This window comes from Alexandromys fortis, unplaced genomic scaffold (genome assembly GCF_014885135.2).
Source record: "Alexandromys fortis isolate MF-2015 unplaced genomic scaffold, M_Fortis_MF-2015_v1.1 scaffold_348, whole genome shotgun sequence".
Classification (NCBI taxonomy): domain Eukaryota; kingdom Metazoa; phylum Chordata; class Mammalia; order Rodentia; family Cricetidae; genus Alexandromys; species Alexandromys fortis.
In genome coordinates this window covers 56,688-126,024 of record NW_026068223.1, presented here as the reverse complement: position 1 = coordinate 126,024, position 69,337 = coordinate 56,688, and the positions used below count along the sequence as shown (strand labels likewise).

At 49.8% G+C, this 69,337-nt stretch overlaps 4 protein-coding genes across 5 annotated transcripts; all 4 read left to right on the top strand.

The window, feature by feature from the left end:
• Positions 1 to 9,240: 9,240 nt before the first annotated feature.
• On the top strand, positions 9,241 to 17,765 carry LOC126493588 (keratin, type II cytoskeletal 73). Its single transcript, XM_050130605.1, has 9 exons — positions 9,241 to 9,681; positions 10,583 to 10,797; positions 11,507 to 11,567; positions 11,925 to 12,020; positions 12,413 to 12,577; positions 14,612 to 14,737; positions 15,183 to 15,403; positions 16,452 to 16,486; positions 17,406 to 17,765. The coding sequence occupies exons 1-9, from the start codon at positions 9,241 to 9,243 to the stop codon at positions 17,657 to 17,659; spliced, it is 1,614 nt and encodes a 537-aa protein (XP_049986562.1). The 3' UTR covers positions 17,660 to 17,765.
• Positions 17,766 to 25,472: 7,707 nt separating this feature from the next.
• On the top strand, positions 25,473 to 36,020 carry LOC126493590 (keratin, type II cytoskeletal 72). 2 transcript variants are annotated; one of them, XM_050130607.1, is made up of 9 exons: positions 25,473 to 26,593; positions 27,698 to 27,912; positions 29,712 to 29,772; positions 30,155 to 30,250; positions 30,751 to 30,915; positions 32,211 to 32,336; positions 34,550 to 34,770; positions 35,280 to 35,314; positions 35,830 to 36,020. In XM_050130607.1, exons 1-9 carry the CDS (start codon positions 26,141 to 26,143, stop codon positions 36,018 to 36,020), a joined length of 1,563 nt encoding a protein of 520 aa, XP_049986564.1. In that variant the 5' UTR covers positions 25,473 to 26,140. The 2 variants fall into 2 exon arrangements, with proteins under 2 accessions (XP_049986564.1, XP_049986565.1); XM_050130608.1 differs by lacking the exon at positions 32,211 to 32,336.
• Positions 36,021 to 46,413: 10,393 nt separating this feature from the next.
• Positions 46,414 to 57,040, top strand: LOC126493576 (keratin, type II cytoskeletal 74-like). Its single transcript, XM_050130587.1, is given in 8 exon segments — positions 46,414 to 46,570; positions 46,573 to 46,806; positions 46,809 to 46,881; positions 47,449 to 47,664; positions 47,722 to 47,785; positions 48,799 to 48,924; positions 56,833 to 56,886; positions 56,999 to 57,040. Coding segments are annotated over 8 exon segments (966 nt in total).
• Positions 57,041 to 60,131: 3,091 nt separating this feature from the next.
• Positions 60,132 to 67,988, top strand: Krt71 (keratin 71). The gene is made up of 9 exons (XM_050130606.1): positions 60,132 to 60,575; positions 62,826 to 63,040; positions 63,588 to 63,648; positions 64,020 to 64,115; positions 64,422 to 64,586; positions 64,769 to 64,894; positions 66,053 to 66,273; positions 67,065 to 67,099; positions 67,777 to 67,988. The coding sequence occupies exons 1-9, from the start codon at positions 60,132 to 60,134 to the stop codon at positions 67,986 to 67,988; spliced, it is 1,575 nt and encodes a 524-aa protein (XP_049986563.1).
• The last annotated feature ends 1,349 nt before the right edge of the window (positions 67,989 to 69,337 follow it).

Below are 69,337 nucleotides of genomic sequence, written 5' to 3'. Positions count from 1 at the left end.
GTGGACAACCTTGTCATGTACCTGATTTCAGTGGGATCACTGTGAGTTTCTCTCCATTTAGTTTGATGTTGGCTGCTGGCTTGCTTTATATTGCCTTTATTATATTTAGGAATGTTTCTTGTATCAGAGCTCTCTCCAAGACCTTTATCATGAAGGGATATTGTATTTTGTCGAAAGCTTCTTCTGCATCTAATGAGATGATCATGTGCTTTTTATTTTTTAGTTTGTTTATATTGTGAATTACGTTGACAGATTTTTGTATGTCGAACCTTCCCTGCATCTCTGGGATGAAGCCGACTTGGTCATGGTGGATGATGATTCTGATGTGTTCTTGGATTCGATTTGCCAGTATTTTATTTAGTATTTTTGCATCAATGTTCATGAGTGATATTGGTTTGTAATTTTCTTTCTTAATAATGTCTTTCTGTGGTTTGAGTATCAGGGTAATTGTAGCCTCATAAAAAGAGTTTGGCAATGTTCCTTCTGTTTTTATTGTGTCGAATAATTTGAGGAGTATTGTTATTAGCTCTTCTTTGAAAATCTTGTAGAAATCTGAGCTGAAACCATCTGGTCCTGGGTTTCTTTTTTTGGTTGGGAGACTTTTGATGACTGTTTCTATTACTTCAGCAGTTATAGGTCTGTTTAATTTGCTTTTCTGGTCTTGATTTAATTTTGGTAAGTGATATTTATCCAGAAAGTTGTCCATTTTCTTTAATTTTTCCAATTTTGTGGAGTATAGATTTTTGAAATATGACCTGATGATTCTCTGCATTTCCTCCATGTCTGTTGTTATGTCCCCTTTTCATTTCTGATTTTGTTAATTTGGATATTCTCTCTCTTCTTTTTGGTTAGTTTGGATAAAGGTTTGTCTATTTTGTTGATTTTCTCGAAGAACCAACTCTTTGTCTCATTGATTCTTTGTGTTGTTTTCTTTGTTTCTATTTTGTTGATTTCAGCTCTGAATTTGATTATTTCCTGCCATCTAGTTCTCTTAGGTGAATTTGATTCTTTTTGTTCTAAAGTTTTCAAATGTTCAATTAATTCACTAGTGTGGAATTTTTTCAGCTTCTTTATCTAAGCATTTGGTGCTATGAACTTTCCTCTTAACACTGCTTTCATTGTGTCCCATAATTTGGGTATGTTGTGTGGTCATTTTCATTGAATTTTAGGGAGTCTTTAATTTCCCCGTTTATTTCTTCCTTGACCGATTGATGATTCAGGTGCACATTGTTTAATTTCCATGTGTTTGTGGGCTTTCTGGAATTGGTATTGCTGTTGACTTTTAGTTTTAAAGCATGGTGATCTAATAAGGGACATTGGGTTATTCCAATTTTTCTCTATTTGTTGAGGTTTGTTTTGTTACTGAGTATGTGGTCAATTGTTGAGAAGGTTCCATGAGGTGCTGAGAAGAAGGTATATTCTTTTCTGTTTGGATGGGATATTCTATAGATGACTGTTTAGTCCCTTTGAGTAATAACACAGAGCCTGGCCGAGTAGAGAAGGTATAGAACTAGGATAGCTTAGCTTGGTCTAGGAGACGTTGTGCTAAATTCTGCCGCATGTGTGTGTGTGTGTGTGTGTGTGTGTGTGTGTGTGTGTGTGTGTATTATCTATCTCAAGTGGCTGCTTCCAGGTCTGCAGTCTCAGGGAAAAGAGGAGAATTAGGGGCCAGAGATGAAGCCAATGGTCTGTGCGATAGTCTTACTTTCCTGGCCTATGCAACCAGTGGATAAGAGAAGCCCAAGCCCAAAATACTCACTCGGGCAGCTGGACAAATGGCTACTGAATGACCAAAAGAGTTTAAGTTCTCGGCCTGCCTTGTTATACTCCCTCCCCCGCACCCGCTCTGTATGTGTGTGTGTGTTCTTGAATACACAAAGGTCTTTAGATCACCTCAGGCATCATTTCTTAGATTCTATCCACTTTTGTGGAAGAGAGCTCTTTCATTGGCCTGGAACTTTGACAAGTAGTCTAGGCTCCCACAATTTACCCGTCTCTACCTCCCATCCCACCACACGTGGATCTTTACCTGAATTCTGGGCAAACTCAGGAAAGCCCTGTGTTGACTGTGCCACCTTCTCTGCCCCCTTGGCTTTCTTCTAAGGGCAGCTTCACCTTCCCTCACTGAACTCTGAAGCTTATGAGGCTGCTTGTATTTTACAGACTAATACCTGCTTATTGTATAATATTAGTTTATTTCTTTAAAAGCTTTTATTGCATTTACTTGGATAACTTTAGGATTTGTTTACCTTACATGGATGAGTGTTTTGCCTGCTTGTACATATATGTATAATGTGCAGGCCTCATGCTCATGGAGTCAGAAGAGGTAGTTAGATCCCTGGGAGCTGGAGATGCAGGTGGTTGTGAGCTAGGGATTGACCTGGATCCTCTCAAGGTTAGCAAGTGTTCTTAACCTCTGAGTTTTCTCTTCAGCCCGCTTATTTATTTATTTGCGTGTGTGTGTGTGTGTTTATGTATGTGTGGGTGTGTGGAGGTCAGAGGACAATTTTTTAAGTCAGTTCTCTCGTACCATGTGGGCCCTGGGGATTGAACTCAGATCCTCAGGCTTCAAGCCAAGTGTCTTAACCCACTGAGCCATCTCTCTGGCTTTTTATCATATTTAAAAATTATTTTTATTTATTCTTTGATAATTTTGTGTAGATCTATAATGCATTTTGATAATATTCACCCCCTATTTTCTCTTATCACATTTCCTCTAGAACCCTTGTTCCAAAGGTCTCCCTGTTACTATCTATTTCTTTAGTATCTCTTACAGCCCACTGAAATTAATCAGAGTTGCTTGCATGTGTATGGATGTGGAGTCACAGTCAACTTATCAGTGGCCACACCCTAAAATAAGAGCCCCTTCCTCCAGCAGTGATATAACTATTTAGCCTAGGTATAGGGCCTTATGCTCTCCTCCTCCCTGACAGCCATAGTGTCCTGCAGATCTGGCTTAGATGACCACAGCGCCATGATTACAGTGGTCCTGTGATATCTAGAAGACAGTCCTCCTTCATACCCTACGTGTCATGATTACAGAGGTCCTGTCATATCCAGAAGACAGTCCTCCTTCATACCCCACAGCTTTTACATTCTCCACTCCCTATTCTTCAGTATTCCCTGTATTGTCGTGGGGGGGGGGAGAGGAAGAAGGAAGGATGGAGAAGGAGTGGGAGGGAGGGAGGAAAGAAGGGATGTAGGGATGGGGGTTGGAAGAGAAGGAGAGTCCCACTTAGGGCTGAGCATTGAACAATCTACTATTCTTAGTATGCTGACCAGCTGGGGTTTCTGCACTTATCTCTGCCCACTGTAAAAAGAAGCATCTCTGATCGCGGTTGAGAGCAGCACTACTCTTGGGAATAAAAATCAACCTTTGAGAGTCAGCTTGACAACATGGTCCCTTACCAAAGCAGCGGCAGTAGGTTTCCCCCACTTAGAGCCTATGACCTTCCTATCTGTGACCTTTTAACTAGGGTTACAGTTCTAATGAGTTCTTTATGGAGAGTGGGCCTCCAATCTAAGCAGAAAAGGGGTGGTTATCTTCCTAACAGTTATACCACCTCTGGGCAAGAATGCTAATGACTCCCCTGCCCCAGCATGCAGTCAGCATCTTTCCCTGTTTGTTATTCTAAGTGTGGCAGGGGAGGGCAAGGAATGTGAAGGAAGTGCAATGTGCAGAGATCTGCTGTTCCCTGACCCAGGCTCTGGACTGCAGAAAGCTGGGGCAGGAGGTAAAGCCCAGGAGGATATCCAAGTAGAACAGTCTTAGAGAATCAGCCAGTTTAGTGGTTTACTTACAGACCCATGAGTGACTCAATGCTGGGGTAGCGGCATTGCAGAAAAGTCCACCACTACATGAGTGATGATTTGCGACAGTTATATCTCTGGGACTCTTGGCACAACATGTAGGTAGCTTGGTTGCTCAGTCTCTTCTCTCTATTGATTTAACTGCTTATATAACCCTGGGAAGGGACCCTTTGAGTCCTGTAAGCTTTAGGATCTTCCTAAGACCTGTGAGTTTCACTTATTTCTTGGGCCTTCTAAGTTTCATTTATTTCCTGAATCTTTTTTTTCTTGTCATTATTTCTTTATTTTGAGACAATGTAGCCCTGACTGACCTGGAACTCTCAGAGATCCATTTGCTTCTGCCTCCCAAGTGCTGAGACAAAAAGGTGTGCTACCATGCTTGATTAGTTCTTGAATCTTAACAAGCCTCCCTCTAGGAGAGAATGTTTTAGTTCAGAGGAAATAGCTACACAATGCTCTACTTCCTTTTCTGTCCATCCTCCTCTTCCACAATGCTCTCTGAGTTTTGGAGAGGATGATGCAGATACTTGATTATTTTCTCCCCTTTATGGTTGATTATGGGGCCATTATGCTACCGCAACAACCAAGCATTCTTAAGAGCTTGATCAGTGTAAGTCTCTGTAGTGTAACCACCTACTGCAAAACCAAGTTTCCTTCCACAGTCAGTTCAGGCTGATAGCAGCATTGATCTCTGGATGTAACACTGATGTTTAGAAACTAACCTGTCAGGTGTGGTACATACATTGAACAGTAATGGTGGCTTTCTCCTAGGTACTATGATCTCCCAGCTTCTGTCTTTTATCCTGACTTCGGGAACTAGATGTGAGTTCCCTCTTGTGGGAAGGCCTTAAGTTTAAACAGAAAGCAGTGGGTTGCACCCATGACAGTCAACAGTTGTGTTTCTGTTTCATCTGTGGGCACTCAGGGTTCAAAGCTGAGCAGGACTGTTGGTGACAGTTTCCCCTAGAGTCTGCGCTGGTGCCTTGCAGCACTGTGAAAGCCCGTCAGAAGGAAGAGACCTTCCAGTTCAGCCTCCGCTTGAGTTCAACACGCCCTGAAGCCAAGCATGAGGCATCTTCAGCGATAGGAATTTACTCTCTTTACTTGATCACAAAGGAATAAGGGTTCCAAACTTTGAGGTGTGAAGGAAAGAACTTGGGATGATAAAATACAGAAGACAAAAACTGGAACCAGGAGATCATGTTTATAGCTTATGCCAGGCAAGTTTATTAAGAAGTAAAGTACCCGGTATATTATTTGGAAGGGAATATGTTCCGAGGTCAACAGAAAGCTTAATCAAGCAATGCTGGTGAGGGAAACGCAGGACACCTCAGACATAGTTGCCTGGTGAGGAGGGGAGCTGGGTTCCCAGGAACCAAAACCCTAACTCCTTCAAGGCTCTACCAGCTCTAGACTGGATCTTAACAATTCTGCCCCTAGGTAAGCACACAGAACTAGCATTTCCTTTTGTCTTAGTTAGGGTTACTATTGCTGTGACAAAACACCACAGCCAAAAGCAACTTGGGGAGGGGGGAAGGGCTTATTTTGCCTGCACTTCCAGATCATATCTTTGTTCATCATCAAAGGAGATCAGGACAGGGACTCCAGCAGGGCAGGAACCTAGAGGTAGGAGCTGATGCAGAGACCATGGAGGGGAGCTGTAGCACAAATTGGTGTTAATAATAAAAACTCAGAGTCAGCTATTAGAAGGAGAAAGCTAAAGAATCAGAGAAGCAGAGCAGCCAGCCATGAGAGTTCTCACCTCTACCAATGCTCAGGCCAAAGGGGTGATCCTGTCTCTGCAAATCCTCGGACAGCACGCACAGGCTTGTCATGTCCAGCCCGACATATTCGCCCGTTGTAGGGAAGAGTGAGGATTGGGGAAGAAATAGACACAGACAAGTGATAGAATCGGGAGGGCATCCCGTAACTACTGAGATTCGCCTTGCATTTATTTCTCAAAGCCTTTATGGACCCCAATCCAAACAGAAGGGGGAAGGCAAAAGACTTCTTTACCATGATACAAGGCACAAACTAATTACCTTCTTAATACCCAGAACACCAGGTAACCACAGGCTAGGTCATCCAGTCAGCAGTCACACCTCGGGTCAAACCTTCTGTCATATAACCTTGAAGGAGCAAGAACAGGTCTGAGCTCTCTGACCTTTAGTCAAGGTGGGACGGATACACTTCTGTGGGCTCCTACACAGACTGCATCCTCAGACTGCTCTGAGCTCCTGTCTCCTCCCACCTTATATTCCTCTCTTGGCCCAGCCATGTTCCTTCCTGCCTCACCTTCCTAGTGCTGGGATTAAAGGCGTGTGACTCCCAAGTACTGGGATTAAAGGTGTGAGCCATCACTGCCTGGCTCTGTTTCTCTTTTAGACTGGATCAATTTCACGTAGCCCAAGGTGGTCTTGAACTAAAAGAGATCTGTCTGCTTCTGTCTCCCCAGAGCTGGGAGTAAGTGTGTGCCATCACTGCCCGACCTCTTTTGGCTAGCTAGTACAGCTAGCTCTGCACTCTGATCTTCTGGCAAGCTTTATTTGTTAGATCACAAAGAAAATATCACCACAGGGTGCTACTTACTGACTTGCTCCTCATGGCTTGTTCAGCCTGCTTTTTTACAGAATTCAGGACCACCAGCCTAGGGTGGCACCATCCACAATGGGTAGGGTCCTCCTGCATCAATCATTAATTAAGAAATGCCCTACAGGCTTGTCTGCAGCTGAATATTATGGAGGCATTATCTTTCTTTCTTTTTAAAAATTTATTTTTAAATTTGGTGCATTTGGTGCATGCATGTCTGTGTGAGAGTGTCAGATCTTAGACTTACAGACAATTTTAGCCTCCATGTGGGTGCTGGGAATTGAAACCAGGTCCCCTGGAAGAGTAGTCAGTGCTTTAGCCATGGTTCCAACCCTGTGGGGGGCATTTTCTTAATTGAGGTTCCCTCCTCTTAGATGACTTCGGCTTGTGTCAAATTGACATAAAAATATTCAGCACGCCTTTATCCTTTCATCTGAGCCCCCGAAAAAGCCCTGGATCAGCTTGGATCCCAACACTATCTAATTTTAGCTAGCAACTATCAGCATGTTCAGTAGACACAACTGCCATCTCTCCCCTGCCCCCTTAACCTACAGACATTTTCCTTGAACCATCCAAAGTCACCTTTGGGTGCTGTTGCTTCTGTTCACTCCTGGAGGCCTAACTCATATGTTTCCTCTCTAGGGATGAAGGAAGGACACGGCAGAAGCAATCTTGTCCTGGGACCACACAGTCGGCAGAGACCAGCTTGAAGTAAGGTACAGCATGCCTGTGCCATTCTACAAATCCATGAGACTTGGGCCTCAGCTCCCTGTGGTTGGGTCTGTGTCCTGTCCTCTTTAGAAGGCTGCCCGTCTGCTTTGTCTCCACACCACCACATTGATCTAACAAACTGCATGGGAAAGTCATCATTTCTGGCAATTTCTAAATACTAACACTAGTTAGATCTGAGTATTGGATACCATTCCTGGGCAGAGATGATTGGTTGAAGAGCGGTCAATGAGCCAGGGAGGGTTTTCAGGGCCTGCCATAGGAGTCAGTCGGGGCTTTCAGGGTGGGCTTGGCTGCAGTGTTCAGCATCTGAACCAGGACGCTGTTGTCTTTGTCCTCATGCACTCTGCCTCTCTCGTGAGGAAGCCTGGGGAGGATGAGAACTTTTATGATCAGGAGAAAAGATTAAAAAATTGACAGTGGCCATTGCCTGTAGTGAAACTGGGAACATCTAGGGAAACAATTTTTCATACCAGAGAAGAGCTAATTTGCATAAAGAAGGCTGCATTTGCTTGGTGCGACAATGTTGGACACTCATCGCCACTGTAGAAACTGCAGTCAGGTGCTGCACTCGTGGGATGCTGGGTTTAAGGAGGAAATTGCTGACTGTGGGTATATCTGAGGTTTGGGGATTGTAAAACTCTTGGGTCCCGTGCATTGGCAGCGTCAGGGGTCTAATGATAATTTAACTGCCTCCTAGAATTCTGAGCGATGTTTGGTCTTCTTAGTACAGGATTCCAGAACACAGCGCAACACCTGGGGTGCTCAGTCTCAGATGTTTGCTAACTGACTGAGCGAATGTGTGTGCTAAGGAAGCAGCAGCTGGTTGGCCATTAGGGTGGGCTCATGGAAAGGCTGGTGTGGCTCAGAACATGGAGTCGGAAGTCCAAAGGGGAAATCCTTACGACAGAGATTGTAAGTAGAGACCATGCTTTCATTTTCTGGCCTCCCAGACCCAAATAATCACACAGAAACTATAGTAATTACAGCACTGTTTGGCTGATGACTTAGGCATATTTCTAGCTAGCTCTTATATCTTAAATGAACTCATTTCAATTAGTCTATGTATTGCTACGTGGCTGTGGTTTACCTTATTTTTTTATGTCTTATTTCCTCAGTGACTGACAGGCGTCTGACCTGACTCCTCTGTCCCTGCTTGGATTTCCTGCCTTGCTATTCCGCCCTGCCATGGGCCAAAGCAGCTTCTTCATTAACCAATGGCAATAAAATATATTTATAGCATCCAGAGGGGAATCCCACATCAAGAGGCCTGTGTGTTTCTAGGTGATTTTCATCTTCTGAGATTCTTACAGAGAAAGGATTTATGAAACGTTTGCTACAGGAATGAAGCCCTCAGCTTTCCCGCTTATGAACTGGAGACTTACCATCTCTCTGCAGAGCATGCTATGTGCAAGGAGCTCTCTACACTGCAAAACAGTGGTGATGACGTCACTCTGAGGCTCCAAGACTGGGGTGGAGGCAGGCAGGCACCCGGCTGGCACAGGGGAGCAAGGGACCTACCCTGAGGGCACAGCAGGAAGCTTCACTGCCAGAGGGTGGAGTCTCGATTTGGATCATTTCCCATTCTGCACCCCTGGCAAGTCGGACCTGAGAACCATCTCTGGCAGCCTTGGAAAGCCAGGCCTTGGGACTTCCTAACCACATGAAAGCGACAGTCGGGGTCCCTGAATCAGGTGAGCTGGTGCTGGCCCAGGTGCGGGGTTTCTCAGAGACACACTGACAATTAGCAGTCTCCTCAGCACTCCCACTCGCCCAGCCCTCTGAAGAAGTACGTAGGGATCAGGACAAGCTTCCTAGCCAAGATCTTCTGGGGATAATATAGCCAGCTAATTACCCCATGCTAATAAGATAAGACTCAATTACATGCAGAAGACTTGCAAGCCAGCACTTTGGGAGTTTTCAAGTTACCCCATGTCTCTGATTTTGATAGGAGAAAATGATTTTTTTCCTTCCAGGCAAACTAAACCCACCAATTAGGGCAATTGTTCTCTTGAGCTCTATAAGGGAAGGCCGAGATCACAAGCGGGTGAACAGGTCGCTGTCTCTTTGGGAAGGTTGTGCATCGCAAACCCACTCTGTGGCTTCTCCATGATGAACCGTCAATTCACCTGCAAGCCTGGAGCTGGCAACAGGGGCTTCAGCGGCTGCTCAGCTGTGCTGTCCAGCAGCTCATCCTCTTACCGGGCAGGGGGCAAAGGGCTCGGTGGGGGCTTCAGCAGTCGGAGCCTCTACAGCCTGAGGGGTGCCAGGAGCATCTCCTTCAATGTGGCTGGCGTTAGCGGGCGCACAGGGGGATATGGGTTTGGACGGAATAGGGCGAGTGGCTTTGCTGGTAGTATGTTTGGCAGTGGGGCTCTGGGGCCTTCAAACCCATCCCTGTGTCTGCCGGGAGGCATCCACCAGGTCACTGTCAACAAGAGCCTGCTGGCTCCACTCAATGTGGAGCTGGACCCGGAGATCCAGAAAGTGCGCGCGCAGGAGCGGGAGCAGATCAAGGCTCTGAACAACAAGTTCGCCTCCTTCATCGACAAGGTGGGACAGCTGATAGCTAAGTACTCCTTTCTTCCTGCACTTTCACTGCCCTGGCCGGGGGGTGGGGGGCTTTCCCAGGATACAGACATAGTTCAGGACAGAGTAGAGAGGAAACAGACAATATCTTAGACATCAGGACTGAGGGACAGGACCAAAGGCTTGCAAGGAGCTTGAGACAGCTTTATTTGGAAGGTCTCTAGGAAGCAGAGCAAGTGAACTCTTGGTAAAGAAGTGCCTAAGTGGGGGCAGAGCCAGTGGGACTTAGGAGGTAGAGGAGAGACCGGCAGTGGCCTTGGAAGGGGTGGAATGCCAGACCCTATGCATTCTGCATTTTGAAGAGCTCTAGGAACACTGATGATTACACAAGTCTGAGCACCAAGGAGCAAGGGGTAGGTGAGTCTTTAACAATGGAAACATCCTGGCAAATCTAAGAGGAGAGCTTAAGACCCCAGTTCAGTTGGGTACCTGGCTTCCAGGTAGGGTGGGGGAAGCCACAGGTGTGGAGAGAGAGCAGGCAAACAGATGAGGTCCCCAGGCCCACCCTGGGAAGCTGGCAGGCAAATTCACATCTAAGAGCTTGCCACAGAAAGACTTTCCTGCAACCCATCAATACTTACCCAGCAGGTTTAAACTGGGCCAGGAGACAAACAGCCAACACTGTAACAGGTTGGAGATAAATGCATATTGGGCTCCTCACGACCTCCAGAGCTGCCTCCAGGCTGCCAGACTGAACATTGACGGGGGAGGGGGGTACGTGAGTGTCATTTTTCTCCCGGAGCTCACCTTCAAAGGTCACACAGCAGATCAAAACCCATCCTTTTCCTCTGGAAAGAAAGTCTCCCATCCCTTCCTTCCTGTTGGCTGTAGAGAGGGAACAGTGGGCTGTGGGTTTGGCTTGCAGGTGCGCTTCCTGGAGCAGCAGAACCAGGTGCTGGAGACCAAGTGGGAGCTGCTGCAGCAGCTGGACCTGAACAACTGCAGGAAGAACCTGGAGCCTGTGTATGAGGCCCATATCAGCAGCCTGCAAAAGCAGCTGGATACTCTGTCTGGGGACAGGGTGAGGCTGGACTCGGAGCTGAGGGGCATGCGAGATGCTGTGGAGGACTGCAAGAAGAGGTGAGTGAGGACACTATGTCTCTAACTGGCTTCTGGGGTGGGGCTTTCTAAGCAGGTCCTGGGACTTTTGCATCTGGCCTCCGCGGCAAGCCATCTGAGTTCACCCGGCAAGATAGAGCCTTCATGGGCATAACCAAATGGGCTGGACTGTGGATACCCAACCTGCTGGGCAGATGCCATCGAAAGCAGTTTTCTCTTTCATGCGTTGCTTCCTAACCTTTCTAGAGAGAGACCTTGTATGTGTTCAACACAGAGCTTCAGTTCCTAAGCTCACCCAGGGTGTCCCAAGCTCCAAGGAAAACTCCAGCAGAGCAAGACGTAGAGCTCCAATTGAGCTTCTCCTCTCACTGGGTCCTGAGCATCTGAGTCATTCTTTCTTGACCTGGGTGCGGGTAGTTCTAGCTTTCTGAACTTCCATCTCAGGTTGGAGTGGTATTGTCCTGTTCCTTTGATTTGGATGCTGAAAAGGAGGAGGAAAAATGGACTCACTCCCTAGGTGTCAGAAGAAACCTAGACCCAAATTCTCCAGCCACCAAGCGCAGGTCCCTACTGATACCCAGCTAAGCAACCCTACCAAGCTGGGACAGCTGAAAGCACCTGTTTCAGGGTCCACAATTCAGCCATCTTGTATTTCTCAGTGAGAACACACAGATATAGGCGCACAAACAAGGGCACACCCAGCCCCTGTTCACTGACGCTTTCCTCACAGGTATGAAGAAGAAATAAACAAGCGTACAACCGCTGAGAATGAATTTGTGGTGCTTAAGAAGGTGAGAAGGGCACCTGGCCTCTGTCCCCCATGGTGGCTGCAGGGGCAAGAGCAGAGGGCTTGGGGCTGACAAGCCAGAGACGGAGGCTGGCTGCGTCCATCGTAGACACTGCTGCTGGTCTAGCACAGGTTACTTAGCCATCTTCTTCACGGCTGTGTAAATGGACACGTGTGGATGGCCACCACATCTCAGACAAGTTGCTGTGGGGAGGAACAGGGTCTGTAGCCTCTCTCACTGTGAGTCTGGGCTGAAGTCAAGCTCTTCCCCCGGGGTCTTGAGTCTCTCCCTGGGACAGTTAGCCACAGGATGGGGGCTTTAAGGGAGACGGGTCAGTAGGAAGTGTCTGGATTTCCTTAGGATGTGGATGCAGCATACATGAGCAAGGTGGAGCTGCAGGCCAAGGTGGACGCTCTGGATGGAGAGATCAAGTTCCTCAAATGTCTGTACGAAGGGGTAAGGCTTGTCCTCGCCTCTAGCTTTGGATTCGGGAAGGACTTGTGATGATAAGGTACCTATTTATCAGTCCGTTTAAAGGGGCCCAGGAGCCCTCCAGCATTTGGGTGCTGAGGGCTTTGTAGTTCAAAGACTGGGCGATAGCTGACCAAGCTATTTTCCTTCACTCTCCTCCCTCTTGCCCCCTCTTGGGACAGACATGTGGATTTTCTTCTCAGTTGGCTTTCCAGCTACTGGAAAGTTTTTCAAAGCAATATTGGGCTCTGATCTTGGGCTTTAGGGAATGCTGCTTGTGCCTGTTTGGGGTGTCCCTGGGGTTATTCTAGCTGGATATCATTTTGCCACCTTTCCCTGCTATCATAGGCATGCCACGTATTCTTCTTCCCCTGTAGGAGATTGCTCAGATGCAGTCCCACATCAGCGACACATCTGTCATCCTGTCCATGGACAACAACCGCAATCTGGACCTGGACAGCATCATTGCCGAAGTCCGTGCTCAGTATGAAGACATTGCCTTGAAGAGCAAAGCCGAGGCTGAGATGGTGTACCAGACCAAGGTAGGGTGGCGTGTGTGTAGGGCGATCTGGTTTGGTCTCAGTTTTTTATGTGCCATAACTCACCATGGCCTCCAGCTATCTCGGAATACGACATTGGCCTTGGCATTGTGGGAAGCAAGAAAGGAGAAGACAACTCTGTCCTTAGGCTCCTCTTAAACCAACAGCATTCATTTCAGGGTACAAAGTGCAAGAAGCAAATGAGTCTTGCATTAAGACTGGGCGGGATTGGGCAGGATCTGCTTTCTGCAGGCAGAGAGCTCTGAAGTACCCTTGGGGGGAGGGGCGTGTAGATGTCAGTATCTCAGCTCTGTCATTACAGTGAGTCACAGGTCTCTTCAGTGCCATCTGGGATCAGGCAACCCCCACTTTTTTCGTTCAAGTCCACCTCCACGGATGAAGAGGGCGTTGCTATCCCTCACATCTCAGCTTCCCCATGGGTGTGGGTGGGAGGTGACTCTTAGATAATCTGGTTTCTCTGATCATGATGGTAACTTTCTAATTGTTCCTTGCTGTTCCCTGGGTTCTTTCTCTGGATAAATCACCCCCAGGAGACCTTATCTCTCCTTCCCCATCTCTTTCCCAGTCTCCGATGGAGAGGTTTAGCCTGTTGGGGAAGGGCTAGCCTTCAGGGCCTAAGGGGCAACACAGGCCTAGACTTTTGGATGAAGGCTCAGACTAGTGACCTTCTCCATTTACTCTCATCAGCCAGGGCTGGGAATGGCCATGGGATTTAACCCCCTTGGGTGGTCAGGATCCAGCACTCAAACACAGGCTGTCATCTCCATAGTCCTTTCCAGAAGAATAAGACGAGTCTCACAGATGGGTTTAGAGACCTTTTGCGCATGGGTTATTGGTACCTCCACTTCATCATGGGTTTAGCTAGAGGGATGCCGTGGCTGGGTGCTGACCAGCGTTGTGAGACTGGTTTTCATCATCACCATTCTGAGATGAATAAGTGAGCGCTACAGGTGCAGGAGACTCACCAAGAGCACTCAGGAGAAAGGGGTCACGGTGCTGTCACTTCTGATGGTGCTAAACCACATCAGGGCTGAACATCCAGGGATGGAGGCAGGGCAATAAATACACCACCCTGAAGTGCCGAAGACCACACCTGCTCTGTTTTCCCTTTAAGTTGAACTCTGAGATTGAGCTGGGATATTCTCTGTTCAATGGATAAGCCAAACGGCACGAGGTGACAGAGATTCATGGCTGATATTCAGTGCTAAGTTCGCCCTCCTTCCTCGCCCCATAATACAGTCCATATAGCCTGTGCTCAGCTAAGCTGACAGGGAGAAGGGGAAGTGGGAAAATTCCACTGACTGTCTCCTCACCCATCTGGCCACCTACTCATTCATCAGATCTTTCCCTTGGGTACCGGAGGGATATTATGCTATACGTACTGAAAATCCATCCACTGAGGAAGGTATGGAAATGTGTCAGTGAGATCTGACTGCTAAAGCCCAGAATCACAGGAACAGAATTGTGCCTAATCAGAGGGTTAGGGAAGACCTCCTGATCTGGCCTGGTTACAGCTATGTAAGGAAGAGAGAGCCTGTGGGGAAGGGTTCTGGAGGAGAGAAATGCTCCTACTCCCTCAGAGGCACAAGAGCACGAGAGTCCTTTAAGAGCAGATATCAAAGGACTGTTTGGCAAAGCCTAGGAAGCAGATAAAGGAAGGCAGGGTCATGAAGTGAGAGCCTTGATGCCAGGCTAGGAATTTGAATCTTGACTTTGAAAGGGCTACAGGCTGAGAGGGCCTTAGCTGGGGAGGCATCTTACAATGATGTAGTGTGGAGAGGTGGGACTTCCAAGAGTCCTGTGCCAAATCCAACCCTCAGGAAGATCGGCCAGGCTTAAGGGACATGAATACTCCCGGGGACAGATGATTAAAGACAAAGAGGCTATGAGCTGGGGATGGGGAGGGTGTCCCTTGCCTCTTCTGCCACATGGCCCCAAGCAAAGGACTGTTTCTGTACTAGAGTAAGCTCAGACATCCTCAAGTCATATGTATGCCTTACTACTTCCCACCTACAGTTCCAGGAGCTGCAGCTGGCAGCTGGTCGCCATGGGGATGACCTCAAACACACCAGGAACGAGATCTCTGAGTTGACCCGGCTCATCCAGAGACTGCGATCAGAAATTGAGAATGTGAAGAAGCAGGTGAGTAACAGGGCTCCTGACGGGCTCCTCCATATCCCAGGGAAGGCTGGGGCTCCTGACGGGCTCCTACACACCCCAGGGAAGGCTGGGGTTCCTGACAGACTCCTACACACCCCAGGGAAGGCTGGGAGGATTTTCCTGCCCTGTCTCCTTCTCTTTGTACTCTGTCCTAGAAACCCCTTCCTCAGGGAAGCCTGATCTCCTCCCCTCTTTTGTTCCCCTTCTAAAGTCTAGAACCATTATAGGGTTTCCCCCAAAGCTACAAGACTGAGAATGGCACACTTCCCTGGGGCCAGGTGAAGGTCCTCACTGCCAGATTCATTTCAGGAAGTGGAGCAGGACAGAATAGCGCCCCCTCCCCGCCACCATTAGCACATGCATATAGGAATAGAGTAGGACCCAGGTACCTCAGAACTCAAGGGGAATGCCACCTCCTGTCTCTCAGTGCTCCAATCTGGAGATGGCCATTGCTGATGCTGAGCAGAGGGGAGACTGTGCCCTCAAGGATGCCCGGGCCAAGCTGGATGAGCTGGAGGGTGCCCTGCACCAGGCCAAGGAGGAGCTGGCTCGGATGATGCGCGAGTACCAGGAGCTGATGAGTGTGAAGTTGGCACTGGACATTGAGATCGCCACCTACCGCAAGCTGCTGGAGGGCGAGGAGTGCAGGTAGGGGTGGTGGAGGGCGAGGAGTGCAGGTAGGGGTGGTGGAGGGCCAGGAGTGCAGGTAGGGGTGCTGGAGGGCGAGGAGTGCAGGTAGGGGTGCTGGAGGGCCAGGAGTGCAGGTAGGGGTGCTGGAGGGCCAGAGAACCCTTACAACCCCCATCCCAATCCGGTTCCCTAGACCGCCGGATGTGGACACAGGAGGGGCTGTAGATGCTTTTCAGTTCAACCACAAACAAGTCCCAGAGCGATTTCCATCCACACAGTGTGACAGCAATGTCCTTTAAATTCCCCTTCAGCTCCTCAGAGTGTTTCAGTTTAATGTTGTCGGCTTCAAGGCCTCCCTCGGTGGCCCTTACAAATACCTTGTGTTCATGGTGGGTCCTAAGTTCAGCCTCTCAGCAGATAGCACCGTCTCGCTCCCCTCCTCCAGCTAACTTGCTTTATTTTTCACTGTATCTATTTTTTAGAGGCATTTCTTTTCTTATTTGGTTATATAATTCTAGTTTTGTCCATTGTGGCATAAAACTTTCTTTTAAGAGAAATGCATTTTTTTTCTATAAAAGGCAGCCAGCTAAAAATACTCAATTGATAACAATGTGGACTGCACAAAAGTCCAGTCCAGTTAGGGGGACACAGGACATTGACGTTTGGAAATCCTGGGACTAAAGTCACACGGGAGTTTCATTCATTGCTACTTTATTGGGTCTGTATTCATGTATTCTACTTACTCAGGCCTCAGCTACCCAGTAGTCAAGCAATGGGCTCAAGAAAAACTCACGCCCCAAAAGTGGTGTTAGCATGGGACCCCCAAGACTACAGCCCTCATATGTCTGAAGTGGGGAAGGTAGACTGGGGAAGGCAGAAGGGCAGGAGGGACTCCGAGGTTCAAGTCTTGAGACAGAGGTTGTTAACACTTTTTGTCCGCCTGGTGGCTGGCGGGGTTGGTGGAGGTGGAGCCCGCCAGCTGATGGCTCTGGCCCATGTTCAGTGAATGGGAGCTCATCTTAGGATTCTTATTGTGATGGAGACTCTCTGTGTTTTCTCTGTGCAGGATGTCTGGGGAACACACCAGTGCTGTGAGCATCTGTGAGTATTTCAAATCTCTGAGGGCATGGTTCCAGGTAGTCAGCAAGCAGAAAGTGAACGAGGGGGTGCTTGCCACCATGGCCACTCGAGAGCATCTTGGGCTCCACCTCCTGCCTCCACCACTCTGAGCTACTGCTTTACCAGGAGAGATAGCTTTTCACAACCCTGCTTAGCACAATCACCGCTTCCCCCAGAAATGTTGTCTGTGCTGGGATAAAACTCTGTAACTACCTACCCTCTCCTACCTACCCCCTCCTGCTACCCACGCCTACCTACCCTCTCCTACCTACCCTCTCTTGCTACCCATACCCACACTGTAGCTACCTACCCTCTCCTGCTACCCACGCCCACACTGTAGCTACCTACTCTCTCCTGCTACCCACGCCCACACTATAGCTACCTACCCTCTCCTGTTACCCACGCCCACACTGCTAAGCATGAGGGGAAACTGAGTCCAGAGTCACCTGTCCGCTCCTATGCAGTCACGCAGCACAGAGTAGCGCTATCCCTGTTCCCGCAATGCTCCGTCACTCTATTGATAAGGGGCCACAGCACAAGCACCCTAACTCAAGCCACTGGAAGTACAGTGGAAGACTTTAAGTGTGCCTTCTCAGATTAATGCAAGAACATGGCTCGTGCTTGGGCATCCCCTGTCCTTTTGGGGCAACCTTGTTATTTCTTGTTCATCCAAGAAAGAGCAGGTGCCTGACTGGGGATTCTGTACCCTCTGGGCTGTTTTCCTCAGAGCTTGGTTTGTTCAGGATTGAGTATGTGTCACTAAACGTAAACTTGGGGTACATGTAAGGGCTTTAGTTAGGAAGGAGATCTTTGAGTTGGTCTAGCTGAAAGCTGGAAGGGACTTCGGGCAGCTTCTGTCCTGCAATGCCCACTGATCCCTTTTCTCCCATTCTTTTTACAGCAGTTATCAGCAGCTCCACTCCTGGGGCCGGTTCAGGGGCCAGTTTTGGATTCAGTAGCACTGGCAACTATGGCTACCGGACCAGCTCTGTCGGTGGGGGCTACAGCATACTGTCTGGGGGCTGTGTCACTGGTGGTGGGAATTGCAGCTCCCGTGGAGAGACCAAGGCCAGACTGGGTAGTGCAAGTGAATTTAAGGATGTTTCAGGAAAGAACTTGGCTTTGGGCTCACCCACAAAGAAAACCATGAGATAAGCCAACAGTCAATCCCTGCATCTGCCCAGCCTTGGTTTTCTCTGTATTCTCTTCTGTGACACCTTCTGTTCTATTCACCATCACTCAGTTCTTGCTTTCCTTTGTTACCAACATCACCTTCTCCTCTCCAGTCACCCCGCTTAGTCTTTATTAAGCAGCACCAGGATTTGAGGAAGTTACTCATGCATCTTTCTGCCCCAGTGCAAAGAAACCACTTCTCTTAGCCTTCCATACCTCCACGAGGCCCTGATCCCTCTGCCTGCATGCCCCCTTGCAGATAAAGGTTCTCTAGGCTGACAATCTGGGCACATGAGACTTGGAATGTGCTGATGGACGTCCTGCAAGAACCAGCCCAGCCTAGAGCAACACCTGGCCATAGTTGCATCTGGCATGATCTCTGTCTGTTTTAGGCCCAGGGGTCCCTTATTTAGGCCCCAGATCCCTGTTCCTGTGTTCTACTAATAAACTTATAAAACTCCTGTATGGCCACATTGCCTGTTTCCTGAAGAACTCCTCATTTCAGACCACCTCCCTTCTGTATGCGGAGCGCTCACTGAATTAAAACCTCTGGCCTCTGAGCTTCCTCCATTTCACAGAATCCTAAGTATTGTTTGGTCTGCATGAATTAGACACTGCACAGGCTGGGTCCCCATGAACTTGCATGGACCCCAGCACCTGCACTGATACCCAGCATTGTCCACGCCCCACAGGTGTATCTTTTGAGCCCTCTTTTCCTCAGTCAACAGTCAGGTATACAATGTTTAGCAGCATACAGACTCACAGGAGTCAAATTCTGGAAGCAGGACATAAAGTTGTTCAAGAGGCATGGGAAGCCAATTCTGGAACTCCTAAGACTTGATGTTTTCTGATTAAAAACCCCAAAGGTAGATTCCTCTTTGAAGAAATGACCCAGGTCGTGGTGGTCCTTAGTAAATATGTGTGTGTGTGTGTGTGTGGTGTGCGTGCGTTTATGCTTAAGTAAATGGTCATCTCAATTACACATGTATGGTGATATTTTGTTTGTACTTTAGCTTTCCTGAAGATCAGACTGTGAAGATACCCACACTAATTAGCCATAGAGGCCAGGCAGACCTTTAATCCCAGCACTTGGGAGACAGAGGCAGAGGGAGCTCTGTGAGTTCAAGACCACTAACATAGAAACGGAGTCAAGCAGTGGTGGCTCACACTTTTAATCCTAGTACTTGGGAGTCACAGGCCTTTTCTCCCAGTACTAGGGAGGTAGAGACAGGAAGGGTATGGCTGGGTGGAGAGAGGAGTGTAAGGCAGGAGGAGACAGGAGCTCAAGGCATTCAGTCTGAGGATTCACAGAGACAGGATCCTGCCCCCTTGGTTCTGAGAATCCAGTAGAGGTGAGGACTAGTGGCTTCTGCTCTGCTTCTCTGACCTTCCAGCATTAACCCCTATCTCTGACTCTGGGCTTTTATTATGAAGACCAATTAGAATTCACACTGTACACACGTCACTTTGTTTACAGATCACTGTGTGCTCAGAAATGTCTCCTAGTCCTCAGGGAGCAGTAATATTTTCAGATGAAACAGAATGCAAATGCAAGTACAGGACTGGTGACATTCAGGTGGGGGCTCATGGTGGCATCAGAACAGGAGTCCTGAAGGTTCAGGTTTCTTAGGGTTTCTATTGCTGTGAAGAGACACCATGACATGGTAACTCTAATAAAAAACATTTAATTGAGATGGCCTCCTTACAGCGTCAGAGGTTCAGTCCATTATCATCATGATGGGGAGCATGTTGGTGTGCAGGCAGACATGCTGGAGCAGAGACTGCTACATGATGACCAGAAGGCGGCAAGAAGCCAACTGTCACACAGAGGAAAGCTTGAGCAGAAGCCCGCCCCCCAGTGACACACTTCCTCCACGAGGCCACTCCTTCTAATAGCACCACTCCCTTTGGGGGCCACTTTCTTTCAAACCACCACATTCCACTCCTTGGCCTTGTAGTCATATCACAGTGCAAAAATACATTTAGTCAAACTTCAAAAGTCTATAGTCTCTAACTTATTTCCAAATTCAAAGTTCAAAGTCTCTTCTGAAATGCATGGCAATCTCTTAACTGAGATTGAATTACCTGAAAAAAAAATCAAAATCAAAAAGCAGATCACATACTTCCAACATAAAATGGCATAGGATATATTACCATTCCAAAACACAGGGGAGGGAGAATAGCAAGGAAGTACTGGACCAAAGCAAGACCAAACAGCTTTGCAAGCTCCAAACTCTACATCTGCATGTCTGATGGCAAAACACTCTCCACATTCCCAACTGTTCAGCTTTGTTGACTGCCACACACTTCTTTCTCTTGGACTGGTTCCACTCCCTGTTAGCAGCTCTCCTGGGCAGTATCCCACAGCTCTGGCATTTCTAACATCTTGGTTTCTCCAAGGAATCCAGGCTTCAACTTCACAGCTTCATGCAATGGCCTCTCTGGGCCTCCATTGAGGGACACCCTGCACGCCTGGCCTCAGCAGCTTTATTAGATAACTCCTTTTTTTTTTTTTTTAATCTTTAACTCTAAAGACAGAACCATGTGGCCAAAGCTGCCAAGTTTCATGCCTACTGGGGTAGGAACATGGCCCCCTCACTGAGTTACATCTTCACCAGCTTTCTATCTTTCACTGCCTAAGCTCAGCCGTCTTGAAACTTGCTCTGCAGATCAGACTGGCCTCAAACTCAGAGATTTGCTAGCCTCTGCCTTCCCAGTGCTGGGATTAGAGATGTGCCCTAACACATTAGGCTCTAGCTTTCCTTTAGTTCCTTTTCACAAGTGGGAAAGTTAGCGGGAGGATTCTTGCCCTAAGGTCACCACTCCCTTTATTCCACTTGTTAATCCATTTATCTCCTTGAACAAAGAATTTAACTCTACTTTCTGGTGTCCTTTTTCTCCTCAAATATTTTTCCTTGCTCAGCTTTCTCCTTGTTATATATCTTCATTAGAGTTACCCCTAATATCCACATGAAAGCATCTATGTGAGGCTGTTTTGAGATTTCCTCTGTCAATAGAATTAGTCTGAAACACTGCACTTTAGCCTCAGGCCAACTCTTTTAACAAAAGGGCAAAGGCAGCCACTTTCTTCACCAAACTATCACAAGAATGATTTCTAGGCAATATTCTATAATTCTCTTAAGACCCTTGAGCCAGCTCCCGACATTTCAAATCATTATTGCACCATTGTCTTCCATGCTCCTACTTGTATGTCCCGTTAGGCAGTGACTAAAGCATTCTACTGCTTTCCTAACCCAAAGTGCCCAAGTCCATATGAAAGCGTGGTCAGGCCTGTCATGGCAACACTCCAATCACCGGCACCAACTGTTGTCTTAGTTAGGGTTTTCCATTGCTGTGAAGAGACACCATGACCATGGCAACTCTTATAAAGAAAACATTTAATTGGAGTGGCTTACTTACAATTTCAGAGATTTAGTCCATTATCATCATGACAGGGAGCAGTTCAATGGTTTAGACCAGAGTTGACATACGGTTCATTCTTCATATTGGGCATTTTATGGATTTAAAAAACACATAATGACATGTGTCTTCCATCATGGCAAAACACAGAGTTATTTCACTGCTCCACAAATCTTTCAGCATTAAGTAAGCTAATGGTCCACAGCAAGTCTTGTGACAAGATATTTGCTTATTCCATGTGTTAACACATGAAATATCGGGATGATGAAACCCTGTGTATGTCCTGTAGGGAGATATGACCACGAGGAAAGGTAACCATATCCCAGTGAGGAAACAAGACCCAGTGGCCATCCTGGCAGTGAGGAGCCACTGAGGGGAGGCAGGGCAGGCTTTCACAGGAGGCAGGATGTCTGCAAGCTTCAGAGGCCGGCAGCTTCCTGGGTGGATGACCAGGAGAAGTGAAGATGGGAGCAGAGGCACTTGAGTGAGTGGGCAAATTTGCTTCTTGTTGCTAGACTGTGGAGAGTCGGACAGAAGGGGCTCGGTTGAGGGGCATGGCAACCCCTGAAGCCAGGAGGCAGCAGCAGGGGATTAGAGGGACCCTTTTAGAGGGCACTTTTGCTCCATGGTCTCAGATTCCTTGTCTTATATTTGGTTAGTAACAGTAGTTACCATTCGAAGTTGCCATGAGAATTAAATTTAATAGGGCTTGTGTTTGAGAGTCGTTTCTCTCAGTGCCTGTACTTAGAGCACCTCACAAACAGTATCATGAGATGCAGAATGCTATTCCAAGAGGCTTAGGTGAAGAGGGAAGTGGAGGAGATCTAACAGAAATCAGATTATACAATGAGCAAAAATTTAGGATAAAGAACAGTAAAAGTTATTTCTGCTGGGCAGTGGTGGCACACGCCTTTATTCCCAGCACTCAGGAGGCAGAGGCCAACCTGGTCTATAGAGTTAATTCCAGGAGAGCCAGGGCTATGCAGAGAAACCCTGTCTTGAAGTTCTTTTTCTCCCCACCATTGAAAAATTTTTGCTATCTATCTTCTATGCTTAGATGCAGAGAATCAATGCCAACAGCCTCAGTAGACAAACCCTGGAATCTGAACATCTCATTTTAATCCAAAAGGTCTAATTTCTCACCCACTGTCTGCAGCAGGCTAGGGTAGCTATCTCCATGGTTGTTTCAGTGGATGGCTATTACTTAGGCTTTTCTTAGCTAGAGCACATGGGATGCATGCCTTCCAAGGTCACTGAGATAGAAGAAAAGGGCACCAAGGCTCCTAAAGGCTTCATCACCCGAGATGTGGCTCTCTTCAAACTCACTTCTCAATGGCCAATCCTACTCCATGTTTCCAAACACCACTGGAACCCCAAAGGAGGCTGGCAGATAAAGAGGAAATTGGGTTTATCTGGCATTGCCTGCGAGTCTCTGAAACAAGCTGCCTCAGTTGACACTACCATAAGCTACATGAGGCTGTATGTTATATTTAGGTCTTTTTAATGACTTTTAAGAGGAACTTTCTGCGGCTTGGAGAATTATCTATACAGTGGCCACATTTTTCAATTGAATGTGTAAATTCATTATGTATTTCAAACAAACAAGTAGCTGATAGAGAAAACAGCAGGCAGATAACAAACATTATCAAATCAGGCACTTACAGCATCCAGCAGAGTTTACTAGAATAGCCCAAAATTGAGAGTGCAAACAGAAGATGACGTCATCAAACGGCTTACACACATGCAGCAGATGGCAACCGGGAAACAGACAATCAGCTGGGGTTCCCAGGGGAGAGTCTCGGGTGTAACAGTGATCAAGAAAGGCTTTTAAGTACTTACATAGCAAGGGGCGGATAGATGGTATCAAATTAGGCACTTAGAATCATCCAGCAGAAATGACTTGGGAAGCTGAGGCAGCCAGCTGGAGTTCCCTACTGAACTTTTCCACCATGGATGGGCATTGCATGGCTCAACTCCCAGCTTCCCATTCCCACTCCAGGGGTTTTTATATCCTGGGACAAACCATAGTAACACTCAGGTGGAAATGGCTGACCTTCTAGTTAATCTTAGGGAGACTCAGCTGTGTCGCTCATCCATTTGAGTGGCCCATCCCTGGACAAGGAGGGGGCAGTTTGAGACGAACATGCTTGGGTCTGAAATGAGGAGGGACCCTTTCTGGACCCAACTTCCCAGTGAGCTCGAGTAGCACGTGTCAATTTACCAATACGATAAACATTACATGGAGGCAATGCCAATCATCATGGATTTGGATAATTGAAATACATTTAATGATGAAGTGGGGAACCCTGAAGCTCTGGTTTCCATAATATGTGCAGCCAGAGTGAGTTCTTTGATTCAAAATTCTCTGGACACCCTGAGACTTTCTTTTGTGAATAAGGGGAGTACTTTATGTCTGATATAAAGATCAACTTTCTCTCTTTCTATTCTCTGTTTTTATTTAAAAGTGGATTCATTTATAAAAATATTTTCTGCTCATATTTGACAAGTCAGAAATATTGAAAAGTTGAAAAAGTCAACCATTCATAACCTCACCTTGGCACTGCATGTGGAAAAGATCCAGGCTTGTAATGGCCTCTGGCTAGCCGAAAGCACAGATGCGTTTGCTGCTGTTAATGCCATTGGTGTCACCCATCCATTTATTTACTTATGCTGGGCTTGATTCCTTTCTTTCTTCCTTTCTTTCCTCCTTTCTTTCTTCTTTCTTTCTTTCTTTCTTTCTTTCTTTCTTTCTTTCTTTCTTTCTTTCTTTCTTTCTTTCTTTCTTTCTTTTGAGATAGGCTCTCTCTATGTAGCCTTGACTATCCTGGAACTCACCATGTAGACCCTACTGGCCTTGAGCTTACCTGGATCCACATGCCTCTGCCTCTCAAGTGCTGGGATTAAAGGCATGCGTTCCCATGCCTGTCTTGGGTTTGATTTTTTTAAAGAAAACCTTAAGGTTCATGGGGAGGCAGGTACAGCAGTTTCCCACATGTCCTCTGCCTTCACAGCCTCCCCATCATCAGCATCCCCACCAGAGGTTTGATATGGTTGACACATAATTGCCATTGGAGTCCATAGTTCACTCTTAGGATTGGAGATTTTGGTTTGGTTTGTTTGTTTGTGTTTTGCATGTATGTGTGTGAATGGAGTCCCGAGGTTGATGTCACATGTTTTCCCTGATAACTCTCTACTGCGTATGTTGAGGCAGGGTTTCTTAGTTTACTCCAAAGCCCACTGCAGCCTGCTCTAGGAATCTCCTGTCTCTGCATACCACACATTGGGATTACAGTGGCATAGCAAATCCGCTGGCATTTGTGCGATTACTGCAGATCCGAACTGAGGTCCTCTTGCTATACTCACAGAGCATTCTCACTGTCTTGAAAATCCTGTTACTAAGTGCGGTAATAAACTAGCGAGTCTTGCACAAGACATCTGCCTAACTTTTTCTAAACCTAAAATCCTCCACCCTGAGACTTTTCTCACATGGTACTTATTAATTTCTCAAGCACGGTGCTTCAGAGCATTGGAGAGCCAGTTTGAACGGTCCATTAGCAAGTATCGTTTTAGAATGGCTTCACTCACCTTTTGCTGTAGACCTGGTCTTGAAGGGAGACATTTCTTCCTTGGTACAGCAACCTCTAGGGGCAACTCGATCAAAAACCCAAATGCTACAGGCTGCCTCCAGGGCCCAGGTGACACAGCAGCCTGCTATCAGAGGCAGGTGCCAGAACCGCCCTCCCCCCAGCCCAGGCCTCAGCCTCCTTTGATCTGCCCACATCCCCACACATCAGATGTCTCTGAAGTCACATGTGTCACCTGCGTCTCTCCACCATCTGTAATGAAGGCAGTGCAGGGGTGGGGAGTTCCTGATTCATCCATCAGCGGAACCCCCAGGGGGAGGCAGGCAAAGGCCATTTTACCTCTTCCCTATCTGCAGAAGGGGAGACCTAGCCCAAGAGGGATTCATGTCTCTGTCTTAGTTTTCAGAAAAAAAGTGACCACAAAGGTGACTTTTGTGAGCCAATGGCTTACACAAATTGGCTTTAAACATCTTTCCCACTTTTCTGTTCTTGATGCTAGAACTGATAAACTCTTGTTCTTGTTGTGGGGAAAACAGGCAATTTAATCGTGGGTGGAATTGAAATAACAAAAGTTTGAGAAGCACAGCCTGGAGTTTGTAAGGGCCCATTGGGTCCCAGCCCCTCCTCTGACAACACAGAAGCCCACTTCCCCCCATGAGGACCCCTTGGCCTTCTCTATCTGTCCATCTCTGCCTGGCGCCACCATCTTCACCCCTCCCAATAACCACATCACACTGCACGATGTGGGCAAACAGCTTGGCTGTTATTATGCCCTCTGATGGACTCACTCACTGGAGGCCATGTCAGTTTCCCCCAGACACTGCCTGGCCACCCCAAGATGCCCCGAGGGGAACATAGGCTCTGAGGCATTACTAAGAGCTCAATTCGAGGCACCTGTTTCTTCCAAAGTCATCCTCAGCGTTCCTGGTGCCAACACTGCTCTGAGTCCCAGAAGTCTTGGAGGGAAGAATTAACCCAGGTTGGCTGTCAAACGTATGGGAAGTTTCTGCCCGCAGCAGAGCCAGCCCGAACATCTGCTCCACTTGGTGCCCTCTCCCCCAGCTCTCCTCTGGAATTTTCTCCCGAAGATCTTGGTAGTGATGACCTACATAATTGCAGAGAGGCCTCTGGAGATAAGGTGGTGAAATTATTATAATGTAGGAGATGAGCACAGGAAATTCAGGGTTCTGGGTCGTTTTATAGGGGGATTCATGGACAGGTGAAGTGGAAGAGTCGGAAATCTTTGCAAGTGAATGGTAATTTCCTATATGAAGGACCCAAGAGGTCCCCTCCCCCCATCCAGTGATCCAAAAGGGGTTTTCAACATACAAATTATCTGTCTCCATCCTGCCAGACCAAGCAGGACTATTTAAGGGGCGAGCTGGGCCAGAAGTGCAGCTGCATCCGTGCCCCAAGGCCTGTCTGCTGCCGCTTTGCCGGTCCTTGCCCACCGCCAACTATGAGCCGCCAGTTGACCCTCTATCCTGGAGCTGAGCGCCTGGGCTTCAGTGGCTGCTCTGCTGTCATCTCGGGCCGGTTCAGCGGCAGCCATGCTTCAGTCCGGGCCGGGGTCAAGGGTGCAGCTTTTGGCAGCAGGAGTCTGTTCTGCATGGGGGGCGGCCGGCGGCTGGCATTGAGCTCTTCCGGGCGGAGCGGCGGCTTTGCACTGGGCCACGGAGGGGCAAGCGGTGGGCGCCCTGGAGGCTTTGTGGGCACCATCTTCGGCAGTGCAGGACTGGGCCCTACGTGTCCATCAGTGTGCCCACCGGGCGGCATCCCCCAGGTCATCGTCAACAAGAGCCTCCTGGCCCCACTCAATTTAGAACTGGATCCAGAGATCCAGAAGGTGCGCGCGCAGGAGCGAGAACAAATCAAGGCCCTGAATAACAAGTTCGCCTCCTTCATCGACAAGGTATGTCCTTCGGCATCTGCTAGGCCTGCATTGACACTGGCGAGCGCCACGGTGCGTTCGCTTTGCCGCTGATGCGGGAGAACTGGGCTAGTCTCCTTTCCAGCATCTGTCAAAGAGGCTCAATAATGATTTCTTACTGGGACCTAAGGATTAATACACTTAGGACAGTGCCTGGCACACTTACCCAGAGAAGGGGAACCTTATCCTTTTATGTGGGACAAGACACCAGAGATCCACATCCAGAAGAGGGGCACTAGAGGGACGAAGACCAGGGAGTGTCATAAGGCACGGAAGTAAAAGGAGGGAGGGCATATTTTCAGAAGAGGGGAGAGAAAAGGGTCAAAAAATTTAAGTCAGGCTTAGAGATATTTACAGAGAAGACATAAAGTGTTCAGCAATGGGTAATTCAGAAAGTGTCTTTGTTGGGGGTCAGTGGCAGGGACCCTAGTGAATGGGAAAGGGACTAGAAATGGGTTTCTCTCACCTGGCCCCCTATAAGAGGGCTCGGCCATGAGCATGTTAGGGACATAATGACAGCTGGCATTGTGGAGAGATTACTGTATCCTGGGTTTCCTCATCAACTCTTATCAACTTGAGACCTCTGCTTCTCCTCTGGGTTTTACATGAAGGAATCAAGGCCTGGAATGATGAGAAATAAACCCATGTTGGTGGAACAGTCAATGACTTTTCGCTCCTAACTCCCTACTTCAGCGTCTTCCTTCTGCCCTAAGCTCAGAGACAGGTAGAAGGGAATGGCTGGTGAGTAGCAGAGGAAATGAGGGGAATCCTGAAATATGTGAGAACTGGCTTTGAACAAACTGAAAAGTCAACCAGTAGCATCCGAGCTCTAAGAGAAAGGGAACGTTGCCGTACCTCCCACTCTCCAGCTCTCAGCTTCTTCAGCAAGAGAAACTGACCCAGTCACATGGCCACTTGCCAGGCAGATGACACCATTGCATTCTCAGAGACGGTCTTCCCTTGACATTTCAGATCCCATGCGCCCCTGGCTGAAGGGTCCCTCGGATAAACCATTATTTCCTCCGTTCCACTCTCAGAAGGCAGTAGCACAGGGAACTGTGGGCCATGACCACCTTTCGGTTGCAGGTGCGCTTCCTGGAGCAGCAGAACCAGGTGCTGGAGACCAAGTGGGCCCTGCTGCAGCAGCTGGACCTGAACAACTCCAAGAGGAGCCTGGAACCGGTTCATGAGAGCTACATCAGCAACCTGCAGAAGCAGCTGGAGACACTGTCCGGGGACCGGGTGAGGCTGGACTCGGAGCTGAGGAACATGCGGGAAGTGGTGGAGGACTGCAAGAAGAGGTGAGTGGGGGCGGAGGTGGTGAGTGGGGGCAGAGGTGGTGAGTGGGGGCGGAGGTGGTGAGTGGGGTGGAGGTGGTGAGTGGGGGCGGAGGTGCTGAGTGGGGTGGAGGTGGTGAGTGGGGGCGGAGGTGCTGAGTGGGGGCAGAGGTGGTGAGTGGGGGCGGAGGTGTGGCTGGGAGCGGCCGCGGATGGCTTCCCATGCTTTAGCTCCTTGGTTGAGACCGTGGGTGTTTCTCTCATATCCTACAGGCAGAGACACCTAAATGGGGTTGGAAAGATTGTACATCTACTCAGCATGCTCCCCCGTGTTGTCCAGGAAACCTGTCCAGTTTCTAGCCAGGGAAGTTGAAGGCTAGGGCAAAGAGCACTGGCTGAAACTCCTCTGCTTAGTCCAAATGGCTTTTTGAGTTTTCCTAAGTAAGGTTTTCTATGACAGTTTCCCCCTGGAGCAAAATTTAAAACTAAGCAATATGAAAATTTAAAACTTAGTTCATCTTGAAGTGTACATATCCCGTGCAATCTCATCTTTAAGGAAAATTGAGAATGTTTTTGAGAACAAGGAGGGGAATTTCAGAAGGATACAAACCTGGTATTTGGAAAGTTTGCTTCTAGTTGCCAGGTTTGTAGGGTCAGGTACCAGCTGCCATAATTTCAAGGGGTGGAGATGCTCAGTGCTGAAATATTTTTCTTTTTCCACATCTGAACGTCCTGGCCACCCTCTTCTGCAGTCCCCTCAGCCGGAAGCATAGTCTGAGCTCTGCACAGAGACCCCCATGGAGAGCTGGCGATTGCCCTGACCGCAGAGAGACTATAGGCTCAGGCTTACAGAAATGCTTCCAAATGGTCGCAATGAGTGCAGGTTAACTGAGAGCAATGGAGTCCGGATGGGGCTGGGTCTCAGGTGGAGATCTGAGCAGAGGCTGCAGAGGCGGGGCAGGGAGCACAGCCTGGAATCTGGGATGTGTTGTATGAACTGCTTTCTTTGTGTTTATCCAACATCATTAGACAAACAGAGCAGTCTCAGAAAGCATCCCAGGCATATTAACTATGTTTGTTTAGTTATATTAGGGGATGTAGCCAAGTGCCACTACACGCTAGTCCAGTGTGCGACTACTGGGCTACAGCCCCAGTCCCCAGTTACACCTTCAATCACTCAGCTTTCTAACTCACATCAATCTGGGTGGAAGGGCTGCCAGTGACGTACCTTAGGGATGCATGAAGAGCTGCAAAGTGTTACTTATATTTAAATATATAGAGGGAGCTGTCTTCAAGCATTAGATCCCTAACTTTTAATGTATAACAAAATTTTACCATTTTGAGCTTTTTAAATAAAAAAAGTTAACAATGCTACTTTCTTAATCTACAATATATCCACATAAAAAACATCCTGGACTCATCCAAACTCTTTTCTAAGACCTTACTTTGCCTGAAATGGAAGTCTGAACCTGGTGGCATAGTTTCAAAGTGAGAGTCGTGCTTCTGCTTGGTAGACTGGTGTCACATCACGTCAATGGGGATGGGCATGTGGGTGGGTGAACCTTTCTCCTGTAACATGGAGGAGGTCACTTGTGAAGGTGAGGGCAGTGGATCCTCATGTCCCCAACCCAGTGCTGTCTCGGGAAAATCATGTCAGGGCAGATGTACATGGACTAAGGGAGCTAGAACAAACAATACTCTCTGAAGCAGTAATCCTTCTCGGGGAGGCTGTTTGCCCTGGAGTAAGTAAACAGTGTAGCCACGCGGAGGTTGAAGTCTGCAGACCTGAACTGTCCCGAGAGCAAGGCTCTTCTCTCCAACAGGTACGAGGTGGAGATTAACAGGCGTACTGCTGCGGAGAATGAGTTCGTGGTGCTGAAGAAGGTGAGGGTGGGGTGCAGCGGGGGGAGGGAGAAAGTTAGAGCCAACCGTCTGCCACAGGGGTGTGCACAGGGCAAGGGCAGGGACCCTTTGGGCAGCTCAGTTCCTAGGGACTCTGTCGTCTCCATTCCTTCTGCTAAGGGAAGAGCCTTGGGTGCTTAGAACCTGCAAACCTAGAAATCTGCAAACCTAGAAGCTGCAAGCCTAGCCCCAGCATTCTGCTGCATTTCTACTGTGGCCCTGGAATTCATACGAGTTAGTTTCTTGAAGCACGGGGTGAAGGGAATGAAGGGTTAAAGAAATTCCACTCCAAATAGCAGGGAGGGCACTGAGGGCAGCGTGGGCAGGCTAGAGAAGGCAGCCAGATCATCATATGTGTCCCCAGGATGTGGACGCTGCTTACATGAACAAGGTGGAGCTCCAGGTCAAGGTGGATACTTTGACAAATGACATCAAATTCTTCAAGGTCCTCTATGAAGGGGTAAGGACTTCACTGGCCTCCCTCAGGGAGCTGCTGGGGCTGGAATGGGAAAGCCTTTGTCCTGGTGTGGCTGACATTCACTGAGGCAATACTGAGGGCTGTCACAGAGCCAGATTAGCTCTGAGGAGATGTTGATGACAGAGACCACTGTCCTTCAGGCTTGGCATAGAAACATCATATGAAGGAACTTTGGGATAGTAGAGGGAGGCTTGCGAACCCTGCCTGGGTCTTCAGGGAATGTCTCTGGAGAGAGAAGGTCTTGGAAGGAAAAAGTGGCATGTGACTCCCTTGAGTTTTGACATGGTTAGCATTGCCTTCTTTGAAGAAGAATGGGGGGACCTGAGTACAAATGGGGTACAAACAAGGTGCTAATCACCTGGGACTGAAGCTGAAGGTAGCCACTCTCACTCCCAGCTGAGGAGGGGTAAAGAGTTGGCCAGGGAGGGTCGGGGGAAGTGCTGTCCTCATGGGGAGCTCTAACACTCCGCATTGGTCACCAGGAGATTGCTCAGATGCAGTCCCACATCAGCGATACATCCGTCATCCTGTCCATGGACAACAACCGGCAGCTGGACCTGGACAGCATCCTCACTGAGGTTCGAGCCCAGTATGAGGAGATTGCTGTGAAGAGCAAGACTGAGACAGAGAACATGTACCAGTGCAAGGTGAGCCTGGTGCGCAGTGTGCAGAGAGCTCTGAGCACAATCGTTTTGTTCTCAGTGTGCATGTGTACATGTGCTTTTGAGTGTGTATGTGCACACGTGGGCCTGGATGTATAGAGAACATGTACTAGTGTAAGGTGAGCCTTGTTTGCACTGAGCGGAGAGCTCTGAGCAAACCCATTTTGCTCTTTGTGTGTATATGTTTTTGAGTGTGTATGTGCACACGAGGGCCTGAATGTATATATGAGCTTAGTTGAGATCCCTTTTGTTTGGGAACTGGGCCTCATAGGCATGTGGTCTGGGAAGTCAGAAGGTCTTAGTATACCTTAGGAACAAACACAGTCCCTTCCCTCACCATGACCCTGTGCGGCAGATGAGGCCATGCCAGTTACAACACTCATAAGTCTGTGAGTAATCCACACACCTCAGCTTTGCTTCTGGTTTCCAACTTTGGTGAAACAAGGACAGAAAACTCAAACTCGAGCAAGCCATCATGTTTAAGAAGCCAAGGGCCCTGCTGAGCTAGTGTAGGCAGAGGCTGCTTGTTTGTTTCCCAGCTGCTCAGACCGAATAATCACACAGAAACTGTAGTACTTACAACACTGTTTGGCTAATAGCTTATGCATATTTTTAGCTAACTTATATCTTAAATTAACCAATTTCTATTAATATGTGTATCACCACTAGGCTGTGATCTACTGGTAACGTCTGGCTGGCAACTGGCATCTTTCTCCTTCGGCAGCTACATCTCTCTGACTCCATCTACTTTCTCTCTGTATCTCTGTTCGGATTTCCTGCCTGGCTTTACTCTACGAAGCCATTGGCCAAAACAGCTTCTTTAATAACCAATGGTAATAAAACATATTCATAGCATACAGAGGGGAATCCCACGTCAAGCTAGAGTAGGACCTTGCTTTAGGTAGAAGGAGTAGAGTAGCTGCTTTTCCACTGCCTGTCACTCTCCCTCCTTGGCTGGTGCTTATGCTGACTCAACAGGAGATTACAGGCACTGAGCACCCTACTACATACTGAGGAGCACTCCCCTCTGTGCTGAGCACCCCATGCCATGCTGAGGAGCACTCCCCTCTGTGCTGAGTACCCCACTCAATGCTGAGCAGCATGCCTCTCTGTCTGTGCTGAGCACCCCATCCCATGCTGAGGAGCACTCCCCTTGTGCTGAGCACCCCACCCCATGCTGAGGAGCACTCCCTCTGCTGGGCACCCCACCTCGTGCTGAGTGCTCCTAAGTTGGTAAGTCCTTAACCACCTTGCACTCTTCCCTTCTAATCCTGCCTCAGATCCAGGAGCTGCAGGCCACAGCAGGCCAGCATGGGGATGACCTCAAACTCACCAAGGTCGAGATTACAGAGATCAACAGGCTGATCCAGAGGATCCACTCAGAGATAGGGAACGTGAAGAAACAGGTGGGTTCCATGCAAGAGGCAGCACACGGGTTTGCTCAGCACCAATCTTGGGGTCATCATCAGGTGGGACAGACTGGGCTGTGTGGGCGGGCACAGCATTCTACACCCATAGTGCATGCTGCAGCTGCTATGGGATCCACTGGACTAGGGTTAGGTGAGGCCCCAAAGGAAGTTCCATGAGGACGTGAGAGTTCTCCAGGATGAAGGGCAGAGGGAGAGGGGAAGTCAAGGAAAAAGTGTTGCCTCTAGTATAGGGAGGGGCCTGCCTACCTGGAGCAACAGGCAAGGGTAGCTTGGAGCAGAGATGCCAAGGGGTAGGAGATGGCGGTCAACTTCTAAGCCAGACGGTGGCTGCGGTGGGCCATGGATGCCACTCTTAGGTTCCAGCATTGCTATAGGAAGTGTCACCTGTGGTCAGCTTTAGATGGAATGGCACTCTTAGGTTCCAGCATTGCTATAGGAAGTGTCACCTGTGGTCAGCTTTAGATGGAATGGGGAGGGAGGCAGCGACCTTCTGCCTTGGTCTTAGCCCAGAGCTCTGCATAGCTATGGCCTGCCTCATGGTGTCCTGAGGTGGGAACTGCACCCACTGTCCTCCTCCCTGCTAGCATTTGATGGAAATTTCACTGGTGCCATGCCTGTGATTCTGAAACCATCATTTGTGGGTACGGAAACCAGTCAGGCATTTGAGAGCCCCTGCCTCTCAGGCAGGTCAGATTTTCCCCATCCTCCACTTCTTTAGTCTGTACATGAGTGTGAACATGCATGCATGTGCACACACACACACAAGTCCTGTGTTCATTTTGTTTATGATCCCTGGATGAAATAATAACTTATGGATTTTTATTTCAGACTGATAGACATGCGTGAAAATGCAATGTTAAAGGTACTTTCAGTAAGAGCCTGGCATCTACTTGCTGCAATTCTGTATGTTCACAGCTGGGCAAGATTCCCAGAGCCATCTTAGTTCAAAGCCACTGTGGTGAAGCCTGGGCCCCAGTGAGGGTGTGGGATTGTTTTCACTACTGTCACTTTTTAGATCCGTTTGCCACTGTGTTCAGCTGTCACGGAAGATGCCTCTGTGGGGACCCCCGTGATATTCATTTCATGTTGTATCCTCTAAGACTCCTAGCCAAGGGGCTCATCTTGCCTTCTCTCCCTTCCACTGAGGAAGATGCCCACCGAGTCTCTCAGTGTTTGTGGTGTTTGAAAGGATCTGCAGATCTCATGTCCTTCCAACTCAGCCCTTCATAAGACCCAGGCTTTTGGCATTCCCCAGTTTACCCTGCCAAAGAGCAGAGGGCAGTTTGACCAAATTCATGTCACCCTCCTGCCTGACTGGGCCTCTCTGGTCCTGAGGATGAGCTATGATTTCCCATGGTGAGGCCGCTTGGTCCTGGGAGTCTCCTCCAGGCTGAGCCACTCATTAAAATTCTGTGGGTGTCAGCAGATCTGTGGGCTGCTAATCAGAGGAGGTGACAGCTTAGGAAAAATCTAGGTCCTTTTGGAGTCAGGACCTGCTATTTCTTCTTCATAATGAAGCAAACTTCGATAGGAAGGTGGCACCCCAAAAAGAATAGGCTGAAATTTAGATCCTACCAAAGCCTTAGCAGAATGACCAAAACACATTCAAACTAAAAGACTCAAGAAGCCCCCAGAGCCCTTACACATGTAAACACCCAACCCTGACCCCAATAAGATTCCTAACTCATAGTGTTCACCATCTGCAGAGCCTGCCAGTCATGCAAATGCCTCTCTGAAGCCTGTTCTTACCCCTTCGTAAGAGTCTCTGCAGAGTGGGCAGGGTAGGCTGCAGTTGTGGTAGATTTAGTAGGCAGATACTTTGCCTAGAGTAACTTATGAGATACCATTTCTTCCTCGGGATTTATGGGCACTGCTGAACTGTAGCCATGGGGAGACTTTCATCCAGACTGTCTTTAAAATCTAACAGCTGATGGTTTCAAATCAAGTGGGCAGAGCCAGGGGCTCATACCCAGAGAGCCCACCTTCTCTATGTCCTCCTCTTAGGGAAAGATGCTTACGTTTAGAGGCTGAGGCATGGGTGGTGGGGGTAGAGGGGGTGAGGTGCCTGGAGTCACAGCAAGATAGATTCAACCTCCAGTGACCGTCCAGCGAGATCCTGAAACATTTGTTACCAGTCAGCGTCAGGAGAGGAGGGCTGATCCAAAGTGCTCAATCTGTCTGTTCTTCAGTGCTCCAACCTGGAGACGGCCATCGCTGACGCTGAACAGAGAGGTGACTGTGCCCTCAAGGATGCCCGAGCCAAGCTGGACCAGCTGGAGGGTGCCCTGCAGCAGGCCAAGGAGGAGCTGGCCCGGATGATGAGGGAACACCATGAGCTCATGAATGTCAAGTTGGCCCTGGACATGGAGATCGCCACCTACCGCAAGCTGCTGGAGGGCGAGGAGAGCAGGTGAGCAGAGCAGTTCTGAGCAACAGTCATCTTGTCAGAGAAACTTGGCTTTAAAAGGAAGCCAAAGACAACTGGGCTGTGTTTGGGGCCTAGAGAAGTGAAACCACACAACAAACAAATGTGCTTGCCTTGTGCTAGGGGAGACACAAATTATACAGCAAGAAGGACTGACTTGTAAAACCCCTAAAAGGCCATGGGAGATCAAGTGCCAATGCCACTAATATTAGAAAGTGTCCCCTGACTCTTCATGGTTCTCGAATGGGAGCGGGGCAAGAACTCTCAGGGTCATCCAAGTTTGAAGTCACTGTGGCAAAGCCTGAGCCTCAGTGAGGGCATGGGACCGGTCTCCCTACCGTCACACCAGAGAGCAGAGTGCCCCTCAGAAGCAGCTCAGGAACGGGCTGGGGTTGGGGCTTGCTCTGATGGGAGAGACTTAATCTCAGAGGTGACCCCGTGAGTAGATGGGGTGATTGTTATGGTGGGCTTACCTGTCTGTTCTCTCTATATAGGATGGCTGGTGACTACCCAAATTTCGTGAGCCTTTGTGAGTATCTGCATGTCTTGGTCTGTCCTTGGTTACCTTTTCAGGAGCCTACGTAGCTCTGATTCCATGGCACAAAGGATAGATTGGAATCCAGGGAGTGGGATGAGGATGAGGTTAAGGATAGAAAGGTAGAGGTGTCTAGCTTCAGTGAGAGGCAGTGGCTGGAGAACGATGCTGGAATAGGAAAGAAAGCAGCCTGGTAGTTCTTAACAGCAACGTTCTGGAAGTGGGCTGCAAGTGATGCTTGCTGGCAGCTCTTCCCCTGAGCCCAGAAGGCGTGGCCATCCTCCTCCCCATACTTCTGCTGATATACAGACCACTTGCAAAAAAGATTGGATATTCGGGGTTACGTGCAGATAAAGTGAAGCAATGGCTATGATTGGTGCTTCCAAAGATACCTTGGTAAACTAAGAGGAAGAGGGAGCAAGCAAGGGAGTGGCCAGAGTGTCTCCGTCACGAAGGGCTCTGACCAGGGTGTAGACTAACGGGGCAGGGTCTCCTGTCATCCTTTCCAGCTGTCATAAGCAGTACCAATGCGGGACCAGGAGGTGCTGGCTTCAGTGTGGACTTCGGCTCCTCGAGCAGTTACAACTACAGACCTCTGGCCCTGGAGGTCAAGACCAAAGGCAGCTGCGGCAGCGAACTCAAGGATCCCTCAGCCAAAGCCGCAGGCAGCAGCTGTGCAACCAAAAAGGCCTCCAGATGACAGACGGGGGGAGTGCCGTGACGAGGCTGTGGGCCTCATTCTTCTCCTGCTTTTTCCTCGGGTCCCTTTCCAAGTTGGGAAGTGTTTTCTCTATCACTGAAATCCCAACCCATCCCTCAGCCCTGTTTTCTTCAGTGCAGGAAACTGTCTGGTGTGGGAAGGCCAGTCAAGGGCTCTCTCAGTGGTCTCTCTCCCTGTCTGGTGCGGGAGGGCCTGTCATGGGCTCTCTCATGGCCTCTCTCCCTGTCTGGTGCGGGAGGGCCTGTCATGGGCTCTCTCATGGCCTCTCTCCCACTCCCATTTACTGTGGCTGACTCACATGTAGAGATGAAGCACAGACCCAAGAAATTTCCCTTCAGCCAACAGCAAGCCCCCTGCTCTGTGTCTTCTTCAGCCTTTGCTGTCAAGGGACCATCCCTCTTTGTCCTTTGATGAGGATTCTGTCTAATTTTCTATATCTCTTGCAATAAATGATTGACCAGGAATACTTTAGATTGGGTGTTATGGTTTGAACTGGGAATGCCAACCCATAAGCTCATGCTGTGAGTAACTGGTCCCCAGCTTGTGGCATTGTTTTGAGGTCTGTGGGGTCTTTAGAAGATGGGACTTGGTTGGTAGAGGTAGGTCACATAGGCCTTAAAGATTATACCTACCCTGGGCACCAGCCTTCTCTCTGGTGATGGCCTTGTGCTGGGTCACAGCATCGTGAAAATGCAGTCAGGGGAAGTTGGAGTGTACAGGGGGAGCCTGTGTTCAAGGACAAGCAAGGGGAGATGTCAGGCCCACTTCATAACCTGTTCTAGAGACACTTAATCTAGTCTCCAAAGAAAGCCATTAGTCCAAGCATAGGGCAGTGTCTCCAAGACTCAGTCAAATCCCAAAGATCCCACTGTGGAATCAAATTTCGGTATGAAATAAGTGGGAACAAGCATGTACAAACATGTCCCTTTGGTTTTCAGTGTCTCTGTCTTGCCCGAATGTCAGTCTTACCACTGGCCTAACTTTTGGGGGGATCTGACTCTTGCTCTACCCTGGACAAGCAACTACACATGGTCTGTGCCATCTGGTTCCAGCCAGGTGGGCATCAGGTGCAACTGATCCTTTAAACAGTTGAGATTGATCACTGCTGTGGCTGCAGGGAGTGCTCAACGTTTCCCATGTTGTCATGTATGAGATGTGTGATACACCCCCCTCCGGCCACGTGGATACATAGGACCACCAGAGCCTTAGCAAGGCTTGTCACTCAGCATCTTTAACACCCTGATGTTTCTCTTGCTCTGTCTAGAGTTGTCCTTTCTCCCCCAAAGTGGCCCCACTTTATTCTAGCTTGTGCTTGTGGAAGCTTCTGGATGTATCTGTTCCCATTGTGTGCACAAAACCGTGGTGGCTTACGTAACAAGTATTGAGTGAGCCATTGTCTGGGCACTGGGGACATCAAAGCAAATAGCATAAGCAGAGAACGGCGGGGCTCACAGTCTACTGGGGACAGGAAAATCCAGTACCAACAAGGCAGTGTGTGACATGTCATCAATGCCTAGAAAGATGAGCAGTTTGGGTGATCTTCATAGGCACCTGTACTTCTGCAAGAATGCTTGTTTCTCGGGTGGTTAGCCAACTGATTTGAACATAGTTCTCATGGGCAGGCCTGTCTTGTTGAAGGGTGGCATTCGGGGTGCCTATGACCCGTCTTCTCCTGTGTGCCCCACCCTCCCTTGTCCATCAGCTATCACTTAGCAGGCCAGGCTCTTCATGCTCAGGCCTTTGAACTTTGGTCCTTTTAATTGTCAGTTGTGGTCCAGTGCAAACCCGTGTCCTTGAAAAATGGGCTTACCCTTAACTGGCCTTTTTCTTTCTGTATACCAGTAACTCATTTCAGCCCTACTGGAGCATTTTCTAGGGAAGTAGTGTAGCTCACAGGAATCACATAGCGAGGAGGAGCACCGGTGGACATCAAAGCCCAGTGAGGTTCTGTGCTCCTACTTCCTACACAGCCATACTTAGCAGAGATCTCGCCGCAGAGGACACCCCACTGCTGTTATGATCTCAGCTGTGCATTGTGTAATGAAGACACTTTTTAGAGAAAGTGTTGCTAGGTAATTACGTCACTGTGCAAACATCAGAGTGTGCTTACACCCACCTGGACAGTGCAGCTAAACCCTTGTTTCATGGCCAGTGGACCCCACAAAGAGCTGTGCTAGACACAGCTGCACACAGCTGTTTCTGGGGTGCAACAGCACACAGTGTACCCACACAGAAACCAGAAACATCCATCTGTCATCTTGTCAAGCATTGCTGTGGCTCATAAGTGTGTGAGCTGCAGCGTTTTACAGGTGGCAGTACTGTAGATGTGTGTGTGGCAGCCTTACTGTGAACACTCAGTCCTACCCTGTGCTTTGGTAGCTAGAGCATTATAAAGCGACAGGAGTTTCTCAGCCTTGTTTTCCCACTATGGGACCTGGACATATAGTCTTGCTGCTTGCTGACCTGAATATGCAATGTGTTATTGCAGGATCTGACTGGTTGGTAACTTCGTCTGGAAAGAGTTTTGCTGAGTGACACTGTCCAGTTTGGAACACCCTATGTAGCTGGCCTTTGACTTGCCATGATCCTCCTGTCTCTGCTCCCAGAATGCTGCGATTCCAGATTCTCAGCACCACATCCTGTCTACAGGATTATACTTGAGTTTGTGGGGGCTCTCTGTGTTTGTACGATGTGTATTGGTTGGTTCAGCCCCCAGGAGTATGGCAGCGGTACCTGGTGGATCTGGACTGTGGGCTGTGAAACATTGTGTCGGTCTCCTCAAGAGCATTCATTAGTATCCATCAAGGAGGTACAAACCCTTCCAGTACCTCTTATCTGTGCACACACTGCCCTCTGCCAGCAGATCCTGGTACTGCACCTACTGTGTCCCTGAGAAAAGACTACAGCGAAGCTGGGGGATAATCCTGGATCAGGCCTGGGCCTCTCAGGAGGAGGGGCTGCTTGACTCCCTGGCCTGCCTAGACTGGTCCCAAACTCTGAGTTGCCAGGGCCCTGTCTCCTGTCTCCCCTCCTCCTCCCTCCTTCTCCTCTCACAGATGGAGAAGGAGGCAGTTCCCTCTTTCCGAACCTCCTCACCTTTAGCTAGTTAGCTGTTCCTTCACACAGCTTCTCATCAACAGGTGCCTGAGAACCTTGGTGCTGTGTCAGAGGTCCTGGGAGTGTGGGAGGCCTGTCACTCAGCAGCATCCCCTCCTCCAAGCCCCTCTGGCACTGCATGCCAGCTCCAGCCCTGGCTACAAGAGCAGTCTTTGAACAACTGTTTCTCAGAGCAGATAAATCGGGAATAGCAGTACTAACAAGGCACAGCCAGTGCACAGCAGAGGTGCACATAGACAATCTTGGAAGGCTTCCTGGAGGGGTATGTAAAGGAAGGCTAAGAGGGAGCTTTGTAAAGATTTTGTAGGTCTCCAGGACTCACTGGATTTCCTTTGCATTGCCTGTCATCTTCATACTCTGATTTGGCAGCTGTTTCCAGCACCTCCATAGCTGAGGGTGCGCCCTAACTCCTCCTGCCTGCTGAGACATCCATCCCATAGCCTGGGTTGAGGTGGACCCCCCTCAGGAGATTCACGGCCCAAACCCTTCTTTTTGCCTCCCACCATCCATTCCCCCAAGGCGTGGTATTTTAGATCTGGATCTTTGGGGTTCCAGGTCCTTCTAGCTGGACCTACAGATGAAGCACCAAGTGCTAGAAGAAAGCCAGCGGAGGCCCTGAACTGCAGCGTTCCGGTCTAGAGGGGGCAGGAGCGCCATTCAGGTGGAAAGGGCACACTGCAGCCGGCAGTGAATTTCATGCCTGCCTGGCGTTTGTTACTTTGGCTACTAATGACTGACATGAGCAGCTCAGTCTGCAGGCTTTTTGTTTGCTTCTTTCTTCACTTTTGCAGTGGAAAAAAAGAGAAAGAATTGGTGAGAGAGTGAAATGAGTTCAAATGTTCAAAGAGTAACTAGTGCCTGGCAAGCCTCGGGCAAGCAGTAGTTCCGTGTTTCACCAAGGTGTGCTCACCAGGCCAGTTTCACTCCAGTCCCTGCTCCATCTGTCCCAGTCCCACTGCATTCTCCTTGGCCCCAGAAGCTTCTTCCCAGGGCTCCTGGCTCCTCCAGGCACTGTCCTTCCTCTGCTCTTCACTATTCGGAGAAGAACTGGGGTGGATTCCTCCTGGGGTTCACTGTCTCTCACTCCCCAGTCCCTGGTGGGTGCCGTTCTCCCCACTCAGCTCAGCTACGTCCTGACTCATTTTACAAGCTGCTTTCTGATCTGGCAGTGGGCGTCACAACTCTTAGCCAGTCCCAAATCGTCACTTGCCTCCTTGGGACCCCTATCTCCAGGGAAGGGAAGACTTAGTTCCCTGGTTATCTGCCTCCTCTGCCACTGCCATTGGAAGAGTGGGCAGGATTTTTCAGCTTACAATTGGAGGAGTTGATGTGGCCCCGGGTTCCAGTTGCCAGCATCTAGTGACCTCAAGCACTACCTGCTCCAGCCTCTAATTCTATGACCAGTTTTCTCCTGTGGGGATGGGCTCGGGTCTCTCACTGTACAGAGACAGGGGATTTCCTGAAGTCAGCAGGTGGACTGTCCGTCCCTTCAGTACCCTTCTGGGCAGATGTCAGTGTTTATAAACTCTGAGGGCTTGGTTCACCTTCTGTTGCCAGCCTCTGTGTGCAGCCCCCATCTTCAGTCTCAGCTTCCCTGAGCAGGCCTTTTCAGACCTGATCTCTTGCAACACCCTTAGTTTTTCCTTGATATCTTACTTTTGTGTTTTTCCTCCCAGTTCTCACCTTGTCATGTGTTTATCTGGTGCCCTGTACCTTGGGCCTACCCGGGGGTGTCTCCCCAGCTCCCATCCACTTCCCGATTCTATCTCCAAGTCTGGCAAGCTCCATTATAATGTTGGTAAAGAAAGGGGGCTGGCCTTTCCCTCCACACCTGAGGCACGTGTCACCACAGGCCTGGCCCACCACTCCAGCACCTCCCTAGGGATGAGATGGGGCGAACTTCTCCTTCCTGTTTGGACAGGGATGGTGGGAGATAGAGAGCATGTCATTAGTGATGAGCTGGCTTAATTACAGCCCGCAGCAGAGCCGGGCTTGTTTACTCTGCAAATGGGCGAAGGAAGAGGTGGCTCAGGCATCAGACTTCCCAGACATGATCAAAAGATCAAGGCTGCTCCCTCCCCCAGCCCTTTTGTTCTCTGAAAAAGAATCATACCAAAGCTTCTTTATGAAGGCCAGAGTAAGAAGGGATCTTACACACATGTCTCCGAGGGACTGAGGGTGGAGGGATTGTGGGACAAAGAGAAGGATGAGCCAGTGCCTGAGTGGGCCCCCCCCCGTGGTATTTTGGAACAAGCGAGGGGAAGAAATCTCATCTTTCTCAGAGCAAGACTACACTTGCCCTGGACATTCCTGAGAGCATGTGAGCAAGGGAGAAAATGCCTGTGATGGCCGGGCAGGCGGTGGGTGGGGCTGTGCAGGCCGCGGGGAGCTTTCCTTTTAGAGGAGGGAAGAGCACTTCATCTGTAACAGAGACCGAGGGTCTACACCAGTAGTTAAGGCCATGGATGTAGGAGCACGCATGGGAGGAAGAAACAACTAGGAGGACCTTAGAGAGACCCGGGGCAGGATTTTCTGAAGCTAAAGGATATCCAGACTGGGAAAATAAAAATGATTCCACAGTCGCTGAGTGGGGGCAAGACTCCTGAGCCAGAGCCCTAGTGAGCTTGGATGTGCATTCAAGTGGTCATCATGGTCAAGATTCCTACTTCTCATAACCACGAGAGGGTCAACACGTTTTGTGGTATGTCCCCATTTAGTGCACCTTGGAAACGTAGCTGTGACCTGAAGCCTAGCAGCCCCTCCTTTTACACTGCTGGTCTCTCGGAACTTCCTACAATGCCCTTTGGAGGGGGGAGCATGAGAAAGACACCTTTCTTTATACCCACTGCCACCAGGAGTCAAAGGCCTTGCTCTGCAACAGAGTGTTGATGTTCAGATGATTAGCACCGAGGCCTTCCCAGGAGACAGCCCTGAAGTCCAGGCTCCTGCACGGTGTCTCGCTCTTGGCTCAACTAGGTAGTTTTACTTTACAGAACAGTCCCAGTCTTCTCATCTGATCTGTACCCAGGGTTCCCACTCACTGCCCCCTCGGCCACTCCCTCTCTAACTTAGCACCTGGCTCAAGAGCCCAGATCACGCCTCCCTGGAACATGCACCTTTGGCCATGGGATTGAATCTACAGCAGCTAAAGGATCTCGTGTTAGGAAGGTGATGAGCTTGGAGAGGGAGCAAGGCAACAACAGGAGGAAGCTGCCCAACTAGGGGTCTAGAGGGCGGAAGCAGGGCTCTCTGTGCTGAGGATAGGCAGCGGGGCTGGGTTTCGGCACTGCACTGGTCTGGTATGGGACAATGAGAGACTGAGCGCCAGACCCTCTCTCCAAGAATGACCTTGATCTCAGAATCTTCCCAGAGTGGCTGTTTGGGTACAGAGACAGATCAAGGGGTTAGAGGAACATGACCTTCGTTACCCCCTGCAAAGCAGACAGACGTGACCTCAGCTTCATTCCCTTGGGGCTGTTATGCTGTCCCATTTGATGTTCCTTTCTACTTTTCTCTGGTGGATGTACTTTCAGGATTGGATTTTTGTTTTCCCAGAATATTCTGTATCAACATGGTGACAGATTAGAACTCAATGGACTCAGTTTCTTTGAGACTCTCTAGGGTCCCTGCATCTCCTGAAGTTCTCAGGCAATGCCGACAGCACAGGCTCTGTGAGGTTTCCCTGGAGGTTCTTGTGCGACTCTACACTGCCCGCAGGGAGAGGAGGACGACTTGAACAGCCCACTCGCTGCACCTTACAGGCTATCCAGCCTTCTAGATCCCAACTCACACCAGAAAGCCCAACCTCCTACAAAAAGCACACTTCAAAGTAACTAGTTGAAGAATCCCAATTTCAACAGTAGCTGTGTAGTGGGCTGTTTCCTCCCAGCAAAACATGACCTTTGTCACCCAGACACAGAACAGGTCTGAATACCTACAGAAACCTCAGGAGGTCGGGACTACTGACGTTTTCTCAGAGAGAGGGAGGTCACAAAACCCATGACAAAAGACACTCAAAATACATTGACACCCTCATGAGGTCATTATCTGGTCCTCTTCCCCCGGCATTCCAGCTGCTACGGCATAAGAGGGAGCAAAAGACTGTGCTGGGCTTTTTTTCCAGTGTTACAGGTGCCCACCCTGTATTCCCAATGGTAACCCCAAAACATTTACATTTGCCCAGCTAGACTTGACAAACTCTCATTTTAGGCTGTTGGCCTCTTCCCTGTCTGGGACAAATAGATCTTGTTTGTCATCATAATTGTTATTGTTGAGTGTGTGTGTGCATGTGTGTGTGTGTGCATGTGTGTGTGTGTGTGTGTGTGTGTGTGTGCATGTGTGTGTGTGGTCTCCGGGACAGGCAGTTTGTCTGAGTCACTCATTGACACAGGCAGGTGGAGGTAAAACTGCAATAGCTATCACAGAACACACTCCACTTACATCTCTTCTGTCGCCTCCAGCTTGGACAGCTTCCCTTTGGAGTCTAATATACAGTGCACACACAGTAGGCTCTCGATCCCATACCCATCGACTGACTCAGTGTCTCCAGGCTTTAGAGTCTTACTACTCCAGTGCACTTACGGCGGGAGGGGGGTGGTGAAGATGGCCATGAACAACTGAAGGGTAGCCCATATGGTGCACGTGCGTGGGGGAGGGGCCGTGTTAGGCGAGGGGGGGAACAGGTAGAGGAGATCCTTAGGCCAAAGCCCATTTCCAGCACTGCATCTCCTAGGAGTCAGGAGGGCACTTTTGTCTCTACACAGACAAAGTGTGTCTGTCCTGGTCTCTCTCACACACACACACACACACACACACACCAATAACAATGGCAATGACAGCCGAGATCTATTTATCCTGGCAGGGATGGAGCCAGTGGCCCCAACCTAGATCAACCAATCACAGCCCTGCTGTCTCTTCTGTCTCTCCCTTAACATCACAATCACCACAGCTGACCACCCCAGGTGGAAATTGTACGTGGGGCACACTCAGGACTTCCTTGGGAAGGAACATGAAGGGTGCCAGTACCCCAGATCCTCTTCCTAGTCCCCCTAGCCTGCTGCTTTGAGAAGTGTGGGTGGGCTTCCCTCATTCCTCTGCTCATTATTTTTAAAGATCAATTCTTTGAGAATTTTATACAATGCATTTTGATTATAACCCCTTCCCAATCTAACCTTTCATTCTTACCCTTCAACTTCATGTCATATTTTTAAAACATAAATCAACTCCATTTTTTATAACAATTGACTACCAATACACGGGTGGGCGTGGAGTCATTCACTAGAGCAGGGTCGACCCCTCAGGAGCCACGCCCTTGAAGAAAACCAAACACCTCTAGACAGGCCCCAGAAACTCAACTGTCTACAACTCTTAGGAGTTTGTACTCATGATCCCTTCCCACCCCAAGACAGAATGTTGAAAGACTTGATCTTAAGCCGGCAGCCCCAGCTGCTGAGTTCCTGAATGCGGCCATCCTGTCATATCCAGGAGGCACTGTTTGCTCTGACCTCTCTGACCTCTCACTGTTACAGTCTTTCTGCTCTCCTCTTCCACGACGTTCCCTGAGCCTCGGAGAGAGGGTGTCATGTGGATTTGTGTCTGAGAACTCGTTGACACACATCTCTTCTGCAGCACGTTTGCTAGCACCCGGAAACCTGCTGCGGTGTACCCCGAGTCTTCTCTGCATGCACTGCTCCTGCAGCACGTTCGCTAGCACCTGGAAACCTGCTGCAGTGTACCCCAAGTCTTCTCTGCATGCATTGCTCCTGCAGCATGTCCATTGGCACCCGGAAACCTGCTGTTGTGTACCCCAAGTCTCAGCACGCACTGCTCTGTCAGTGCCCCGGTAAGAAGTCTAGTTTTCCCATCAGTTCTCGATGCAGACCCTGCTTCTTAGTCCGGGTACATACACTGGTTGTTCCAAGTCAAGGACCTTACATGGTTGATTGACATTTCCATATCAGAAAAGGAAGCCCCGTCACCCTTGCAATCTGGCTTAGAAAACTCCAGGCAAAGCCATCCCATCTGTTAGATTCCCTGAGCTTCCAGGCTGGGCTCTGCTAGGAACTCTAGGATACAGGGCCCCTGAGGGGGAGCACTTTATCTCTGCTTCAGGGCTGACGTGAGAACCATTCCTGGGGCGGGGGGCTCCTCTGAGGTGGCTTCTGCCTCTCTCCTTCTCTTTCCTCTCCCCAGGTTTGTTCCTCTTCCCCTCTCCGTGGCCCTCTCCTCAGAGGAAGCTATTCTACCACTCTCTGCCCAGTCAGAGCTTGTTAGACCTCCCCAGTGCACTCACTCACAGGTAGGGGACAGTGCCCTGTGCTGGGACAGCTCCCAGATGCCTTGCTCTGAGATACTTCAAAAAGTTCGCACTCCACGAGGCCTCCCTGGCTTCTCAAGGGCCAATGTTCTCTATCCTAAAATGGAGCAGCTCGTAAAAGTGATCATAGAATTGGCAGAACGGTGCCCTGGGGGCCCAGGAGTGAAATTCTAGGAATTTCTACCTCTGCCTAACTTTATCAGGACATGTTCTACACAATTAGAGGTTGGCTGCTGTCCATCTCCTGCCTGAACTCTCAGGATGGACAGATAATCTCAGCAAGGCAGCTGCCTGAGAGGCTTCTACTGCTGTATCTTTGAAGTCACCATAAGCAGGCACTCCCTGCCCAACAGAGAAAGCCCACAGAGTGCTCATGCAGGCAGGGGTCAGAATGACACTGGCTCCCACCTCTACCCTGTCTTGAAGCCTACCTACTGATGGACAGGTATAGTCCAGCATAAGCCAAACGGTAACTCCACGAACCCCCATTTTTGATCTAGCTAGATCTGTGAGGATAGCGCCCTCTCCTTTCTCAGCACCCTGTTCCTCAAGAAGATCAGGTGGCAGGAGACAGGAGGCAAGAGAAGCCTGGGATGTTAAGGACCCCTCCTTGGATGAAGGCAGCCATTTCCCTGTGCCTTGTTGATAGGTAAGCAGGAAGGAGTCTTTACTGGAAAGATAAAGCTGAGATTGCTGAGGGGGCTAACTCTGCAGGTCCCTCATTGGGGAACAGATAAACTCCAAATTAGACCACGGCAGCATGCTATCTAAAGGTTTTGTTGCTCAAAGGCTTGGAGATCTGTGCTCTGCAAACTGCCGTTCCATAGGGGAAGGAGATAGTGGAGGGACATCCCTTTCCAGGCGTCTGTGGGGATAAAGGGAGCCAGCCTTCTTGTGCTCCGGAATCGTGCTCCGGTATTGTGTTCCAGCTCCTCCACCATGAATTGGCAACTGAACTTCAGGTCAGGCAGTGACAGGGGAAACTTCAGTGTGCTTTCTGCCTTGGTGCCAAGGAGACCCATGGGCAGTGTGGCTTTTTGCCAGAAAACTGGCTACAGGGTTGGAGCCAGCTTCAGCAGCAGGAGCCTCTACAGTCTTGAAGTTTTAGGCACATTTTCTTCAGTGTGTCAGGAGTCAGTGCTCAGGTCACAGGGCACAGCCTTGGGCAGGACTCTGGATATGGAGGGACTCGAGCCAGCGGCTTTGCCAGAAGCATGTTTGGCAGTGTGGTCCTGGGACCCACTTGTCCATCTGTGTGTCTGCCTGGGGGTATCCACCAGGTCACTGTCAACAAGAGCCTGTTAGCCCTCCTTAACATGGAGCTGGACCCTGAGATCAGAAAGTGTGGGCGCAGGAGTGGGAGCAGATCAAGGCTCTAAATGACAAGTTTGCCTCCTTTATTGACAATGATGGCACAGCAGTAGCAATTCTCCTGTTTGCCGAGCAATGGATAGATGTGATGTGAGCTGGATGGGTGGTCCCTCATCACAAGGGCAAGGGAATAGATATACAAGGTGCCCAGAGCAGGGAAAAAGATTGCATCCTTTGGGAATCTTATAGAGAAGGGAAATAGAGGTAGCTTTATTTTGAGAAAAGTGGTGAGTTCCTGAAGGTCAAATTGTGAAGGGTGTTCCCAGGTTTTGTTTTATTGTTTGTTTGTTTAAAGAATGCAACAACTGAGAGACTGAGCACAATAGGGAAGGCAGGGTTCACAAACAGGGAGAATTAGAGGGAATGTCTCTGGGTCCAGGGTCAGGCCTCAGAAGAAGCTAGAATGCTGTCTCCTGGCCAAGTGCTCTCTCAATGACTAGGGGTCCAGAAAGCCAGGGATGCACTTGTCCACGGTATCTCCCAGGAAGAGCTGCTGTTCGACAGGATTTTACAAAACCCCTTTCTCTTTGGAAGTCAATGGTGTACGTCCATGGGGCATGATAATATTTGTATGGTTCCAGGTAGCTATGGGTTTGGGTTGCGGGTGCGCTTCCTGGAGCAGCAGAACCAGGTGCTGGAGACCAAGTGGGAGCTGCTGCATCAGCTGGACCTGAACAACTGCAGGAAGAACCTGGAGCCTGTATATGAGGCCCATATCAGCAGCCTGCAAAAGCAGCTGGATACGCTGTCTGGGGATAGAGTGAGGCTGGACTTGGAGCTGAGGGGCATGCGGGATGCTGTGGAGGACTGCAAGAAGAGGTGAGCAGGCCACCAAAGGTTCCTGGGTCAGAAGCTCATGCGGTCTTTTCTGGCTAGAGGGAGACAACACATGACAACACAGCCCTGTGTGACAATTCCTGTGACAGCACTTGGGTTGATGGTAGGAGTTCCTTGATTCACTGACCCTCTGGAGGCTTTAGCTGCTGGTTAAGGGCTCTGTGCAGGCTTTAGGGATACAACGAGGAAACCTGCAGACTCCTTACTCATACCGCTGGCCTCTTGGTGGTCACTTCTGTCTTCTCAGTTACTTTCCTGTCGCTGTCACTAGCGCCTGACAGGTTTGTTTTGGCTCATGGTTTGGGGGCTGTCTTTTGTGGCTGGGAAGCACAGTAGCCGGTAACTCCACTGGGATGGGCAGCGACTCGTTTCATGCTACCAGCCAAGAGGCAGAGAGCTGGGGCCAGAAGTAGGGTCAGTCTGGAACTCCGCAGCCCTGCCTCTCCAACTCTGTGGCTGTCAGCTAGGTCCCATGACTAGAAGCTTCCAAAACCTTCAAAACAGTACCATAGGCTGAGGACACATGGGCTTTTGGGGGACACTCCCAATTTCAAGAATAGCACCGCCAGGCAAGGATGGCAGGTGTAGTTCAATCTCACTGTCCTCTCCTGTCCCATGTTTCTGTCCACAGACATTCAACTTCTTTTCTATAGGACTGGGCATAGGTAGAGGAAAGCCACTAGTCCTCCCGAAACACCTCAGTCCCACTTGGAACCCCCTCTAAAGACACGTGTGTCCCCGACTTTCCTTCCCCTCTAACCTGTGCCTGGGAAAGTTCTGCAGGAGAGGATTGGCCTCAGAAAGAGCAGGGCAGGCTGGATCTGTGATGCCAGGGCAGAGTCAAGCTGGACCTTTAGCAGGTGCCTCTCCGAATACAGGATGACAAACAAAGAGGCTGGCAGACCTCTCACCCTGGAGAGTGCTTCATGAATGGAGCTACACTGTCCTTGCTTCCCCTGGGAAAGACTTAGGAAGGAGACAAGCTGGAAGGGCACCTGGGTGCTGGCTTCACCACCTCCATTTCACGGTCACCTCAAGGTGCCTGGAGTAGGTGTGTTCTCCCTGTACTAGTCAGCTCCTCCATCTCATCCCCGTCTACCTGCTCTGGAACACTAGATCTGGGAGCTGCAGCTGGCAGCTGGCTGCCATGGGGACAATCTGAAGCACAGCAGGAATGAGGTGTCGGAGCTGAACCAGCTTATCCAGAGGATCTGCTGTGATAGTGCTAACGTGAAGAAGCAGGTGAGCAGTGACCTGGAGAAGAACGAGAGGCACAGTTCCACCCCTGCAATGAAGACACAGGGCTGCCCTACCTCGAGGAAGAAGCAGGTCTCCCTCTTGGGTTTGAGAGTCCCAGGACAACCACAGGCCCTCTTTCTCACCTGCATAGTTTTGGGAAGATCTATGTCTGACTACACTGGACAGACAGTAGAGTAGGGCAGAAAAGGAGTAGCGACTTTCCCTCCCCAAGATCTTCATTTTCAGGGCAGGGCTGGAGCTCAGGGGCTCTATGTAGCCTTGCGTTGTTTTTTCTTTTTCTTTCTGTGTCCAACACACCTGTGCTATGTCTGTTGTTTGTGACCCTCTGAGAGTGGGCCTTGGGCCTCCTTCTCCCAAGTGTTTGGGGGCACAGGATAAGATAGGGCCCTCTGTGGTCACCCTGCATTCCTGTCCTCGTGGAGGGACTTGGCCCTGGTGAAGTCCCCTGGTTCTCCCACCTGTGCCACAGGACCCCTTGTTTTGCCCTGGTCTCACCTGAAGACAGAAATTCCTAAATGTTGTGTGTGTGTGTGTGTGTGTGTATATGTCAGTGTATATATGTGTGCATGTGTCAGTGTATGTGTGTATGAGTGTGTATGTATGTGGGTGTGTGTATGAGTGTGTGTATGTGTGTCAGTGTGTATGTGTGTGCATGTGAATGTGTGTCTATGAGTGTGTGCCAGTGTATATATGTGTGTATGTGTCAGCATGTGTGTGTGTGTGTGTGTGTGTGTTCCTTTCAGGGACCCTCTGAGGAGCCACATCAACACTGTTAGTAACAGGTTGTCATTGACTCTTCTCCTTGCATTCCCAGGACCTCTGTGACATGGAGGGTCCGGGCACAGGTGCACCTTTGAAACTATGGTTGGCTGACTTATGTACTCCATTATAAATGCCCTGCTGGTAGCCCTTGAAATCACACAAGTCTGAGGACTTCTTCAGAGTCCAGCATCCCTGCCTGTGGCTGTAAGTCAGGGCTGTTTTATGGAGCATCTGCCTTGCCTATCCAGGTCATACGCAGGGGCATTCAGGGACCTAGATAAAGCTCCCTGCAGAGTACAGGGCTCCACCACGCACTGCCTTGGTGCTAGCAAGTGCAGAGTGGAGGTGTCCTATAGCAGCAACCTGACTGTGCTGGGCATCTCAGGAATGATTCTTCTGGTCCACAGTCACGATGGCCTTCCCTCCAGGTTTGAGACAACTTCAGCATCTTTGGGATTTCTTCCTACTCTGCTGACTTGCTCCCAAGGGTCCTGTTGTAATGCCTCATTTTTCTGACTTCTGAGAAATATGTGTGCATGTATGTGTGTGAGTGTAGCGTATGCATCAGAGCTACAGTTCCGATCTTTTGCCTAGTTGTTGTCACTTGCTGACAGACACCTACTCTCGGCTCTTCTTTCTCAGCTGTCATTAGCAGCAGTTGTGGTTCCTATGGTAATCATTCAAGCCCCATGAGCTCTGACTTTGGGACTGGCAATGCAGCAGGCAGCCCAACAGCCCACGAAACAGCCAGTCCAAGACCTGAGGAGCAAGAGCAAGAGACCTCAGGGACTCCCAGGACAAGAGCGCTGTTGTTGGTACCCTGGCCAAGAAGACCACTTGATCAGCCCCACTCACCTCAGTGTCTGGAGAAGAATATCTTTGCTTCTGCCCAGAGAACCATCACACTTGAACCCTCCATCCCCGAGTTTTAGGACTGTCTCCAGTGCATGTGACATCTGCTATCTACTTTAAGTTCTAAGTGACACAGTCAACCTTCCCTTGCCAGTAGGTCCCATGTGAGCTTCTGGCTTTTCTTGCCTTCAGTTTGCAGGAGGCTTTGGAAACTCAAGATATTATCGTCTTCTTGAGCTAAGGAAGCTATGATCAATCAGACAGAGTGGAGAGAAAGAATGTCGAGAGAGAAGAGGGGCATTGCGGTCATATTCTTAATTGTCTAGATTTTCTGCCCTTCTCAGAACGGGTGGGACTTTTGGCAGTTTTTCTCTGTCCCATTGGCCAGGCCATTGTAGAGTGACTGGATTGTTCAGGAAAAAGATGTCCATGTTTGCAGATCCCCTGCTGAGCTCCTATCCACAGAGCCACGCAGAAGAGAAAGTTTTTTAACCACCCTGCATCATCATCTTTATTATCAATAATATCTGCTCCACCTGTCAAGCACCTACTATGTGCCAGGTTGTCAGGAGCCGGTATGTGCTGCCTCTGGTTCTCACCTAACTCTGCAGAGAATGCACAAGCCACACCTCTGGGACGCACAGGGAAGCTCTTTCTCAGAGTGCTTGAACTAGCCCACACCACACACCTACGAACCAGCTCAAACCTTGCAGACAGCAGGGTTCATGATGTTTTGCTGGCTTATCACAATAACACCCACTTTTAGAGAAGGGATGCCAAGGTCACAGTGAAGGACGCTTAGAAGAAATCCCACACTAGCTCAGAATTGAGAAATAGATGGTTATTTATTTAGCGGTAGACTCACAAATCAGAATCCTCTGCTGGAACGGAGATCAGAAACCGAATCCCGTAGCTGGAGAAGAGGCCAGGCATGCTCTACTTTGGCATAAATAGTAGAAGAGGCCACGCCCCAGTGGGCGGGTAACTACTGACTGTAAGATTTCCCACTCGACAAGGACAGTAGATTATGTTGGCTTTTGTGAAGACGGTGGCTATGTTTGGACCTTGGACTTCTGTCTGGTCCAGTGACTTCCAGGACCTGTGACACTAGGGTGCAATTGCTGTAAGCTGAGTTAGTGGGTGGACTTAATACTGCCTCTGAGTGGTCCTACCCATCCTGAAGTCAAGGTTTACTGTGTGAAGGATGGAAACATCTCATCCCTCCTTTGCATGGCCTAAGGACTCTAAATTTCTGCTGAATGTGCAATAAAGTGCTTTGATAAATGTCAGAGGTGCACATCTGTCAGTCTGTCAATCTTTCCAAATGCCCCACTGTCTAACGACAACGTGACCCACCTGGATGTGTGCATAGCCCTATTGTGTAGGCTTGATGTCAAGCCAGGGGACTGCTCAGGAGGTCACTTCAGGTTGCTGGGAGAGATAGAAACACTCAAAGCCATGCACTTGGGCCTCTCGTATTATCTGCAAAAATGAATCAAATGCATTACAGCGCATAACCGCAACAGTGAAAAGTATTAGACTCCTAGAAGAAAATACAAAGGTAAATTTGCAAAACGCAAGGATCAGGAGTGGATTAGGCAAAACAGATAAACTATTGAACTTCCTGAACGTTAAAGAAATTTTTTTTAAAATCTTTAAAAAAATTGCTTTGTTTCATTTTGTTTTGTTTGAGGCAAGTCCTCTATAGCCCAGCCTGGCCTTGAGCTCATATCACTCTTCTTCCCTCAAGCCCAGGGATAACAGGGATGAACCAGGATGACCAGCACTGTCCTAAGGCTTTAAGCCAAGGCTTTTCCTTGGGACCTATGAACAACATCTCACCTCAGATAGGGCCTGATGACAGACCAAAGAAGCAGTTCCTCTTTGTCTAACTTAGTGAACCAGGGTCTTTGCTGGGGCTACAAACAGGAGGATGGAAGAGGGTTACATGTAAAAGCATGGCCAACTCAAGGGCATCTGCGTCACCAATCCCAGAGAACTTAGACAACAACAAGGACACTAAGAGAGACTTCCATAGACCTAATCTACATGGGATGTAGAAAAACACATGATCTCCTGAGTAAATTGGGAGCATGGGGACCTTGATGGAGGGTTGAAGGGAGGAGGGGAAAGCCAGGGAGGGGAGCAGAGAAAAATGTAGAGCTCAATAAAAATCAATTTTAAAAAAAGGAAAAAATAGTCCATCCCAGCAGAGGTGATGAACCAGGAGAGCTATGTCTCTGGAGCTTTCTGACCAGTTTGTAGTCAACTCCACAGGACGACCTTGTCTCCCCAGAGATGGTTTACGACTGTTAGAACTATGGGGTGGCCTATTTCTGTGCCTTCTGGGTCTGACACACTTCAAGAGCTATCCGAGTCTTATCAGTCTCCCTCCTCCTCGATGTGCAGGACACAACTCACACTGCCAGGAAAGTGGGCGAGCCAGGCATGTTGGTGCTGCTGCCGCCTCACATTTAAGAAGCCGAGTTCAAGGCCACCATGGGGTACAAAGTAAGACCCCGTCCCCAGAAATGAAAGTGTGAGGGGGAGGTGAGAGATTAAGTGAAAAAGCAACCTGCAGGGGGAGAAAAATTTACAAATTATTTCTCTAGTAGCTCCATTGTTCAGAGTATGAGCTTACAACTCAACAAGACAAGGGCACCCTAGCCAAGAAAGTGCAAAGGGACCGCAGGCATGGCTCAGCAGTTAAGAGCACATTCCGCTCTTCCAGAGGACCTAAACTTGATTTCCAGCACCCACAGCAGACAGTTCATAAACATCTGTAACTCCAGTCCCAGGAGAGCCAACACCTCTGGCCTCTTTGGTCATTTGTGTTCACACGTGTGTGGGTGTGTGCGTGCACATTCACACACACACACACAAATAAAGTTGTTTTTTTTTTAAAGAAGTGAGCAAAGGGCTTTAATGAATTTTCATCTACAGAAAGTATACATATGACCAATGAGCACATGGAAATATGCTCAACATAACTAGCTATTAGGAAACGGGGAGCTAATCTGTAGTTTATACCTTCTAAGACAATTATAATATTAAAAACAGGAGATAACAGCTACTCCTGTTAGGATGTAGAGCAGTTGGAACGTTTTGTGCTTTTTCTTTGTTTTGAGACAGGGTCTCACTATGCAGCCCTGTCTGGCCTAGAGCTCTCCCTGTTGGTCCTTCTGCCTCTGCCTGCCATGCACTTTGTCGTAGCTCATGCACCCCTGAGCTTGGCAGAGAGGTTAGAGTCAATGTGTGGTCCTTAAGAATTGGGCTGAAGAGTTGGCTCAGTGCTTGAGAGCACTTGTTGCTCTTCCGAGGACCAAGGTTCCATTCCCACCCCCATATGGTGGCTCCCAACCTTGTGTGCTTCAGTTCTAGGGGTCCTATCCCGCTCTGACCTCAGTGTGCACCAGGCATTCGTGCGGCACACCATCATACACACAGGGAAAACGTTCATACACACAGAGTAATAAAGTAAATATGAGGACTGTAGTGGGGAGTTACAGGCGAAGGGACTGAAATCAGATATTCCAATGGAACGTGTCTTTGTCTATGCTATCCACCTTATCTATCTGCTTAATTATTGAGGCAGGGCCTCACCTTGAACTTGGAGTTTATCAGTTGGATTTAGCTGTACTGACTAGCCAGCAAGCTCCTCGGATGCTCCTTTGCCCACCAGGTCTGGCTTTTCATGCTGGTGCTCCAGGTCTGAACTCAGCTGCTCACAACTGAGCAACCTTTCCAGCCCTTTAGATCAGGTACTTAAGGCCCAGTCTTGCTTAAGTTCTCAACCCCCACATCAACCAGGTAATGTGAGCACACAATTCAACCACTGTCAGAACCTTCTTTCTATTCAGGACTCAGCAGAGGAGACCCAGGTTTACTGGACTGAGAAGTTCTCCAAGACGGCTTCCCTTATTTCGTGTGTGGTGGGTGCCAGTGTGGAGAGGCTGCCTGATACGTGCTGAGTGAATCATTTGGGAGGGCATGCTCCCAGGCTCTCTGCTGTCACAGTCTCAGAGAAGTTGGATGGAGGAATGAGTACCTTACCCTGCCACTGACTGGAGTCACTGCCTCCTCTCCCAGGACTATTATTGAGCAAGAATACATGGAAAAGACATGACATGAGACCATTGGAGTTAGAGACAGGAGCACTCAGGGATGAGAGGGACAGGATCTGAACAGCTCAGTGTTCACCACTGCGGTTCATCAGTCAGACCTAAAAAAGAGAGCCTCCCCAGAGGCTGTGGGAGGCACCTGGAGGGCGAGCATCTGCTCCAGGTACCTATGTTTCAGAAGTCAGGCTATGAGACACCCAGGTCACAGACTGCAGCCACTCTTCTGGCAGCCATGTCACAGTGCAGCTACTCACCTGCCGTTCAACCACGAGGAAGTTGCCTAACTTCCTTGGGCATTGCTATCTCATTTACGAAGTGGGGATAATAACAGCACCAGCCTTCAGGGCAGTTGTGAGGACTAAATGAATTAATATATGTGAGGTGCTCAGAACCGTGGCTGGCAGGATGAACCCTGACTAAGTGTTAGCTACGCATTATATCTTCATTATTATTGTTTACAAGGCTCTTCCATCCACCTCGGGGAATAGGTGGACCAGGTGTTGGTGTTCCCCTCCTCAGAGATGTAGTAAGAAGGGCATAGGAAGGTAGACCCACTGTTACATGGGTAATGAGTGGCCCAGCTGAGACGGTGGCATGGGGTCCTCAGAGTCCCAAGTCTACACACTATGTCAGAGATGTGGAGCTGGGCAAAGAAGATGATCAACCACGCTCAAAGGAAGTGCCCCAGCCAGAGAGCTGAGGGTGGTAGCAGGGGACAACACTGTCCTTAATGGCACCCCTTCACCAGAGACTACACTTCTCTCCCTTATACCCCAGTTCCTCGGGGTGAGCTCACCTATGACCTTTTAAGTAAAAAATCGGCTGAAGACACCCCCTGCCCTTCAAGTTGTCTGATTGTGGCCATATCCTGGGGTCCAAAGTCCCTCTAGCTGGCTCAGGGTGAGAGCACTGCCTACCTGAGCCCATGCTAGAGTGCAATGAGACCACTCTTGGGGATTCACAGATTAACACACTCATGACCTGGTTCCTCTTCCGAGGAGGGCTGGGAGGGCCTGAGCTGATCTCATCCAAATAGCCCAGCTCATTTTCTCTAATTTTGGATAATTACTTTGCTTAGAGAACCACCTGCCCCTCTCCTGGTGCCTCTAGCCTCTCCTATCCCCAATCTGACCCAACTCTCCCACACGCAACTCCTTCAATGACTCCCTGGCCCATGCACAGCCTGAGACTCAGAGTTTCTGTACCCAGATCACCCTCTACTCATGACTAGTGGGTCATTCCTTCACAAATGACCTGACCCTCAGCATCTTGGGATGCTTTCCCTACTTCTTAAGGGTCAGTTAACCCCTCTTCCCTTGAAAGATTGAAAGGAGGAGAAACTGCCTCTCCTGCAGGCAGTTCACGTGTTTTTAAGTTTCCCAAGACTCTCCTCTTTGCTCATTCCCTTCTCCAACCCTAAAGCTTTTCCCACATAGGTTTTCTCTTAAGAGGCTTGCTGACACAAGACCTCTGGAAATGGTCCGCAGATACACCAATCGAAACCATGGGGCTCCCGTGAATGTCCCATCCTAATTGTCACCACACACATGGAAGCACATTGGCAGGAAAAATGACAATTCACTCATATAAACAAAATAGGAGAGTTGAGTATACATCAATATAATACAGAGATAAAGCTGATTTGATAAGCCACACACACATCCACACACACCACACCAAACACAACATAACCACATACCACACGCATACACACAAACACACATGCAACACCATACATACCAAACACACAACATAACCACATACACCTCTCTGTCTCTCTGTGTGTCTCTGTCTCTCTTTCTCTCTCTCTCTCTCGCTCTCTCTCTCTCTCTCTCTCTCTCTCTGTCACACACACACACACACACACACACACACACACACACACAGATAAAGCTGATTTGATAAGCCACCCGCCTTTTCCTTGAATGCCCTAGTATCAAGGAAAGATCTCCCTGGTATATTCAGGTTTTATCATATGATCTCATAGTCGATTTGTTTCCCACCACGTGTGGCCTTTCTGGTCTCAGCTTCTCCCAGGGAGAATGGGACAATAGACTTTAATGCAAGAGTGGCAAGGCTTGCACATGTTATTTGATGCAAAGCACTCCCTAAGGCCTGAAACATCCTTAATGTCCAATAACTTCCCATTTAACAGGTGAACAATGCTGTGGCCCTAAGACACTCATGGCTGCTCGAGGACCACTCAAAAGTCAGTTCTGTCAGAGAGTCTCTGCTTAAGGACAAGTGTGTAAGGTCTTCACCATGAGGCCATAGGATTCTCAAAGCAGGGGTCTGTCTTCTCCTGTCCCAATTCTTTTTAGATCTCAGCTAACACAGGGACAGAGCCTTTGTACCGCTGGTGAACTGGAGCTCCATTCTGGTTTCCTTCACTCCCTCCCTTTACCCTCTAGCAAAACGTGAGCATCCTAGTACCTGATCTGGGCCCACCCTTCCTGTGGGTGGTCCAGACTCTTGCTTCCCCTCTTCTTTATCATGCTCATCAACAACAGGGGTGGGTCACTCCTCATGGCCTGTATCTGATTAACTCATTCACGCCACTGTGGAAATGACTTGGTAATAACCTACTGGGATGTTTCTCTCAGGGATACTTGCTTTTGTAGGGCAAAGACACCAAGATAAGCTCTTTGGAGTCAGGGGACTTTGGACCATTCCCATCAGAAGTTGGTTATGAGTCCCACAAACATTGGATAATTGAATCAACACCAATAGATGTGACATCGTGCCTACAAAGCGCTTCCTACTGAGTTTTATACATGGCAACTACTTGATTGGCTGTGGCTATTATTTGTAATGGTCAATTTTCTGGGATCAGCAGTGGTCTGGGAGAGCCTAGGGTGTGTAGGGTCACCACCCCTTCCCTGTCCCCAGCATCTGATGACACTGTATGGGAATGTGCTGATGTGGAGGCCACACTGGAGAGGAAGGAGGGAAGGCAGGCCGAGCCTCTGGCCCTTTAGTAACTGACACCGGTTATTGGACATTAAGGATGTTTCGGGCCTTAGGGAGTGCTTTGCATCAAATAACATGTGCAAGCCTTGCCACTCTTGCATTAAAGTCTATTGTCCCATTCTCCCTGGGAGAAGCTGAGACCAGAAAGGCCACACGTGGTGGGAAACAAATCGAGTTCCTGGGGTCTGGGTTTCCATCTGGCGACACTCTAGGTAGAAAACCGTCCAACATCCCATCTCTGCTGTTTGCTGTGTCTCCAGCAAGGGGTTGCCGAATGGGAGGGGCCTGATTCTGGGATGCAAGGAGCCCAAAGAGGGAGGCATCATAGCCTCTGGGATCCCCGCCATACTCAGAAGACACCATTTCCCTTATGCATTGTCCATATGTCATGGACAGAGGACCAGAGCGCAGAAAAGGCAGGCCAAGCCAGAAACCATGGCTTCAGCAACATGGATGTGGGTCAGAAGGTGGTGAGGAAAGTGGGCAGGGATGTGTGGGAACAGCTTGGCAACATGTTGGAGGGCACTGAAGAAGAGACCAGTGAATGAGATGTCCGTGGGCAGGCAGGAGAATCAGGGAACAGAGAGTGGGGGGAGCAGACGATGGGGGACACTGCTGGCTGGGCTGGGGTGCTGCCATATGTACAACTGGCAAAGCCATTAACAGCGATGCTGGGCCAGGGTTGTACTGAGAGCACTGAAAACCCTGCAGAGTTACTCAGATGTACGGGGGGTATGGAGTGAAGGAGACAGGGGTGGGAGGAAGGGAGAGATGCGTGCTAGGTGGCCTCTGGGGAAGCTCTGGGGACATTTGGGGAAGCTCTGCTATGCTTACAAAAGGGATAGGGGATGATGTGTGATGTGATATTCAGAGAAGCCTTGAGGACACCATGTCCTTGCCACACAACCAAGAGCACGTCCAGGACTAAGAGTGGGGAGCAGGGCTCAGACTCCCCCTGTACTGGTCCAGGAAGACTCATGAGGAGGGCTGGGTAGAGCATGAAATTAAGAGATGGGGGAACAAAGGATGGATGGAAGATGGAGGTTGGACAGGGAGAAAAGAGGGTGGAGGAAGGGAGCTATGGTGCTGTTTTGATATCAGCAAGGAAGGAATGGAAAGGAAAGGAAAGCAGGGGAGAGTGTGTTCCATGCCATTTAGCCTGTGTCCAGATTTTTCTTTCATGATCCTATTCAATTGATAACCACACCTCACCATGAGACGCTGGCAGGGACCTTTGGACAGTCATGAGCTGACTAGGGTGATTAATGGAGGGGACTGGGGCCCATCATTGGATCCAGTGACCTGGGACAGAGGGGACCACAGATGAAGGCTCTGGGAGTCAGGTACCAAAACCGTGTTTGGTGTGGTGAACAGTCATACTCCCTTGTGACCTGGGACAGAGGGGACCACAGATGAAGGCTCTGGGAGTCAGGTACCAAAACCGTGTTTGGTGTGGTGAACAGTCATACTCCCTTTGAGTGCTTTCTGACTTCAGCTGTGTGAAGTCTGGACTCCTAGGAATGGCCCCAGCCAGGCTCACCTCCTGAGTTCTCAGGTCTGGGTAGAGGAGCTGGAGCTAGTGTTCATGGCTGAGGACCGATTGGTTCCTGCTGATGCACATGGCAGGGGAGAGGGGCGTGATGAAGTAGAGCTCCTATGGTATGCCTTTGAACTCCCCAAACCATGTCCATTGTGTCTGTCCTCACTGCCTACTGTGAGCTGAGTCTCCACCAAACTTCATGCTCTTGGCCTTTCATTTTCTCCAGTGGTCAAAGCCTCTACTCCTCCAGCCCCTCATCAGCCTGACTATGGATGGTTTCTGAGAGGTTCGATGGGGACATCCGGCTCTCCAGAAAGTGTGTAAGCACATGGTCATCATGATCCCATAGTTGTGGCCTGGGCTGCTCAGTGCTAAAGACAGTGTCCTGTCATGCTAGTCCCCCAACAAAGAGGGCCACTTCTCTCTAAGGCTTGGGGTGAATGGCTGCTAGATGGGTTTTTTCTAGGACAGGGTGTAAAGCTATGGGAATCTGTGAATACTGTACTTAATGGCCAACTCTGTCCAAAATGGCTGTGTCATCTCTGCCCCCTGAACCCCTGCAAGGACGCCAACCACAGAGACAGCCTGAGAAGGATGGTAGAGTGCCAGTGACATTCCCCTGGGGAGGCTGTGGCCTGGGGCAAATTACCTTATAACAGCGGGTTAATTAGATAAGACCCAAATTACCTGAGCAAGGTTTGCAAGCCTAGCAATTTGACAGTTTCATGTTGTTTCAGAGGTGGGGAGGGCTGATCTCTAGCTCAGCACAGAGAAAATGACTTCTTGCTCCTAGGCAGGCCAAACCCACGAATTAAGCTCCCCTGCCCATCTGCAAGCCCAGTGCCACGCATATATAAGGGCACCTGCTGGTGCTCACCACAGTCAGTACAACCTTCCTGGGATTTGTCTTCTTCCCTTGTACTCCATCTCCACCAACAAGCAACATGAGCCGCCAATTCACCTGCAAGTCTGGAGCTGGCAACAGGGGCTTCAGCGGCTGCTCGGCTGTGCTGTCTGGGGGCAGTTCATCCTCTTATCGGGCAGGAGGCAAAGGACTCAGTGGGAGCTTTGGTAGTCGGAGTCTCTACAGCCTGGGAGGCGCCAGAAGCATCACTCTCAACATGGCTACCGGCAGCGGCAAGAATGGAGGTTTTGGATTTGGCCGGAGCCGGGCCAGTGGCTTTGCTGGCAGCATCTTCGGCAGTGTGGCCCTGGGACCTGTGTGCCCGGCTGTGTGCCCACCTGGAGGCATCCACCAGGTCACAGTCAATGAGAGCCTGCTGGCCCCCCTCAATGTGGAGCTGGACCCAGAGATCCAGAAGGTGCGGGCACAGGAGCGAGAGCAGATCAAGGCCCTGAATAACAAGTTCGCCTCCTTCATCGACAAGGTAAGTCTGTTAGGATGGTCAGTGGGGGCTTGCCTGGGTACAGCTCGCCACTGCCCCTATTGGAGTAGACTTCAATCCCTCAGGAGGCATTGAAGTTGGGTGCATTTACTGAACACAAAGTTCATACGGTCATACGGTGTCATACGGTGACATCTTGTAAAAGATTCTCTGTAGTTCTGAGAGAAAACACCAACAGGGGTTGTTCATGCTGGTACAGGCTTCAGGGACAGTCACAGCAGAACCCTGGGGAGGAGACCTGGGCCTTGCTGGGGAGACTTGGCCTGGTACCATTTCTAAGCCTGTGGTCACACAGGTTGTACACAGTGAAGGAGGAGAATGGACCAGAAAGGCAGTCTTCCTCACAGGCATGCTGACCTTGTACCCTAGTCACCCATCCAATGGACCAGGAGTATGAATGCGTGTGTGGTCACGCCAGGCCCTTTGGGCTAAAGGCTGTCAGTGGTGGGCATTCCTGTCAGTGGTGGAGGGCACTCTTGCTAGGTCGGGGTAGAGGTGATCTGTAGTCAGAGCTGGCCACGGCTGACGGTGTGGGTGGCTTTGGGGAAAATCACTTGTCCCCCCTGGGTCCTTATGTTCTTACCTTTGGTGGAAATCAAGACCTTTCCCTGGGGCTTGTTAGTTTAGAAAATAAGGCTCATGTGAAGACCTCGGCACAATGCCTGGCTCAGGCTAAGTCCCTCTGCCCCCATTGGTGGCTATTGTCTCTTGAAAGGGTCCTGGGAAGCAGAGGACCCTCAGATCTGGACAAGACCTCAGGGGATCCTCCAGCTCAGCCAGGATGCTGGCTGTGGAATATAAGCAACAGCTTCCCTCTGCTTATTGGTCAGCAAGGCCATAGAGGCCAATGCCACTCCTACACAGCCATTTCTAGGGCTGACAGGGTAGGGGCTCACCCCCAGTCTCTTGTCTCCAGGTCTAGGGTCAGAGTTGTGAGGGCCATGTTGGCTCCATGACAATCAAGCACCACAGCTCAGGCCTCGTGGCCACAGGAACAGCCCTTGCTCCACATTGCCAGTCTTCCATGTGGAGGCCTCATTCTCTGCTCAGTCCCAGGGCCAAGGCTAGTGCTGCAGCTTCTTATCCTCAAAGCTACTCACATCTAGACAACCAAGGTGCTCCGAGGATTTGGGTCTGGGGTTTGTCCCTAACCTGGGTGGGCTGGCCAGACCCTATGAATGGGCAAATTTGGAGACACAGAAAAGCAAGATGGGGGGGAGGGGTATCTCCTTTGGGGGGTGGAAAGGAGACCCAAAGCCTGGTTAGCTCTCCAGGAGCCTTGGTCTCAGGAGCACCCTGGCATCTCAGTCCCAGGTAGAGAAGATATAGAGAGTCTTATCGGTAGCCTAGCGGTGTCTAGTGACATGCTAGGCACTGTGGTGTACCAGGTGTGGTTCATGCTCAGCTCAGGAAGAACTCTGAATGACCTGTTAGAGACCAGATGTTTGGAGCATAGGCTCATCTCAGGGCAGAGTTCCATGCGTTATTTCCCACGTCCTGTGAACACAGCCTTGCTTAAGTGTGCCTGTGCTCACTGATGTTAAAAAAAAAAAAGTCAATTTTTAAAAAAATTGTGCTCACCATAAGCAACTGCGGTGGTGGTGGTATATGCTAAAGATCTCTGGTAAATTCCCTGGTCTGGTGAGGGCCAGGCTCTGTCTGTCAGGTTCCATGTTTCATGCTTGCTCCAGACAGGAGGGGTTTGAGCTACGTGTGTGTGTGTGTGTGTGTGTGTGTGTGTGTGTTGGGGGACAGTATCTGTGAGTAGGAGTAGGGTGTGGCCCAGTGTGGGATTTTGAAGGATTCAGCAGCTCTTGGCCCCAGCCTCACTGCACTCTGACGTCATAAGACCTCATCTTCAGAGTGGATGGCCTTTCCAAACAGATGCGCCCTGTCTGGTCCTCTGCTGCTGGTGCAAGGTGCACTCACACACCTCTCTGCTCGGTCACTGTGGGCTCTGGTTGATTGGAGGTCCACAGTGAGGAGACACTTGTCTGGGTTTAGTTCTGAGCTCTGCCTTTGACTAAACTTCTGGACCTTGGGAAGAAGCAAAACTTCCTCATGCCTCAGTTTCTTCTCCACTGATCATGGCCAACCCGCCTCTGATTAGAGCTGCTCGCCTCTTGCAGCTGTGGAGGGTGAAGGGGAAAGATGCAGCCAGCACAGTGGCCTCGTGTGACGACGGTGATGAGAGTTCTGTGGCGCTCAACAGTAGCTGGGTTTGGGTTGCAGGTGCGCTTCCTGGAGCAGCAGAACCAGGTGCTGGAGACCAAGTGGGAGCTGCTGCAACAGCTGGACCTGAACAACTGCAAGAACAACCTGGAGCCCATCCTCGAGGGCTACATCAGCAACATGCGGAAGCAGCTGGAGACACTGTCCGGGGACAGGTTCAGGCTGGACTCCGAGCTGAGGAACGTGCGCGATGTGGTGGAGGACTACAAGAAGAAGTGAGTGGGGACCCAGCCTGCCCAGGGCAGCGAGCCCCGTTCAAAGTTTTGGAGGTGGATAGTGGGTTTCTTGGCTATACCAAGTAGGGTCACCACACTGCAAACCTAGAGCATGCTTCCTGCTCCCTAGGCTAGGGACTGACACTGGGGACAAATGTCCAAGTAACTGGGCATGGAGTGAAGCCACTTGCTTTCTGCATCCCGAGGTTCCCATGGGCACTGCCCACATTTGGTGTGAAGCCGCTTGCTTTCTGCATCCCGAGGTTCCCATGGGCACTGCCCACATTTGGTGTGAAGCCGCTTGCTTTCTCATCCTGAAGTCCCAAAAGGCCATTTGTTCCACACACTTCCTCCTCATATTTCAATATGGATCTTCTTCCAAAATTGGCCACCATGTCCCTTCCTCCAGGAAGCCTTCCTTGCTTGGCTGGCCCTTCAGTCTTCTGTGCCCCACTGGCTGGTATTCTTTTCTGTACTCAGGGTCTTTCCTGGGTACTTCAGAGCTCTTGGTGAAGGGTGTAAGCTATGATCTCCGGCCTTCTCACAGGTACGAGGAGGAGATCAACCGGAGGACGGCTGCAGAGAATGAATTTGTGCTGCTCAAGAAGGTGAGAGGAAGGCAGTTCCAAGGCCAGGGGAGAGGCTAGGTCTACCGTGTGCTTCGCCATTGGTTCCCAGATGAGCTGATGCTATCCAGAAGGAATGACGGGGCAGGGAGGATGGTGGGAAGAACCAGCATGAGGCTGGCTCAGACGTTGCAGAGGTGACTTTCACAGCAGCCTGGCTGGAACAGCATTTCTGAGGGTCCTCATTCCTGTTCATGGAGTGGGTTCTCAGGATGAGACGTGAGGGCCGTGCTATCAGCCGTCCCTACAGAAGAAGATAATGTCTCCTTCCTCCCTCAGTCAGCTGGGCTGGGATGAATGGCACATTTTTGGTGGCTCTTGTGGTGACCATGGATCACTGCATCTTCTTGCAGGATGTGGATGCAGCTTATGCCAACAAGGTGGAGCTGCAGGCCAAGGTGGACTCCATGGACCAGGACATTAAATTCTTCAAGTGTCTCTTTGAAGCTGTAAGTCTCTTTGCACCCATTCTCCAGAGTGGCCAGTGGCTAAAACTCTAGTTTAGAGACTGAGGGAGTCACAGAGGCTCCAGCTCTTAAGGAGGCCCCCGAGTTAGCCATCCACCTCACATGTTACTCCCGAGAGCCCCCTCCTCATTCCCAAGGCTTCATTCCATGGCAGCAGAATCTTCCTAGAGCCCAACAAGGTATTTTCTTTGCTTGAAGGTGACAATCTTGTGTTCCAAGGTCCTATATGGTATCACTATAATTTGTCAGTGGTCAAGCTGATATACTCCCTATCGATGGTCCTTGTAGGAGATGGCTCAGATCCAGTCCCACATCAGCGACATGTCCGTCATCCTGTCCATGGACAACAACAGGAACCTGGACCTGGACAGCATCATCGATGAGGTCCGTGCCCAGTATGAGGAGATTGCCCTGAAGAGCAAGGCCGAGGCCGAGGCGCTGTACCAGACCAAGGTGAGAGGCAGAGACTGGGCCAGGGGTGGCAGGTAAGGTGGTACCATGATGTGATGTCTCAACACAGTTATATCCAGACAGGCGTCAGTGCCTAGGCCAGAATCCCCTTCAGTCAGGGGTGCAGGGAGCTCACAGACTCTGTGCTATCACACTTATCCATCTCTGTGCTTTGGGCTTTCCAGTTCCAGGAGCTGCAGTTGGCAGCTGGCCGCCACGGTGATGACCTCAAAAACACCAAGAATGAAATCACTGAACTGACCCGGTTCATCCAGAGACTCCGCTCAGAGATTGAGAATGCCAAGAAGCAGGTGAGGGACCTTGGTCTGTGGCCTGTAGCAGTGAGCCCAGCGGAGGGCATGTGAGGTGGTTGAGGGCCTTGCCTTCCCACATGTCTCTAACAACAAGAGAAGATACTAGTGAGGTCACTGCCTTCAGTAACCGGACATCTCTGGGGCACCGTCTTTGCTACTCACTCCCAGTGCCTTCCCTGTCCTACAGGCTGGGCTCCCCAGTGTCTGGGCTTCCCTGTTCACAGCTCTTGGCAGTTCCTCTTGGCAGATGTACCCCATGTTCTCTGACTAAACAGAGAGTCGGGGCCCCAGCTGCTCCACACCCCCTCAGCATCTTCTCCACAGTAGTAGCTTCATAAATATCACTGGTGTGGCTGAGGAGCGGAAATGGGCGCAGAGAGTCCCCAGTGAGGATGCCTCGTGCTAGCAGGTGGGGGCAGAGGATGCAGAGGGAATGAAATGGCAGAGGTGTCTACTCTTCTGCCGAACTTATGCCCACAAAGGCCTTGAGGAAAAACATTCCCATTCTCTCTGCACCAGATGAGAGGTGAAGCGAGGTGGCACAGAATATAGCTGCTAGACACCATCCCCTGTTCTTCCTATGGGCTTTAACACAACCTCTCTGCAGTCATAAGTACAAATCATCCCTCCGTCCTTCACAGGTGGCTGTAGGGTCAAATGAGATGAGGCGTGGAATAGGTGGTGCTGAGGATGGTGCTGGGCACAGTGATGGGTGGTGCTGAGGATGGTGCTGGGCACACAGTGAGCACCTGGCAAATAATCATAATTCTGGGAGAATCTCTTTCCTATGACCTTGGCCTGCGGGCCATGTGTCTGGGCTGGAGTTGCCACTGCATTGAACAAATTGTCTTATAATATCTTTCTCCGCAGACCCTAAACAACTCAAGAACGGAAAGTCACTTACTCACTATGCGGCCTGACGATCAATGCCTAGGCATTGAAGTGGTCTGCAGAGGGCGGGAGCATGCTTTCCTTTCACCATATGTCTGGGAATAGGGGCATAGCCGAGATCCAGGAAGGCTTGCTGGCTCCTATCAGCCAGAGCAGAAGCGTGGTGTGCATCCAGCATGCTACCTGATCTTACTGAATGTGAGGGGTTTGGCTGCAAAGACCAGGCCTCCTTCAGTTTTCTAACGTCTTGAATTCCTGGCTTAGGCTTCTAACCTGGAGACAGCTATCGCTGATGCTGAGCAGCGAGGGGACAGTGCCCTCAAGGATGCCCGGGCCAAGCTGGATGAGCTGGAGGGCGCCCTGCACCAGGCCAAGGAGGAGCTGGCTAGGATGCTGCGTGAGTACCAGGAGCTGATGAGCCTGAAGCTGGCCTTGGACATGGAGATTGCCACTTACCGCAAGCTCCTGGAGAGCGAGGAGTGCAGGTGAGTGGAGCACGCTGGACAAGGAGCCTCTGATGCCGCAGGGGGAGAGCGGTAAGGGAGAATGGGGCGGTGATAAGGGGAAAGTTAATCACAGTTGGGAACATCAGCTGGGCTGGAGGTGCAGCCAGTTGGTGCTTAGCATGTGCAAAGCCTGACTTTGATCATCAGAACTGCACACAACTGGACGTGGTAACGCATTCCTAACATCCCAGCTTTTGTGAGGTGGTCAGGAGGATCAGACGTTCAAGTTTACCCCTGACTATAGTGACTTTGATGCCAGCTTAGCCTACATAAGACCCCATCTTAACCAGAAAAAAGAGTAGCACCTATACCCATGACATCTGAATGCACACTTCCTCCTGGGGGCTGTACTATATGGTAAGCTACATGAATTAACACATTCAGCCCTGAAACCTCCCCAGGACATCTGGGAGCATCCTCCTTTCTCTCCTGAACCTCATTCCTCTATTAGGCTTTCTTGTTCCCTCTTTCAATGTACACTATGGGCTGGCTGGGTGGGGGTGTGCTAGGCTTGCCACCCTAGCCTCCCAGTGTGCTAGGGAGAGAGAAGGCTCACCACGGTGGGACACTGGCAGGAACACAGGCATCCTTTAAAAACTGTTCTTCAGTCCAGTGTTTGGCCTGCTTACCCCCAGAGTTTCAGAGGTGGCCTCCAACGCTTCTGAGGCCCACAGTAGCCCTGCAGGTCCAGAAGCCCACTTCGGGCTGTTGTGGGCAGCACCTTGGAAGAGGCTGTGGATTGCTCCTAATGTTACTTCTTTCCTCTACAGGATGTCAGGAGAGTACCCATCCCCTGTCAGCATCTGTAAGTATTTTTCTGGGCTTGGAGCTAAGTCAGAGGTGCTGCATAGACACACTCTGTGTGTGTGTAGACAAGGGGCCTACAAATCAGCCGGAAAAAGGCTGAGATCACAAAGTACAGAGGGCAGACTAGGGCTAGGTCTCCTAGTTTCCTGTCCTTCCAGGACTCTTTTATCTTTGTCATCCTGCCTCCCAGGGAACAGCAGCAAGGGATGGCCACAGGAGAAGGGAAATGAAGGATGAATTCTAAGAAAAGGATGTGGGGGGGGTGTCTGTGCCAGGCTCTTGAGGCTGGGTTTGCAAATTACAGACAGATGATGGGGACTTGTGGGGGGCAGGACTGAAGGGACTCCAGAAGGGTGCTTCAAGCTATCAGGACTGGATCTGGGATCACAGATCTTAGATTGCCATCCGTGGGGAGAAAGCAAGAAAAAGAGGATGGAAGCAGATTTAGCAAAGCCACGAATAGGAGGGACAGTGGTGGATGCCCAGGACAAGTGGGTACATGGGCACCTGGTTAAGTAAGTCAAAGACATAGGGAGAAGTCTTTGGGATATCCTCCCCAGGATGAGGGGATAGCTATGATCAGGTCCTTAGAGAGCCAGGTCTGTCTTGGGGGAAGGAGAGTCTCCTCCCTAGCTCTGCCTGAGCAGGTCCGAGTCTACCTCTCTCCCTCTGCAGCCATTATCAGCAGCACCAGTGGCAGTGCAGGCTATGGCTTCCGGCCCAGTACAGTCAGTGGTGGCTATGTGGCCAATAGCACGAGCTGCATCTCGGGAGTGTGCAGCGTCCGCGGTGGGGAGAGCAGGAGCCGAAGCAGCGGCAGCGACTACAAGGACACCCTAACGAAGGGCTCCAGCCTGAGCACCCCCTCCAAGAAAGGTGGTCGGTAGACAGGGCTTCCTGTGGCTCCCCTCCTCAGAACCCCCGTGCCCTAGTCTGCTGCCCCCTTTCTGCTCCCTATACCACTCCAGGGGCCCTGGGTTTGTCCTCAGCTAATCTCCTTTTTCCACGGTTCTGAGCCTGGATCACTCTGGACTACCTTGTGCTGGTAGACGCCAGGGTCGGGCCAGTTTCAGCTCACCTCTGCCCAGGTCCAGCCTGTCCCTTCCACCAGGCGTTGCCTCTGTTCTTAACTGGCTTCTTGGATCTCAACATGGTCTTTCTTGTCTTCTGAGCTTTTGTCTCAGTTCCTGCTGATGACAGAAGCTAGCTCTGTATCCAAGAGGGCAACAAAAAGACAATGAACTGAGAGTGGCCTGCCCATCCGACCCAGCACAGTCTCATTTTGAGTGGGACCACTCAGAGTAAAGGGACTCTGTCTTCACTTTCCTGCACCCAGAACCAGAAAAACGAGGACACCCTTGGCTTCCCCTGTATTCCAAAAGCCCTCCCTGTTTCATCCTAAATAAACCGTGCAATCTGATGTCTTAGTCTCTGAGTATTCAGTGAGCACAAGTCAAAGGCTCATGCGAACATGCATACACACCGCACACATGCAGTCACATGCAAGTGTGCCACTGCGTGTTGCCAGTATGGTTTGAGTGGGTCATGGTTTTCTCTGCAGAGCAGAAACAAACAAAGGGCTAGTACGCTTGGCAGAAGGAGGCTTCTCTCTGGAGTGCAGATGGGGGGGGATGCAGAGAATAGGCTGGAAGGAATGGTTGAGGGTGGAAGGATGGGCGGTGAGTCTGTGGCTCTCAACAGATGTCTGAACGGTGTCCTGGCAGGAACTCTCACCCCTTTCTTGGGTCTTTCCTGGGAGGCAGGCAGGAATCTGCTGCAGCTGCCCTGCTCTTCACTGTACTAAGCCTTCTAGGAGGGTGAAGCTGGTGACACTCCCACATCCTGGGCCACTATTGTGCCAAAACAGGGCAGGCAGCAAGTTTTTGGAAGCTTAGGCTGGAATGGGGCAGAGTAAGTGGTGGTGAGGCTGGACAGTCAACACCTTCTAGGAACTTGTTGGCCGAATGAACTAATGTCGTGATGGTCAGCTGTGCCTTGTGTGGAGGAGGAGTTCATGGACAGACAGATTCCCTAGGCTAGCTGTCTGACTAGAGAAGGAATGGAGGCAGAGGAGGGGCAAAGTGTTTGTTGGCCATGGAAACTCAGAGACCATGAAGTCAGTGGGGAACAGCTTGCTTGCAAGCTAACCATACTCATGGTGCTGTTTGGGAGCCAGGCAGGGGTTTTGGTTACACATAAGACTAAGGGTATGGGGCTGGAATGGAGAAGAGGATGG

Bases quoted from the DNA above. Each gene is read 5' to 3' on its own strand.
- LOC126493588 (XM_050130605.1), top strand. From the start codon at position 9,241: ATGAACCGTCAATTCACCTGCAAGCCTGGAGCTGGCAACAGGGGCTTC. The intron at 10,798-11,506 runs GTGAGTGAGGAC...CTTTCCTCACAG, and splicing joins GTGGAGGACTGCAAGAAGAG to GTATGAAGAAGAAATAAACA. The intron at 15,404-16,451 runs GTAGGGGTGGTG...TTCTCTGTGCAG, and splicing joins CTGGAGGGCGAGGAGTGCAG to GATGTCTGGGGAACACACCA.
- LOC126493590 (XM_050130607.1), top strand. From the start codon at position 26,141: ATGAGCCGCCAGTTGACCCTCTATCCTGGAGCTGAGCGCCTGGGCTTC. The intron at 30,251-30,750 runs GTAAGGACTTCA...ATTGGTCACCAG, and splicing joins TCAAGGTCCTCTATGAAGGG to GAGATTGCTCAGATGCAGTC. The intron at 35,315-35,829 runs GTGAGTATCTGC...CATCCTTTCCAG, and splicing joins CCCAAATTTCGTGAGCCTTT to CTGTCATAAGCAGTACCAAT.
- Krt71 (XM_050130606.1), top strand. From the start codon at position 60,132: ATGAGCCGCCAATTCACCTGCAAGTCTGGAGCTGGCAACAGGGGCTTC. The intron at 64,587-64,768 runs GTGAGAGGCAGA...TGGGCTTTCCAG, and splicing joins AGGCGCTGTACCAGACCAAG to TTCCAGGAGCTGCAGTTGGC. The intron at 67,100-67,776 runs GTAAGTATTTTT...CTCCCTCTGCAG, and splicing joins CCCATCCCCTGTCAGCATCT to CCATTATCAGCAGCACCAGT.